The sequence below is a fragment of the Helianthus annuus genome, chromosome 12, assembly GCF_002127325.2.
Source record: "Helianthus annuus cultivar XRQ/B chromosome 12, HanXRQr2.0-SUNRISE, whole genome shotgun sequence".
Classification (NCBI taxonomy): Eukaryota; Viridiplantae; Streptophyta; class Magnoliopsida; order Asterales; family Asteraceae; genus Helianthus; species Helianthus annuus.
The window spans coordinates 7,247,383-7,319,471 of NC_035444.2; the positions used below are offsets into that span (position 1 = coordinate 7,247,383).

The 72,089-nt window shown below is 35.3% G+C and overlaps 5 protein-coding genes across 5 annotated transcripts in view; 3 read left to right on the plus strand and 2 right to left on the minus strand.

The window, feature by feature from the left end:
- The first annotated feature begins 10,647 nt into the window (after positions 1–10,647).
- On the plus strand, positions 10,648–12,723 carry LOC110896349 (gibberellin 3-beta-dioxygenase 1). The gene is made up of 2 exons (XM_022143755.2): positions 10,648–11,123; positions 12,129–12,723. Exons 1-2 carry the CDS (start codon positions 10,648–10,650, stop codon positions 12,679–12,681), a joined length of 1,029 nt encoding a protein of 342 aa, XP_021999447.1. The 3' UTR covers positions 12,682–12,723.
- Positions 12,724–20,171: 7,448 nt separating this feature from the next.
- LOC110892367 (zinc finger MYM-type protein 1-like) lies at positions 20,172–21,476 on the minus strand. The gene has a single exon (XM_022139533.2). It carries the CDS (start codon positions 21,474–21,476, stop codon positions 20,172–20,174), a length of 1,305 nt encoding a protein of 434 aa, XP_021995225.2.
- A 3,589-nt stretch (positions 21,477–25,065) lies between these two features.
- Positions 25,066–27,226, plus strand: LOC110896348 (gibberellin 3-beta-dioxygenase 1-like). The gene is made up of 2 exons (XM_022143753.2): positions 25,066–25,607; positions 26,568–27,226. The coding sequence occupies exons 1-2, from the start codon at positions 25,132–25,134 to the stop codon at positions 27,118–27,120; spliced, it is 1,029 nt and encodes a 342-aa protein (XP_021999445.1). The 5' UTR covers positions 25,066–25,131; the 3' UTR covers positions 27,121–27,226.
- A 12,768-nt stretch (positions 27,227–39,994) lies between these two features.
- LOC110892366 (gibberellin 3-beta-dioxygenase 1-like) lies at positions 39,995–45,313 on the plus strand. Its single transcript, XM_022139532.1, has 2 exons — positions 39,995–40,470; positions 44,761–45,313. Exons 1-2 carry the CDS (start codon positions 39,995–39,997, stop codon positions 45,311–45,313), a joined length of 1,029 nt encoding a protein of 342 aa, XP_021995224.1.
- Positions 45,314–65,457: 20,144 nt separating this feature from the next.
- Positions 65,458–72,089, minus strand: part of LOC110893975 (protein TSS) — a 16,470-nt gene continuing 9,838 nt past the window's right edge. Inside the window, exons 13-23 of the mRNA XM_022141138.2 lie at positions 71,944–72,045; positions 71,527–71,823; positions 71,347–71,439; positions 71,135–71,236; positions 70,238–70,342; positions 69,968–70,101; positions 69,695–69,878; positions 69,472–69,603; positions 68,299–68,411; positions 68,058–68,142; positions 65,458–67,604 (exon numbers count right to left, since the gene is read on the minus strand). Of these exons, the coding sequence (XP_021996830.1) occupies positions 65,880–67,604; positions 68,058–68,142; positions 68,299–68,411; positions 69,472–69,603; positions 69,695–69,878; positions 69,968–70,101; positions 70,238–70,342; positions 71,135–71,236; positions 71,347–71,439; positions 71,527–71,823; positions 71,944–72,045 (3,072 nt within the window). The 3' untranslated portion in view covers positions 65,458–65,879. The remainder of the gene's footprint in view (positions 67,605–68,057; positions 68,143–68,298; positions 68,412–69,471; positions 69,604–69,694; positions 69,879–69,967; positions 70,102–70,237; positions 70,343–71,134; positions 71,237–71,346; positions 71,440–71,526; positions 71,824–71,943; positions 72,046–72,089) is intronic.

The window sequence follows — 72,089 nt, forward strand, 5'->3', positions numbered from 1 at the left end:
GGTCATGTTCATGGAACATGAACTAGTGTATGTTTAAGTGTGAAAATGATTAGATGACGAACACTACTACTTATTAACATGAACTTGTGTAAAAAGAGTTTTTCTTATTAAATGAAGTTCTAAACTAGTAGATCTAAAGATCTACAAGTGGTATTTTCGAAGAACCAAGTGAAAGATGAAACCATGTTTTAAAGCCGGATCTTTCATAAACTAAAGGTGTTTTTGTGAACACACAAGTGTGTAGACACTTGTGTAACGAAAGGTTTTAACAAAGAATTATTTTTGTAATATTTGACTAGAAGTTGTATAAATGCATTTTCTGTAAAAATAAATTTTCGAGAAACCGACTTTATTTATAAAGATAGAAAGATCTACTACAAATATTGGAAGGTTACTACACACTTTTACATAACCCACAAGTTCATGTGTTTACAATTTATGTATATTTTTGACTAGTTTGATGGTTTGAATATTGTTTGATGATGTTGAGAAAATTGTTGATTGAATTTTGAAAAGAAAATGATACGCTTGTAAGCGTGGCCACCTCCAGTTACAGAGGAAACTCTGGCGAAATTTTTCCAGAAAATAACACTTAGAATTATTTTCATGACAAGTGCTTAAAAATATCTTTTTAACTTGTTTTTCCAAATAAATTTCGCCATGATTTTTATTACAAAATAACCAAGTGCCGGAGGTGGGATTTTCACAAATAAAACTTGCTAAATATATATTTAGAATATATATTTTTCATAATAACACTTGTGAGATTTTTATGATTATTTTGTGAACTATACAAATATTATTTTTAGAGTAAAAATAATATAACTCGTATACACTGAAAAGTAACGACTCCAAAATAATACTAATGCCTTCACAATAAATATTTAAGTTACAGTACCGGTATTATTATTACCACCCGAACTTTAACTGTAACTTACGTATTTTCAGAAAATACTCTTAAACGCGTATTTTGATAAAAGCATTATTTTGGGAAAATCATATGGAATAAAATATAATATTTTTGGGAAAAATATATATATTTTGGAGACAGAATTAAAATATATTTTTAAGTGTGACTTAATAATATATTTTTGGAATTACAAGAAAACACATGTATTGAAACTCTCCATCCTTGGGAAGGAATATAACTAATACATAATTACGAAGTGTAAACACGAAATAGTTGTCTAACTATTTCTCAAAAACTTAAACCTTAAGCTAAGGCACGGCCGTTCGTCTAATAGAAGTTAGTACGTGTAGGTCGTCGCACCGCAGGTTGACCGGGAGATTTCTTGTTAGAGACGCACTTCTGTGAGTTTATGTCCCCCCTTTTCTTTTAACTGTTTTCAGTTTCCTAACCTGCTATAGCAAGTTCCGATAATGTAAGAGGCAAAGCTATACAAATCGAACGTCCGCCGCGAAGCGCGAAGAAACTCTACTAGTTATATATTCACATTCCATAATTTTAATATCCCTTTACTTCTACTTCTATCTACTACGTAATATATATGATTATAAATTTGAACGTTCGTTACCACCATACACCTTACAAAATTTTTCCCATTCAAATCCCTGTTTAGAAAAAAAAGATATTATCAAATAACTTATTTAGGAAATATGATATTAAATATCAATTTATTAGTATTTTTATAATATATTTCTTTACACTTAGGGGTTTTTTTTACCGGACTCAAAATTTAACTTTGTTTATCTTTCAATTTGCTACATGTCGATAAGTTGGATTAATTAGTGTTTATTCGGTTTAGTTGTTTTTGTTATGGTCAGTTAGTTCTATTTTGCTGAAGTTGTTTTTATTTCAACTATTAACTAATTTTTGAAAAAGATTAACTATAGAAGATTGTCTAACTTATTTTCCTAATAGTATTCTTCGAATATTTTTATATTTTTTTACAAGAGTCAAAATTTAAATATGTTTATCTCTTAATTTGCCACATGTTAATAAGTTTGATTAATTACTATTTATCGGATTTAATTGTTTTTAATAACCAGTTAATTCTATTTTTCTAAAGTTTTTTTTATTTAACAAAATATGTTGCTTTTATATTGTTACTAGGTTACAACACCGTGTATTACACGGGTTGAATAAAATAAATATAATTAATAATAAAGATTAAAATATTATAAGATAAATTTTGTGATAACATATTGTTGATTTTTTTTTTAATAAAAGTTATAAAATTGAATAATAGGATCTGAAAGAGAGTGAAATAAAAGGGAAAATAAATCTTTGGCTAACTAAATTATAACATATAACACAAAATAATAATAATAATGATAATAAAAACAACAAAAACATTGTAGCAAATTAAAAATAAAACTCGAATAAAAAAAACGTAACCTTAAGAAGATTTATTACATTATAAAATTTGTAAAGTAACAAAACAAATTTAGTGCATGATTATATAACATAGTATAATATATGGAATTTGTGTGAAATATATATAAACAAAATAAAATATTTTTGTGTTACACGGAAATAGGTATTATACAAAATCGTAGCCATCCTTTAGTTTTTGTGTAATATATCTGTAAACACAAATTTTAAATTATGTTAAATTCATTGCATAAGATATCTCACCTATGCAACGCATCCTCTCAGTTTCTGAATATTACAAATTCAATGTCATGATTGTATATCATCATCTTTCTTAAAGCCAAATTTATATGTGAAGAATGCATAAAAAAAAACTTATCTATAATTATATGTAAAGAATGCATAAAAAAACTTATCTATAATTATGATTTATCACTTATCAATTACAAAACATATAAATAATATTTAAACTAAAAAATCCGTAAAACAAAAAATAAAACTTACCTATAATTATGGCTCATTTTGTGGAAAAAAATTACATATTTATTAGAGATAGAAGATCATGAGTAATTTAAGGATATTAACTAAATTAGAGATAAATAAATCAGTGGGAAAACAACTCTAAGGATGCGTAGAAATGCGACACGTGTCCCAAAACAGATTTCTTTTATTAACAATAAATATATTTCAACTATTAATTATTTTCTTGAAAATATTGATTATAGAAGATTTTCTTTTTTTATTTTACTAAGAATTGGTGTCGAAAATTTGGTGTTTTTATAGACTTAGGATAAAGGATGTGGGGGTAGGGTTGTTCACGAGCCGAGCCGAACCGAGCGGACCTTTGCTCGTGCTTGGCTCATTTTCAAACCGAACCGAGCGGAGCGGCTCATTTAAAACCGAGCATCAAATCAAGCGAGCATTTTTCGAGCAGTAAAAATTCCGAGCGAGCGTCGAGCGAAGTTCGAGCGATTTGGAAAACCGTGTTGCCCAAACTAAATTTGCTAAGAGAGATAGTGACAATGTTGGGTCTCAAGTTTTAATGTCTTTAAAAACATGCATATTTCATGGCATAATATTTTTCTTATAAATAACAATGTTGTGGCTGACGAGATGATGATCATATTACATGAATGAAGAAACACTGAACTAATTATGGGGACTAATCAGTTTGGTTTATGTTTCTACCATAATGGTTAATCTTCTTATGAATATTTGAGCTCCGACTTGAGGTTCAATCCTGCAAAACAAAACACCGTTACTCGTTAAGAGGGGAATGTGGGGGTTTCCCTCTTAACCGGGCTCCGGCGTGAGAATAAGCAACTGCTTTGGGAGGATAATCAAGTGTTAAGAGTGAGAGTAGAGGGAATCGAATGTTTAACCTGTGGAATGAGGTCTCTATTTATAGCCGGAGAGGTGTAAGAGGATATGGGCTGATGGGCCTTGGGCAGGAAATGGACAACACAACAGATGTGCTCTTTGTCTCACTAGTGTCGACCGTTTAGTGGCTTCTAGAAGTTCTTCGGTGCTGGCGCACCTTGATTGGAGCCACGTGTCGTTGTTGTCGGCCCTGCTGCTCTTCTGCCATCAGCAGACAAGTGGAGATCGTGGGACAGATGTCTCCGTCCCCTGATTGGTGCCACGTAGGCGTCCTTACGTACTTCTCGTCAGACGATCGTGGCGCACGATTGACCAGAGCCTGCTGGACGCTCATTGGCTCTTTTCACTGCCACTTGTACCTTGTGTACCACTGGAGGCAGCCTTGCGCTGCCTTCCTATGCGGTTCCTGTTGAGCATCTAACTAACCCGCACGGGTTAGTATGCCCATGTGCTCTTTTAGTATGCTAAGTGTTGATATCGGAACTTCTTGTGGGCGAGACCTCGCGCGACGTAGAGCAGAAAGTGGTGTATCTCGCGCGAGACTCTTAGTAGGAAGTTTATTAAGATAAGGAGTATGGTCCCACGCGCAACCTTGATGGAGGTTTGCGCGGCTTTTTGGGACCATACCCCTTCAATGAACAATTACGTTGGAGCAGGAGACGATCGACTTAGGGTAACGACATGAAACATTGAGGCGATGAACAGACTGTCGTTTATCGGTTTAGGGTTTAACTTTTAGTTTTGATTTTAATTTTTTATTGGCGTGGTTGGGCTACTACGTATAAATATAGTTGTAAATTTGTGTATAGTTGTAATTTGTATATAGTTAACCAAAATCTAATAGATTGGTACATATAAAACTATAAATTTAATTTATATTTAAGTATATATGTATAAGTGTGTGTGTATATATATAGGTGTATGTCTGTATATATATGTATAATTTATATTTGTGTATATATATGTGTATATACATGTTTATAGATGTATGTATACATGTATACATGTATATGTATATATATAATAATTAAAATAATAATTCGAGCCGAACCGAGCCGAGCGGACCTTTGCTCATGCTTGGCTCGTTTACAAACCGAACCGAGCAGAGCGGCTCGTTTACAAGCGAGTGTCAAATCGAACGAGCATTTTCCGAGCAATTTCCGAACGAGCGTCGAGCGAGCGACGAGCGGCGAGCGATTTGAACGGCCCTATGTGGGGGTCATGGTTGGGACATGATTCATCACGTAGAAACACGAATGGAAGGCTACACCATCCCTTGCATGATCCACCATGGTTTGCATGGATTAAACCATGACAACCATGGTCCTCTTTCCATTTTTCACGAAATCATTTTCTTTTTCTTTAGACAATGATAAATTAAAATAATAAGGGGATAGTGGTTTGGGTCATGACCACACCCTTAGGGTCTGTTTGGTATGGGGTAATGGAATAGATGAGAGAATGGAATGGACGAGGTAATGGAATGGACAACGGAATGAAATGGATCATTCCATTCCATTGTGATGTTTGGTTACTCATATATGAATAGAATGAATCATTACTTTGTACAATTTGATAAACAAAAAAAATGAAGTAACCAACTGTATTAAAGCGACAAAAATATAATTGACTCAATAATAATAATAATAATAATAATAATAATATATTAAAGATAAAAAATTAATAATAGATTTTTCATATATATTAATATTAGTATGAATATTAATAAATATAAATATAAATACAAATAAAAGTATAATAATAATAATAATAATAATAATAATAACATATTTCTTTCCATTCCTTGAAGGAATGGAAAAAAAACACCTACATACCAAGGAATGGAAATTGTTATATTTGGAAGGAGTTACATTCCCTTGGAATGCTCCATTCCATTACCAATGATAACCAAACATGTTTATTTTCATTCCATCAGAATGATCCATTCCATTCCACCTTTCATTCCTTCATACCAAACGCTACCTTAGGGTATCGCTTTTGGATGGTGGATTTGAGGTTGTTGACATAACACTGACGTAGAGAGTCATGGTGGTCATGAGGGTCATGAACACACTCTATAGCCTTACACTTTTTATATTACTATTGAATATTAATTTCAAATTCAAAATTATGAATATATGAATGATTTTACTAATAGGGTGGGGTTCGGCTACAAAGTCCATTTTTCCTACAAAGTGACAGAGTCATAAAACACTACAATTTCAGCCATAAAACACACTCAAAACCCACAAATACATAGTGAAGATCACTAAAACACAATATCCAAACACTAACAGTCCTTGAAAACTTCAAACACACCATCGTACAACTATGAATATAAAACACAACATGATAATCAATATAGAACACATTAATGTTAGTCATTTGATAATCAAAGCCTTATAATCCAAAACACAGCACACAACCCACAAATATGGTGTTTTAGTTATCTCCACTATGTTATTTGTGGGTTTTGACTTTTGAGTGTGTTTTATGGTTGACATTATGGTGTTTTATGACTTCTTACACTTTGTAGGAAAAATGGACTTTGTAGCCAACTCCCACCCTTTACTAATAATATTACTAAATTAGGTTTAACATAAACCAATTACAACTAATTTTCTGATTTTTTTTATTTAATATCTTTGTTTTAAGAGTAAAGTACAACTTCAATCCCTGGGGTTTAAACCCAATAGCACATATAACCCTCATTTGAAAAAAACAGTCAATCAAGTCCCTGTGGTTGTCAATTGGAATCAATAAAGTCCCTCTATCAAAACGTCTGTTAGATGAACGTTAGGATTTTGGTTAAAAGACCAAAATGCCCTTTAGGGACTGAAATTGCAATACGAATTAGTTATCTCCCTTTTATAGTCTCTTCAACACACAACACACAACACACAACCCACCACCAAAATCTCAGCCACTATTCACCGTCACAACCAACAACCACCTTGTGCTACCGGAAGAATAGTTTTTCAAGTTTCTACAACCAACCATACAAACTTGTCCAGTTTCATCATCATAAATCCCTTCCGCTGATATCCGCATGCTATCTTTATTACTAGAGGATAGATTTAGTGATGAAATCCCGCTTCCAGAAATAGAACTCATGCTCAGTATAAAACTGATCTCAAAGCTGATGTTCACTGGGCCGCTGTCCGTGGTTGTTGAAATATCTGCCTCTTGCCATGACTGAAGTTTGGATTCCTGACCGAACTGCAGGGAACCACAAAGTCAACCCAATCGAGCAATCCCCAACACGAGCATTATCCAGAGGATCTCTCTGGTTCAAGATAAGATAGGCGGTGATGCACAACTCATCTTTTCACCCATTCCAAGTCCCTTCTCCGATTAGTGATATTTCTGGTTGAAAAGCTGATCATATCGAGTAAAACTTTTGTCTTGAAATTTGATTAGAAAATGAAGTTTATAGTCTTCCTTAGAACATTGGATCGCGTATAATAACAATGAAGAAGGCAAGCTACCATGGTCTTGACCAAATAAAGAATATTTTTTGCAATTACCTGGATACTCCAACTTGTAAGTTGTGAATCTTCGTCTGAAAATCAAACATATATCTAGAGACTTCATACAGGCTACTAAATCTTGAATGGTTTTGGTTTTAGTTTTTGTTACATTACACTCTTTATTAGATTCCAATGTATACCTGTATTTTAATGGATCCACTCGTGGGAAACCCAACATTGAAATTGGGTCAAAGTAATCCAAATCTTTAGGAGAAGCTAAGCTCTCCAACATTCCACTTACTAAACTGTTGTTCAAATTTATGAACAATTGAGTTTTGATTTGATATTGGATTTTAGAGAGGATGGAGAAGATGGGAGGAGTGAATGGTTCAATTTGGGGTTTTAAAGGGGATGTAATCCGCCATATTGGGTTATAGACCACGAAACGATGAGATAGCCCTTGAATTTCTAAGTAAAAAGACAACCATACCTCGGTCTACTAACAGTTGGCTAACAGAAAATGTAAAGAGGGACTTGATTGATTCCAATTGACTACCATATGGACTTGATTGGCCTTTTTTTTCAAATGAGGGTTGTATGTGCGATTGAGTGTAAACCTCAGAGACTAAAATTGTACTTTACTCTTGTTTTAATTACTATGACCACAAATTACTTGGTCGTTCATATATTTTCGTATATATGTATATATATATTATTTATAATATATAAATTTATTTAATTAAGTTTAAAATCATTTTTATTTTCAGAAATCGATGTTTATAGGGATTTGATTTTTTAATACCTCTTAAAAATTATTATTCAATCAATTAATTAAAAAAGGTCACAGACAACAATTGCTGTGATTGCTAAAACTTACGAGAAACTTGATCATGCAATTGCATGTTCTTGTGACCGTTAAACTTATGAGAAAGTTGAATATGTAGTTTCTCTAATCGATGGATCAAATGCTTTCATATTTATGAACTTGGTAAATGTTACACATTTTGATCATACACGGCACAAAATTTATTTATTCATTTAAAATACATCTCAAGAGTACTGTTTTATAATTCTTAAACCTTCATTACTAACTATTTGATTTATTTATTTAACCTGTGTAAAACACGGAGGTTAAAACCTAATATATAATACTTAAGCACAACTGTGTATTCAACATTTTAAGAAAATTGACGAATACGAGTTATAGGAGGAAAATCAACTAAATAAAAACTTAAAAGGTTAAATGTATGATGAGATATCGAAGTGGATTACACAACAAAAACTAAACTAAATGTTTTAAACTAATTTAAATTCAAAGAAAAAGTATTACGGTGTGAAAAGCTTAGGATCTATCTAGAAGCAACATCTTTGTGCTCATAACTCTACCAATAACTTTTTGTATCTCTTAGTTTGCCACATGTCGATAAGTTTAATTAATAACTATCTATCCAATTTAGATGTTTTTATTTTAATGGTCAATTAATTTATATTTTTCTATAGTTGTTTTTATTTAACAGTAAATATCTTTCAACCATTAACTATTTTTGAAACAAGATTGATTTTAGAAGATTTTTTAAACTTATTTTATTAATAATTAACGCCAGATATTTAATGTTTGGATATACTTGCAACTTTTATATTATTACTAAATATTAAATTCAAATTCAAAATTATGAATATCAAATGATATAGAATATTTTTATTAATATTTTACTAGATTAGGTTTAATAACTAATTTTCGATTTTTTGTTATTTAATATATTTGTTTTTAATTCTATGATCACAAATTACCTTGTCCGATAATTTATTTTCTTATATATATTTTATATATTTACAATACATCAAATCATTTAATTAAAATTTCAATTGAAAACCAAATTTTTTAGTGATTTAATTCTTCATACCTCGTCAATATATATTAATTAGTCAATTAATAAACATCATAGACAACAGTTGTTTGAATTGCTGAAACTTATGAGAAACTTGATCTTGCGATTTTATGTTCTTGTGACAGCTAAATTTATGAGAAAATTGATGATGTAGTTTCTCTATTCGGTGAATCAAATGCTTTCATGTGTATAAATTAGGTAAACATCACACATTTTGATCATAGATGACACAAAATTTATTTAGAAATTTAAAAAGCGTCTCAAAAATATCGTTTTATAACTAACTATTTGATTTTTTTATTCAGTCTATTTGAATCACGAGATTATAACCACGTATATAATAATTAAGCACAACCGTATTTTGAAAGTTTTAAGAAAATTTAACGAATGTGAGTTACATAAGAAAAGTCAAATTAAATATAAACTTAAAGATTAAATGTATGGTTGTATTTTTAATGTTTTAAGAAAATTTAACCAATGTGAGTTATATAAGGAAAGTCAAATTAAATATAAACCTAAGGTTAAATGTATGGTGAGATACTGAATTGAAGTGACAAGAAAAACTAAACTAATAAATTAATTTAAATTCCTAATTTGATAAAGGTTAAATGTATGGTGAGATACTGAATTGAAGTGTCTAACACAAGAAAAACTCAATAATAAATTAATTTAAATTTCTGATTTGAAAAGGTTAAATGTATGGTGAGATACTGAATTGAAGTGTCTAACACAAGAAAAACTCAACTAATAAATTAATTTAAATTCCTGATTTGATAAAGGTTAAATGTATGATGAGATACTGAATTGAAGTGTCTAACACAAGAAAAACTAAACTAATAAATTAATTTAAATTCCTGATTTGATATTTGTTTTGTATCTCATCTTTTAAATTCCGTTTGAATCAGTTTATACATTATATATGAGCTAAACTATTCCATTTGTGAAATTAATTAACTATCCCATTTGTAAAATTAATTAACTACTCCATTTTTTAAATGCCTGAAGTAAAAGTTTGATTAACCCAGGGCAACCCAATAGCAAAAGATGACCGCATATGGTCGCAGACGGTGATGGGTCGCCCAAGCTCATTATCACTAGTTTCAAAGAAAACCCGTTGTCCAAAGGTTCACTAAGATAAAACTTAATTAGAATCGAATTCAAATTTGAGAACTCTGACCTCAAACCCAATCCTTCAATTCCCCTTCAATGCCAATTAAGCTATAACTTGATGAGAAGCTATCCCATTTGGGTAGTAGTTAAATGAGGGTTTTTTTTTTTTTTTTTTGAATGGCTAAACTTGCACACCATGAGAATTGAACCCATGACCTCATTCTATCCTACACCTTATCTAACTCACCAACACCATTGGGCTATTCTCAATGGATAAGATAATATTCATTACAACCAAAATTTGGGTAATTAATGTGCATGTGTAATTAATGTGCATAGGTGTATATAAGGGGACTTGTAAATTAACATGATCAATTGCACTACAACTATACAAAGGTTCCCTTTGAAATTCTAAAAATCCCCAATCACAAAAGTGAGCTCAAACATCTTGTGCGCTGTGATCATGACCACACTTTCAGAAAATGACCTTTTAACCGATGACCATATCACTCCTATCGACTTTGAATCGATAGACGGGTTCCCAGAATCACATTCATGGCCTCAGTTTGATGAATCTTTGAACAAGATTCAAACTCATGATCTTAAAGATTCATTGATTCCGGTTATTGATCTTGCTAGTCCTAACGCAAAGACTCTTATAAGTCAAGCGTGCGAAACATGGGGCGTGTTCCAAGTTGTTAACCATGGGGTACCCTTTGAGTTGGTCAAAAAGGTTGAGTCTGAGTCACGAAGGCTTTTTGCTCTTACGACTCAGGAAAAGTGCAAGGTTTTGAGATCAGTCGATGGAGCCACGGGATATGGTTCGCCTAAGCTATCACCGTTCTTTGATAAGCGTATGTGGCATGAAGGGTTCACCATCATGGGTTCTTGTGTTGATGATGCCAAGGTTCTTTGGCCACATGAATACCAAAGATTTTGGTAAGTTTTAATTCTTGTAAAATTTCTCAAATACATGTAAATTATAATTACATTCTTAACAAAATAATATTTTCGGGCTTTAGCCAACGGTTTACATGCAAATTCATGCATGTGACGTATGGGTCATAAGACTTGCAATATAGTCAATCGGTGCCATAAATTACAAATACATTCATTAATTATCATGTTTTTTAATAGTTTAAAACTCTCTTGTAATATGCAATAAATAAATAATATATATATATACTAGTTAAATACTGTAAATTATAAATGTTATAGAAAACAGCTATCACAAATCGAAGTTTATGATTGGAAAGTTTTTATCGTAAAACTTGTTTTCGAAAAATATACGCCGTTGCTAGTTTTATGATCTATTTCAAACGATTGTAAAAATGGGCCGTTAAGTTTTGTAAAATATAAATAAATTAGACTTAAATAGGTTGAAAGTTTTGTTAAAGAATGTAAAACATGCAAATCGGTCGTCTTTAATCATTTTTAAATATTGAAAAGGAATTAAACGAAAACTAAAATTAATAGAGTGTTGGATATAAAAATTAAACATATAAGTATTTAATTTGTTCATTTCTATAAATAAACTAATGACGTTGTTTTTGAATTTTGGATATAAATTGAAAAGGATTTAACAAAAATCGATTGTATTTGAATACATTCTTTTAACACATTGAGTATAGTCAATAAATTTATATTTCACATTTGATATATTAATCAGGTTTGTTAAAACACCAATATGGTCATTTATGTCGTATGTGATTTGTTTATTTTTATCGTATGTTAACAAGTATATAATATCAGTCATTTATGTCGTATGCGATTTATTTATTTTTATCATGCATGTGTTAACAAGCATATAATATCAACATTATCAAAACAATGATGTAATACAGAATATTGCATTACATATTATATTACCCTTGGTTTACTTGTATTTTTTTACATATTTACTAATACTATGTTTTTGTGATTCCTTGATAAATATTATTGTAGTGACACAATGGATGCTTACCAAAACCAAATGAAACTACTTATCCACAACCTCTTGCTCATGATCGTTGAACCATTAGATGTCACACAAGAAGAAATGAATTGGGCTATTTCAGCTCATGACTCCCAAAGTGTACTTCAACTTAACTCGTACCCGTCTTGCCCAAACCCTAGCCAAGCGGTTGGTCTTGCATCACACACTGACTCACTTCTTCTAACCATCCTCAACCAATGTGGCATTGATGGGTTAGAGATTTTTGTTGAAGGGTTAGGGTGGAGACGGGTGCCATCCGTTGAGGGTGCATTTGTGGTGAATGTAGGTGATCTATTGCATATATTCTCTAATGCAAAGTTTCCGGCTGTAACTCATCGAGCCATGGTGAATCAATCAGAGCATCGTATATCGGTTGCTTACTTTCATGGACCTTCAGCTGAGTCCAGAGTGGCTCCTTCATCTAAGTTTCAGAAGCCTTGTTTTAAATCTTTGCTTGTGAAAGAGTACTTAAGCTTAAAATATAAGCACTTTTTTGAGGCCCTGTCGTTGATTCGAGCATAAGTGCCTTGTTTCGCTCGTAGGATTTCAATATCTTTTTTTATGTTAAACCCGAAGTTAGTTTTGTAATAATTTGCTATGAAATGAAACAGAAAATGTTGCTAGAGAAATAATTGTTTTATTTTAAATTTAGATTTAGTTGATTATATTTAAAACATGAAGAATTTGAGTGTCCCTGGTTAATTTATCTATTTTTTAATGTGTGAACAATTTGTTTGTACTTTTGTATGTGCAAGTATAATAAACGCGGAGAAGAGCATAAAAAGGCATGACCGTATTTTTTTATAAATATACTTGGATACTTGGATATGGCTCCGTGTGTTACACGGATTGATTAATGAAAACGATATAAATTATTATTTGTAAATACTTATTATTTTTAATCTACTCTTGATTGTTACATGATAAATTCATAAGTTGTCATTAATAACATTGAATTGCATGGGACAAACCTCTAGTAACATTGAATTTCATGGGATAAACCTCCTAAAATTATAAAATAAAAAACAAAGTCATCAAAATTCACACAAACAAAACTCGGGAAACATTGAGTTAAAAAAATAAATATTGGATTTTAATAATCTAACTATTCATCGTTGGTCGCTAACAGTTGCAATTTCAAAAATAACCACCGGTTGTCCCAACTCTGACTAACAGAACCCTTTTTTACCACTTAAAAAATACAAAATAACATGAAAAGTGAGTCCGTTCGACGTTAAGCTTATTTTACTAATAATTAGCGTCAAATATTTAATGTTTTTTATACTTGCAACTTTTATGTTATTATTAAATATAAACATTAAATTTAAATTCAAAATTATGAATATCAAATGATTTAGAATATTTTTATTAATATTTTTACTAAATTAGCTTTAATAAGTCAATTCCAATTAATTTTTTTATTTTTTGTTACTTAATGTATTTGTTTTAATATTATGATCATAAATTACATTGTCCTTAATCTATTTTCTTATATATATTTTATTTATAATACATCAAATCATTTAATTAAGATTTCAATAATTTTTATTTCTGACAACCAATTTTTTAGGGATTTGATTTTTCATACCTTGTCAATATATATTAATTATTAGTCAATTAATAAACATCATAGGCAACAGTTGTTAGAACTGCTGAAACTTATGAGAAAATTGATGATGTAGTTTCTCTAATTGATCTATCAAATGCTTTCATGTGTATAATATGTAAACATCACACATTTTGATCATACACGACACAAAATATATTTATAAATTTAAAAAGTGTCTCAAAAATATCGTTTTATAACTAACTACTTGATTTTTTATTCAACCTATTTGAATCACATCGTTATCGTTATAACCTTATATATAATAATCAAGCACAACCGTGCTTTTAATGTTTTAAGAAAATTTAACGAATGTGAGTTAGATAAGGAAAGTCAAATTGAATATAAACTTGAAGATTAAATGCATGGTGGTGTTTTTAATGTTATAAGGGTGAACGGGGCGCCCTCGGGGTGGCGTGCGGTGAGTGAGTTCACCGCTCGGGAACACCGTCGCCGACCCCTCGGGGACGCTAAGCGGGGACAGGTCTGTGACATTGATTCACCGCACAACTTTTCAAACTTTTTGATTTTTTGAACGTTTGGCAACGACTATTCCTTAAAAAAAATCCAATTTTAACCTATAAATACCCCATTAAATCTAATTTTTTACCACACAAATTTTCAATCTTATTCCTCTAAAATTCTTTCAAATACAACACAAAGCCAAACCGAGCAATGGAGAAACAACCCCGTGCAATTTCTAAAATTTTTATGTAGTTTTGCGATGTAATTTTTATTTTATTAAATGAAATGTAATTTTTTATTTTATGTAAATTATGTTTTACTTTTTATAAAAATATTTTGTTAATTAAAAAAATAAAAAAACAAGTCCCACAAGAGAGGAGTGCCGCCATCAAATTGTGGGTGTGGAGGGAGTTAAGTGGGGAGTTAACGTGGCATCTGCTGATTGGCTGTGGGTAAGAGAGATTACTCCCCACTTAGAGGAGTGCCCTTACACCCTAAAAAAATTTAACCAATGTGAGTTATATAATGAAAGTCAAATTAAATACAAATCTAAAGGTTAAATGTATGGTGAGATGCTGAATTGAAGTGTCCAGAAAAACTAAACTAATAAATTAATTTAAATTCCTGATCTGATAAAGGTTAAATGTATGGTGAGATACTGAATTAAACACAAGAAAAACTAAACTAATAAATTAATTTAAATTCCGTAATAATAGATTTTAGTAATCCTAACTATTAACTGTTGGCCGACAACGGTCTCAACTTCAAAAATAACCAGTGGTGGTCCCACCTTTTCACATATTGTAAATCAAAGGACCTTTAGTAACAGAACCTTAATTTCTTTTTGTCCTCTTTTCATTTTCTTTCAGTAAAGGTACATTGGTTTACAATAGGTAAAAAGGTGGGATTATGATGTGTGGTAAAGTACATATATTTGTCCTATGTAAAGTGTATAATTTTTGTATAGTTTTTATTTTTTTTAGTTTTTAGTGTTGTATTATATTATTTTGTGTTTTGCCAGATCCTGATGCAAATGAAGAGAAAACGAGTAATAAGGAAATAACCAGTTAAACGCCAGTGACCGAATTAAAATTGCCGCTATTTTCTTTGATTGTGCCAAGACCACTATCTCTATTTTATAAGTTAGAAAACGATTTCATATTATTATTATTGTTGGGCCGGTATCCATACGAGCCCATATTGGGACTTCTAATACAATAGGATATTAAAGATTAGTTGGTTTTTTTTTTTTTTTTTTTTTTTTTTTTTTTTTTTTTTTTTTTTTTTAAGAATGATTAGTTGGCTGTATCACTGTATGGCAATAATTTTGGACGGTGGAGAAGGAAAAAAAAGATACACAGAACACATGCGACGAAGAAGGCTACTATGTATATTATTAATATTATTTTAAGAGGGAGATCGAACAGAGGGGCTGCATATATTTATTGTTGGTGGACGAACTAAAAGAAAAAAACAAGCTGCTACATTGTTGTTTTTGGGGGGCGACAACTTGGGGGAGAATAATATATATTTTTGGAGAGGCGGCCAAGTGTGAAAAAAAAGAAAACAGGGTATTATATTGTTGGTGGACGAATTAAAAGAAAAAAAAGAGCTGCCACATTGTTGTTTTTGGGGGCTACAACTTGGGGGAGCATGATATATATTTTTGGAGAGGCGGCCAAGTGTGAAAAAAAAACAAAATATATATATATTTTTTTTGAAAAGTAAACTTCATTAGAAAACACACCTCTGATCTAAACAGGCAAAAGGCCAAACAATAAAATAACACCCCCGACTCAAACGGGCAAAGGGCCACCAATTACAACATATACAACGGGTATTTACACCAATCCCCCTACTAATATATTTACATGAGGTTCTATAATTGGTATTATATATTGTTGAAGAGCTAACAATGGGGTGGTGGTCTATTGACAAAGACAAAAGCCTTTAAACACTTTGGAAGCGGGAGGTCTTAGGTTCAAGTCCCATAAACAGTAGGGAATAAGAAATTTGCCATTCAAAAGAAAATATTGTTTAAGCTACTATTCGCACAGGTCGGAAGATACGAATGATTATTGGCTGAGAATAAAAAGATGAATATAACAAAAAAGTAGAAGATCAAGAAAAAGAAAAAGAATTGGTTCGATATTCAAAGTCGTGATTTAAGATTCGGGTTTGGTTTGCAATTTATTATTTTTTGGTTTTGTTAGACTTTGTGTTTTATAAACTATTAAATATGATTTGCTTATCGTATGAGACTTGTTTCTTTTTAGTGGTTATGTTTCTTGGCTAGTTATTTATACTGCCTAGGTTATGATGAACACCATGTTTGACTAATTATTTTTTATTCGGTCTTGGATATTATTTGTGGATTTAATAATTAAAGTAAAGACTTAGTTTTTATGGTTTGATGTGTATGCATATTTAATCTAGTTCATTGAATGTAATTCACTTCATATGTTTCTTGTTGAATGTCTTTCAATTATACGTTCATGATAGATCAACTACTTTTTGTTTTTGATTAGTTTATGGTTGACTAGCCAAGATACCATAGGAATGATTTTCATAATTTGAATAGGGTTAAGTGTTTTACCAATCTCAATAGTTGTGAGGTGAGAGATTGTCGGTTTGTCTTTAGTGTTAGATTGCTAGGGTTAGATACTTTGTGAGAAGATCCCCATAGTTTCCCTTTCACTATTTGCCTAACGAGTTTGATCAGGAATCCATAGTTACCCTTGACTTTTGTGTTGTGAGGTAGATTGTTGAATAAGGGTACTTTATTATTACAGTTGGAGATATCGTAAGGCTGGAGGGTGTGGTATAAAGCCCCTAGGGGCTTTATCACGCCACGTCAGATCCACCTAGGCCCCACGTCATATGGAGGGCTTTAAAGTCACTCCCTAACTTGCATGTAATGGTTTAAAGTCCCCATCATCATTACCTAATTATTTTTTTATTTAAATTTAAACATTACTTAATTTTGATATATTAATTTAAAACTCATAATTTAAATAAAAAATACAATGCCATAATTTAAAAAAAAAAAAAAATACAATGTCATAATTCAAACAAAAAAAAAAATACAATGTAACTAAAAAAATCACTCGTCGTTTCCGTCATCTCCTTCTTGTTCACAATAAAACCATAAGTGCTCAGTCAGATCAGCTCGAAGGTTATGGTGTGTGTCATTGTCACGTATCCTCGCTCGGATAACTTCTTTTTGAGCGTATGAGAGTAGTGGGTTCGTCGGTTGGTTACCTTCATCATAACTTTCTCCATATAACGCTCTGCCCGAGTCCTCCAATATCATGTTATACAAGATGATGCACGTATACATGATGTTTCTCATTTTACTCTTTTCAAGTATCATCGAAGGCTGGGCAATGATAGACCATCTCTTTTTAATACACCGAAAGCCCGCTCGACATCTTTTCTTGCCAACTTTTGTTTCTTCTTGTAATACACTCTTTTCTCGTCATCTGGATACGAAAGAGTTTTCACAAAGGTCACCCACTCCGGATAAATACCGTCTGTGAGATAGTACCCATACTTATACTCCACGTTGTTTGCATAGAATGAAGTATCAGGTGCGACACCATCTATGACATCGTCGAAAAGATTCGAATATTGTAAAACTGTGATGCCATTGTTCGCACCGGCCACACCAATGTACACATGCCAAAACCAAAAATCTTGAGTCGCGACCACTTGTAATATTAGGGTAGGACCATCGTGGTCACCACCCAATGCATGCAATCAAGACTACCCAACATCCCAGCCGTGTATCCGCTTATGGGCCTCGTATAAAAGTGGAACGTCAGTAGCGGTTGGCATCCTCAAATATCGCCTCCCGTAAAGAAAGTTAATACCTAATATAATAGTGTTAATAAACTATAAATAATAAAAAATAATAATAAATAATAATAATAACAATAATAATAATAGCAATACTAATAATAAAAATACCTTCATAGAAATTTTCAAGACAATCATGACAACTTCTGGCCGACATCCTTAAATATTCATCCCACGCATCACGCGTTGTGTCGTACGCAAGTTGCCGAATTATGGCAGTACAATTTTGTATTACAGATAAACCAATTTTGCAACTAGCACTTTCTCTTTGTGTGAAAAAGGGGAATTCGGCCGCAAGATCGTTAGAAATTCTTAAGAAAAGATGACGACTCATATAAAATCGACGCCTAAACTGTGCATCATCGTACAACGGATTTTCACAAAAAATAATCGTGCATTAAACGTTCATAAGCACCTAACTGATCTCGTTCAAGAGGCGCTTGTCTGGTACGCGTTATAAACGATTGGGCTTCTTCTCGCAAATAATTAATCGCCTCCTGCGTCACAGCGATAAGCATATCGTCGATAACACCGTCAGATGAAGAGCTGGACGAATCGGATGAAGAGTGAGATGACATTTTTAAAAATGTTTGGAGAGAATTTATGTTTTTTTTTTTTTTGTAATTGGTGTGGGTTTTAGTTTGTGATTGGTGTGTGTTTAGGTTTGTATATATATTAGAATTTAAATTTTTTTTTATAAAATTACCGTTGCCAATGGTCTTCTTGATCAAATGCCTCAAAACACAGAAAAATTTGCCCGTTAGTGGGTTGGCGAGTGGGGGGTAGCGCCCCTTCGATAACGTGCACGGGGTGGGGGAGGGCGCAATGGGGCGCTATAATTGGTGATGTGGCGGGGTGGCGCGAGGCTACACCCCCTGGCCTAAGGGAGTCCATTTAAACTGGTAGTTTAACGGCTTATTAGGTTGCCACAAGTGTCTCTGGAGAAGGATCTAGGGTCTGGTTCGGTATTTCTAGTAAGTTAGTATTTTAAGATCCCGGTTTTCACATTAGTTCTATAACCGATAGAATGTGTCAAGCATGTGTAGGATTCTAACCTAGGTAGTGTGTTCCCCATCATTTGAATTCGTCCTCAGTCATAGTTCGTGTCCCCTTCAGCTTTAGTTAATTTAGTTAATTTGAATTAATTTTAATTAATTTAGTTAGGGCTGAGCAGTATACGGTTCAGAACCTCCATAACCGGGGAACCGAACCGGAACCGCTAGATCCAAACTGTATTTTTGTATATAGGGTCCGGTTCCGGTTCTTAAATTTGGGTAAAAACGGGTCCCTGTTAAAACCACGGTTCCGGTTAAAGAACCGCTAGAACCAGTTGGGATTATAAATATTTAAGACCCTATTTTATTAATAGGCTTTTCAACATCATACGACCATCCTAATTCTTATTCCCTCCTCTTATATTCATTCCACAATCTCATCTTTCATCTTCTAATTCTTCTCCATCTCTCAACCCTAACCCTAATTGCTATCATACAAGTTCATCTCCATCAACACCCTGCAAATACAGGTACGCTATTCCAGAGCCGTTCCTACGTTTCGGAGGCCCTAATCGAACTACGAAGTGGTGGCCCTTTTGCAAAATTATCGTTTTCAACATATTTAGTAACAAAACCCTCCTCCTTTATCCGGGCTTGGGACCGGCAATTATAAACTAAAAAAAGTTTATAATTGGCGTAGTTAAATTTTTTTTTTGAAAGTCATATGTTTTCTATAATTATAGTATATGTTTAAATAAAATCTACTTTTCTAGCTTTAACCGAGGTAAATTGTTTGATGAAATTATCGTAATCAAGTTCTTCTAAAAAATCTTTTTCGATTGACATAATAGCTAAACCGTTTAATCTTTCTTGTGACATTGTAGATCTTAAGTAATTTTTTATTAGTTTTAATTTGGAAAAGCTACGTTCTGCAATAGCAACGGTTACAGGAATGGTTAACACAATTCTATAGGCGATATATTTATTTGGAAAAGAATTAAAGTTTTTAATATAAGTTAATATATTGGTGAGTGTGTCAGATTCTACATGTATAATTTCTCTTAACATTTTTAGTTCTTCAAATAAATCTAAACCATCAATATCAATATGATTATCATAGTTCCAAAACTTTTCCGATAAATGCACTTCTCTTTTAAATTTTTTTGATCTAAAGATTTTAACTTTTTTATACTAAACAAAAAACCAAAATTTTGTTCGAACTCTTTAAACTGAGCAAATCTACTTTCGAGTGAAACACTAGCTTGATCTACTATGTATAAAAAGTAATCCGTTCTAAAACAATCAATAGGAGTTTTCAAAGTCTCATTATCAACATTTTCATCAAATCTTCTATTTCTACGAATAACACGTTTTTCACGAAAACTAGGTTCAATGCCGATCTTTAAAGCAAGTTCTTTAGCCTCAATCATAGCATTTTCAAATCCTTCATCCCTAAACTTTTTAAAATAAATAATAAGTCCATCTAGTTGTTTTATAGCAATATCAATACACATATCTTTTGATTGTAAGTTTTTAATAACTACATTAATAGCATGTAAAACCTCATACCAAATAACCATCGCTAATAAAAATTCAAAATTTTCCAACTCATTTTCAACTAAAGATTTAGCCTCACTTTTAACATTAGCCTCGGTACTATCACGATACAAATCCATTAATGCATCTCTTAGTTTTGGAGCTTGAAACCTAATTGCTTTAACACTTTCTAATCGACTTTCCCAACGTGTTTGTGATAATGATTTAAGAGTTAAATATCGTATATTATCTTGTAAAATTTTCCATCTTTTAGTGGATGATGCAAAAATAGAATAAATACGTTGTATGGTTCCAAAAAAATCTTGAACTTTGTCACAAGCGCTAGCCATATCAGAAATAACTAAATTTAAACTATGATAACCACATGGAACATAAAAGGCTCTAGGATTAACTTCTAACAATCGTTTTGGTACTCCTTTATGTTTTCCTTTCATATTTGAACCATTATCATAACCTTGACCTCTAATGTCATCCACATTAAGCCCTATTCTATTAAGTTCCTCAGTAATAGAATTAAAAAGACCTTTACCCGTTGTATCATTCACTATTAAAAATTCTAAAAAGTATTCTTTAAATTCTATTGAAGTTGGCGAAATATCTAAACATCGTAAGATAATGGACATTTGTTCTTTGTGGCTTATATCGGGTGTGCAATCAAGAATAATTGAAAAATATTTAGCTTCTTTAACCTTTTTAATAATTTTTGTTTTGACCTCATTTGATAATAAATGTATTAGTTCATTTTGCATTCTGGGTCCAAGATAATGATTATGAATTTCTTTATTTTGTATGCGTCTAACATGTTCTTGCATTATCGGGTCAAATTCTACAATCATCTCAATACCGGCTAAAAATAAACCATTGTTTTCTTCATACAATTGTTCATTTGTCCTACGAAATGCTAAATTATGTGTACCAAGATTCTTTATAAGGGCAATAATTCTTTTTAGCACATTTCTCCAATGTTCTTTTTCTTTATTTATTTGATTTTGATTTTGTTTATCGATTGTCTTATTTTTTCGCCAATCTTATCTCTAATTCCATCCATGTTCTCATATTGTTAATATGTACTTTACTTTTTTCATGTTCTTTTAATTTACTACTAATATTTTTCCAATCGTTATTACCTTCCTTAGCTAAGCTACTAGTACATTGATTCACGTTAAACAATTTACAACAAAAACAAAACGCTCTATCTAAATATATAGAATAAATCAACCATTTTCTTTCTAGCGTTTCATCATTTGGTAATGTTCGCATATAGTAAGATGTATTAAAGCTTCTTGAGTGTTCATCTTGTGGAAAATCGTAATCATGAATTTTAATCGGACCTTTTTCTACGAGTATATCTCTTAGAACAATACTAATATTATTCCATTGACTTGGATCAACAAAATTTATAGGTATTCCATCGGTTGTAAATTCATCATTTGTAGGTTTTTCATCGTTTGTAGGTTCATTATTTGTAGGTGTATCACTATCGTTTGTAGGTTCATTATTTGTAGGCGTATCAATATCGTTTGTCGGTTGACTTGTTGTAGGTGTATCACTATCGTTTGTAGGTTCGTTATTTGTAGGTGTATCACTATCGTTTGTAGGTTGACTTGTTGTAGGCGTACAAATTTTAGAAGTGCTCCCTTTTGTGATTCAATTAAAGCTTCTTGTTTACGTTTTTTTATCCTTTTTGAATGACCGGATTCAAAAGATCGAATTCGATTTGACATTGCTAAAATATAAATCTATTTAAGAGATGGATAATAAGCCCTAATTCCCTAAATAACAACTTTATTCAGAAAAATAGCAAATTATGAATGAAGAATAAACAGCTAAACAACAAATTGATTCAGGAAAAAAAAATCAGATATCTAACCTGTGCGGTTGTGCCACTGACTTCCGAGTTACAAGAATCTGAGTGTTGAGGCTCTATGCCACTGAGTTCCGAGAACAGATGAACCAAGGGACCACGTCTGCCACAAATCAAGAAGACAAGAACTATCGACGATTCAAATCAAGAAGACAAGGAACTTATATCAATTCAAACCGAGAACTGATCGACGATTCAAATAAAATCGAGAACTGATCGACGATTCAAATAAAATCGGGAACTTATATCAATTCAAATCGAGAACTTATATCAAATAAAAACAAGGACTGATATTAATACCTGTAACCCCAATGGCAATCGAGATTGAGGCGGCGATTGAGGCGAAGACATCGTGATTTCCATTTTCCAACCTGCAAATTCATTGTTTCTTCTCTCTGTGCGACTTTCTGTACGTCAATTGTTTGGGAGACCGAGACAAGCGACCTTTCATTATTTACCTTTATTACTTTGGACCGGCTCTGCCTTTTATTTTTACTTTGGGCCTTTTATTAACGATTCAGGCAGGCTTCTTATTATTGTTTAGTATAAAATAAAGAAAATGGGCCTAGTATACAAAGAACCATCAAAAAATTTTGAGGCCTTTCATTTTTGGTGGCCCTAGGCCTAGGGTTGGAAGCCCATTGGGCCGGCTCTGCGCTATTCTACATGACCTTTTTTTTATGATTGCATATATTTTCTTTCTAGATGTTTGCTTTCTGATACTTATAGTTTTCTGTATGTGAAAATAAAAATTGAACAAAAATAATCAAATCAATGTTGATCAAATTGTAAATGTGTATATAAATAGTGTATCGCTTGGTAAATACAGTAGATGCTAAACTGATCAATCTATTCACGTGAACCAAATACAGTAGATGCATTATTCGTTTATTTTTTTAATTGCTAACACTTGGTTTCATTTGGATGTTTATGGGAAGATTGAGAGGATGAAGATCGAATGAAGTTTGAAGATATTTGTTTTAATTGTTAACACGATGTTTGTAATAGTTTTATTTAGAGTTTGTTTTATGGTTTGAAATTTTTTATTATTGCTTTGCTACATTTATTTTGGTTGGTTTGAATTTTGAATGTTGCAGCTCTTAGTTAATGTTTTAAATGGTTTGATTTGTTTTTACTGAATTGTTAATTTTACGATTTAATTGTCAACCGGTTCCTGCGAGAACCGTTTACATGAGAACCGTTTAACCGGTTCGGAACCGAACCGAAACCGTTTTAATACGGTTCGGTTCCGGTTCTTAAATTTAACAATTAACGGTTCCGGTTCGATTCGGTCCGGTTCTGAACCGTTGCATAGCCCTAAATTTAGTAGTTTGTTAGAAAACCCCCCTTAAGACAAATAAAAACAAGTAAATTAGTTAAATTGGATAAGTTAGTCGAGTCTAGTTAACGTAGTTAGTAGAGTCTCGTGGGTTTGACACTCGGACTTACTTAGGCTATACTACATTGACCGGTACACTTGCCGGTTGTGTGGTCTAGGTTTAGAGAGACTTAGTAATAAATTTAAAACTTAGAGAGTCTAGTTTAGGGTGTGATTTTAGTTAATTTAATTAAACCACTTTTAGCACATCAGACCCCTACTGGTTATTTTTAAGGTTGGGAGCGTTGCCAGCCAATGGCTAATAATTGGGATTATTAAAATCCAATAATTTGATAAAGGTTAAATGTATGGTGAGATACTGAATTGAAGTGTCTAACTCAATAAAAACTAAACTAATAAAAATTAATTTAAATTCCTGATTGGATAAAGGTTAAATGTATGGTGAGATACTGAATTGAAGTGTCTAACACAAGAAAAACTAAGCTAATAAATTACTTTAAATTCTTGATTTGATAAAGATTAAATGTATGACGAGATACTGAATTGAAGTGTCTAACACAAGAAAAACTAAGCTAATAAATTAATTTAAATTCCTGACTTGATCAAGAAAAACTAAACTAATAAATTAATTGAAATTCCTGATTTGATATTAAGAAAAACTAAACTAATAAATTAATTTAAATTCCTGATTTGATAAAGGTTAAATGTATGGTGAGATACTGAAGTGTCTTGCACAAGAAAAACTAAACTAATACATTAATTTAAATTCCTGATTTGATATTTGTTTTGTATCTCATCTTTTAAATATCGTTTAAATCAGTTTACATTATATATGAGCTAGCTATTCCATTTGTGTAATTAATTAACTATCCCATTTGTTGGTATAATATTAATGAGAATAAAATAATATTCATTACAATAAAAAATGTATAATTAATTAACTATCCTATTTATTTTTTATGCCAGGAAAAGCTTGGTAATTCGGGGTAACCCAAAAGCAAAAGATGACTCCATACATCCATTATCACATACGGTGTTGAGCTGCCCACTTGTATATTAGTTAAATTAAATGAGTTTGTTGGTATAATATTAATGAGAATAAAATAATATTCATTACATCCAAAAATTGTGTAATTAATGTGCATGTGTAATTAATGTGCATAGGTATATATAAGGGGACTTGTAAATTAACAAGATCAATAGCACCACAACTATACAAAGGTTCCCTTTGGAATTCTAAAAATCCCCAATCACAAAAGTCACTTCAAACATATTGTGAGTTGTGATCATGACCACACATTCTAAAAATGATCTTTTAACCGATGATCATATCACCCCTATCGACTTTGAATCGATAGACGGGTTCCCGGAATCGCATTCATGGCCTCAGTTTGATGAATCTTTGAACAAGATTCAAACTCATGATCTTAAAGATTCATTGATTCCGGTTATTGATCTTGCTAGTCCTAACGCAAAGACTCTTATAAGTCAAGCGTGCGAAACATGGGGCGTGTTCCAAGTTGTTAACCATGGGGTTCCCTTTGAGTTGGTCAAAAAGGTTGAGTCTGAGTCACGAAGGCTTTTTGCTCTTACGACTCATGAAAAGTGCAAGGTTTTGAGATCAGTCGATGGAGCCACAGGATATGGTTCGCCTAAGCTATCACCTTTCTTTGATAAGCGTATGTGGCATGAAGGGTTCACCATCATGGGTTCTTGTGTTGATGATGCCAAGGTTCTTTGGCCACATGAATACCAAAGATTTTGGTAAGTTTTAATTCTTGTAAAATTTCTCAAATACATGTAAATTATAATTACATTTTTAACAAAATAATATTTTCGGGCTTTAGCCAACGTTTTACATGCAAATTCATGCATGTGACGTATGGGTCATAAGACTTGCAACATAGTCAATCGGTGCGATAAATTACAAATACATACATTAATTATCTTGTTTTTCAATGGTTTAAAACTCTCTTGTAAGGCGACGGTTTACCAATTCCACTGGGTTCCCGCGCAGTCAGCCTTTGGACATAGCTCCGAAAGGGTGAATTTACACGTGGAAAGCAATTTCAAAAAAAAATATGCAATAAATAATATATATACTAGTTAAATACTGTAAATTATAAATGTCACTCTATAGAAAACAACTATCACAGATCGAAGTTTATGACTGGAAAGTTTTATCGTAACACTTGTTTTCGAAAAATATAAGCCGTTGCTAGTTTTATGATCTATTTCAAACGATTGTAAAAATGGGCCGTTAAGTTTTGTAAAAATATAAATAAATTAGACTTTTTTGTTAAAAAATGTAGAACATGCAAATCGGTCGTCTTTAATCATTTTTAAATATTGAAAAGGAAATAAACTAATGACGTTGTTTTTGAATTTTGGATATAAATAAATACGGATTTAACAAAAATCGATTGTATTTGAATACATTCTTTTAACACATTGAGTATAGCTATTAAATTTATGTTTCACATTTGATATATTAATCAGATTTGTTAAAACACCCATATGGTCATTTATGTCGTATGTGATTTGTTTATTTTTATCATGTGTTAACAAGCATATAATATCAACATTGGTCATATTTGATATCAAAATAATGATGTAATACAGAATATTGCATTACATATTATATTATCCTTGGTTTACTTGTATTTTCTTTTACATATTTACTAATTCTATGTTTTTGTGATTCCTTGATAAATATTATTATAGTGACACAATGGATGCTTACCAAAACCAAATGAAACTACTTATCCACAACCTCTTGCTCATGATCCTTGAACCATTAGATGTCACACAAGAAGAAATGAATTGGGCTATTCCAGCTCATGACTCCCAAAGTGTACTTCAACTTAACTCGTACCCGTCTTGCCCAAACCCTAGCCGAGCGGTTGGTCTTGCATCGCACACTGACTCACTTCTTTTAACCATTCTCAACCAATGTGGCATTGATGGGTTAGAGATTTTTGTTGAAGGGTTAGGGTGGAGACGGGTGCCATCCGTTGAGGGTGCATTTGTGGTGAATGCAGGTGACCTATTGCATATATTCTCTAATGCAAAGTTTCCGGCTGTAACTCATCGAGCTATGGTGAACCAATCAGAGCATCGTATATCGGTTGCTTACTTTCATGGACCTTCAGCTGAGTCCAGAGTGGCTCCTTCATCTAAGTTTCAGAAGCCTTGTTTTAAATCTTTGCTTGTGAAAGAGTACTTAAGCTTAAAATATAAGCACTTTTTTGAGGCCCTGTCGTTGATTCGAGCATAAGTGCCTTGTTTCGCTCGTAGGATTTCAATATTTTTTTTATGTTAAACCTGAAGTTCGTTTTGTAATAATTTGCTATGAAATGAAATAGAAAATGATGCTAGAGAAATAATTGTTTTATTTTAAATTTAAATTTAGTTGATTATATTTAAAACATGAAGAATTTGAGTGTCCCTGGTTAATTTATATATTTTTTAATGTGTGAACAATTTGTTTGTACTTGTATGTGCTAGTATAATAAACGCGGAGAAGAGCATAAAAAGGCATGACCGTTTTTTTTTTTATAAATATACTAGGTTATGGCCCGTGTTACACGGATTGATTAATGAAAACGATATAAATTATTATTTGTAAATACTTATTATTTTTAATCTACTCTTGATTGTTACATGATAAATTCATAAGTTGTAATTAAATTGAATTTCATGGGACAAACCTCTAGTAACATTGAATTTCACGGGATAAACCTCCTAAAATTATAAAATAAAAAACAAAGTGATCAAAATTCACACCAACAAAACTTGGGAAACGTTGAATTAAAAAAAGAAATATTGGATTTTGATAATTTAACTATTCGTCGTTGGTCGTTAACAGTTACAATTTCAAAAATAACCACCGGTTGTCCCAACTATTAACATATTGGCTTCCGATGGATGGTGCTAACAGAACCCTCTCTTACCACTTAAAAAATACAAAATAATGAGAAAAGTGAGTCCGTTCGTCGTTAAGCTTATTTTACTGATAATTAGCGTCAAATATTTAATTTTTTTTTATACTTACAACTTTTATATTATTATTAAATATAAACATTAAATTTAAATTCAAAATTATAAATATCAAATGATTTAGAATATTTTTATTAATATTTTTACTAAATTAGCTTTAATATAAGTCAATTCCAACTAATTTTTGATTTTTTGTTACTTAATGTATTTGTTTTAATTCTATGATTATAAATTACATCCTTAATTTATTTTCTTATATATATTCTATTTATAATACATCAAATCATTTAATTAAGATTTCAATAATTTTTATTTCTGAAAACCAACTTCTTTAGGGATTTGATTTTTCATACCTTGTCAATATATATTAATTATTAGTCAATTAATAAACATCATAGGCAACAGTTGTTAGAACTGCTGAAACTTATGAGAAACTTAATCTTGCAATTTTACGTTATTGTGACTGCTAAATTTATGAGAAAATTGATGATGTAGTTTCTCTAATTGATGTATCAATTGCTTTCATGTGTATAAATTATGTAAACACCACACATTTTGATCATACACGACACAAAATTTATTTAGAAATTTAAAAAAGTGTCTCAAAAATATCGTTTTATAACTAACTATTTGATTTTTTTATTCAACCTATTTGAATCACGGGATTATAACCTTGTATCTAATAATTAAGCACAACCGTGTTTTTAATGTTTTAAGAAAGTTTAACAAATGTCAGTTAAATAAGGGAAGTCAAATTAAATATAAACTTAAAGATTAAATGTATGGTGGTGTTTTTAATGTTTTAAGAAAATTTAACCAATGTGAGTTATATAAGGAAAGCCAAATTAAATATAAACCTAAAGGTTAAATGTATGATGAGATACTGAATTGAAGTGTCACAAGAAAAACTAAACTAATAAATTTATTTTAATTCTTGATTTGATAAAGGTTAAATGTATGGTGAGATAATGAATTAAATACAAGAAAAACTAAACTAATAAATTAATTTAAATTCTGGAATAATAGATTTTAATAATCCTATCTATTAATTGTTGGCCGGCAACGGTCTCAACTTAAAAAATAACCAGTGATTGTCCCATTTTTTCACATATTGTAAATCAAAAGACCTTTAGTAACAGAACCTTAACTTTTTTTTTTGTCTTCTTTTCCTTTTCTGTTAGTAAAGGTCCATTAGTTTACAATATGTAAAATTGTGTGACCTGTATGGTAAAATACACATATTTGTCCCGTGTAAAGTGTATAATTTTTATATAGTTTTTATTTGTTTTTTTTAGTTTTTAGTGTTGTATTATATTATTTTGTGTTTTATCAGGTCCTGGTGCAAATGGAGAGAAAACGAGTAATAATGAAATAACCAGCCAGTTGAGTAGAGTAGAACACCAATAACCGAATTAAAATTGCTGTTATTTTTCTTGATTGACCGACACCACTATCTCTATTTTATAAGTTAGAACGCATATTATTTATTATTGTTGGGACGGTATCCATGCGAGCCCATATTGGGCCTTCTAATACAATAGGATGTTAAAGATTAGTGGGCTGTATGGCAATAATCTTGGACGGTGGAGAAGGAAAAAAAATATACACAGAACACATGAGATGAAAAAGGCTACTACGTATATTCTTAATAACCCATGGCATTATAGCCTAGTGGTATTTTGGTGGTGTGATAAGACTTATGACTATTAGGTTATGGGTTCGATTCCCACAAAGGGGATTTTTCTCAGATTTATTGGGTTTTCTTCTAAATTGGTGTATAGGCAAAGGGGCTGCATATATTTATTGTTGGTGGACGAACTAAAAGAAAAAAACAAGCTGCTACATTGTTGTTTTTGGGGGCGACAACTTGGGGGAGAATAATATATATTTTTGGAGAGGCCGAGTGTGAAAAAAAGGAAACAAAATATAATTGGTATTATATTGTTGGTGGACGGATTAAAAGGGAAAAAAAAAAAAAAGCTGCGCCTCATTGATGTTTTTGGGGGCGACAACTTGGGGGAGAATGATATATATTTTTGGAGAGGCGGCCAAGTGTGAAAAAAAGAAAACAAAACATAATTGGCAAAAAAAGTGACCCCCAAGTGCTAGCGAACTTCCGCCCGATTTCGCTTGTTGGCTCGATTTACAAAATATTGGCTAAGGTTCTGGCATCTTGTCTAAAATCTGTTATCAATAATTGTGCTTCCAAGACCCAATCGGCTTTTGTGGGTGGTCGGAACATTTTGGACAGTCCGCTGATTGTGGGGGAAACGGTGGCCTGGGCCAAAAAAGTGAAATAAAAAATTTTAATCTTTAAAGTGGATTTTGAAAAGGCGTATGACACAATTAGTTGGAAGTTTCTATGGAGAATTATGGAGAAGATGAACTTCCCCCAAAAGTGGATCGTTTGGATTAAAGGATGCCTTACTTCGGGGATGGGCTCCATTCTCGTCAACGGCTCTCCTACTATAGAATTCAAATTCAAGAGAGGTTTACGTCAAGGCGATCCTCTCTCCCCATTCCTCTTTGTGATCGCGATGGAGATAGTCACTTTGTTGATGAATAGGGCGTGCAATTTGGGCCTGTTCAAGGGGTGCAAACTTCCTAATGGAGGACCAGTTATTTCTCATCTTTGTTACGCGGATGACGTGCCCTTCATAGGTGAATGGTCGGAAGATAATATCGCTGCTTTAAATCGTCTTCTAAGATGGCTAAGATTAGTTACGGGTCTTAAAGTCAACCGGAGCAAAAGTAAACTATATGGTGTGGGTGTTTCGGCCTCTGAGGTTGATGAGTTTGCGAAGATGGCAAACTGTGAAGCGGGCTCCTTTCCTCTCTTGCACTTAGGCATCCCTATTGGAGTTAATATGAAAAAATCCAGATACTGGAAGCCGATTCTTGAGAAATTGTCGGCAAAGCTATCTAAATGGAAAGCGAGTCAGCTCTCTTTTGCGGGCCGGATGACTCTTGCAAAAGCTGTTCTAGGTAGCCTTCCATCCTATTTCCTTTCATTATTTGCTGCCCCTAAATGTATTATTCAAAAAATGGAAAAAATCAGAAGAGATTTTGTGTGGGGAAAATCGGTGACGGGACATAGTTGAGATGGATCCGTTGGGACTTCATGATGAAATCAAAGAAACTGGGAGGCATGGGTTTAGGGAGGATTCATTCGTTCAACCTAGCTATGCTCTCCAAATGGTGGTGGAGGTTCGCCTCGAATCCGAATGATTTATGGGCTTTGGTCGTGAAGGCGATTCTTGGGGGTAGGAGTGCGGTTTTGCCTCCTTCCATTCCGGTTAAAAAAACTATTCCGGGGTTTTGGAAAGATATTAGCTCGGTCGAATCAGCTTTGGAGAAAATGGGAGTAATGTTAAAAGAAAATCTGGTGGCGGAAGGAGGCTCTTGGAAATGGAGGACGGAACGCAATGGGGCGTTCTCTATTATACAGGTAAGGCTGGATTTGGAGCAGGCAAACTTGGATGCTGAAGACAATTTTGATGTTATTTTTGGTTGGAATAGTTGCCCCCCCCCCCTAAATTCAACTATCTCCTATGGAGAGTGCTTATCGGGAAGATCGCCTCTAGAGTCGGCTTGATTAGAAGGGGTGTCCCTCTCCTGGACTGCTCCTGTCCTCATTGCGGCCTTAATGCGGAAGATCCGGACCACATATTTTGTAACTGTATTTGGTCTCGTAGTGTCTGGTGGAACCTGTTAACCTGGATGAGAATAAATTTTCCAGCCGAGATTTCTAATGTTAAAGATCTGATCGGGTTCATTCAGAATCGGCCGGGTAGCGCTAAGTGGAAACGTGTGGTCTATACTGTAGCTTTGGCGTCTATTTGGAGGATTTGGAAGGCTCGCAACGAGATGGTCTTTGAGGGTCGATTCATCCCGGTCGGTAACATCGTTGAGCAAGCTAAGGAGGACACTTACTTATGGATCTGTAACCGGTCTAATATGAGTATGGCTAGCTGGGAAGATTGGAGGGCTTTTGATATTTCGGTTATGTTGTAATCTGTCTGTTTGGGCTTTGTTTTCGGCTCTCCGTTTTCTTTGTTGTTGTTTTCTTCTGTCTTTTCTTTTTTGTTTGTTCTCAGCTGCTGGCTGGCTGGCTCTTTATATATATATATATATAAAGTGATTTTGCTGTTCAAAAAAAAAATTGGTATTATATATTTTTTTAGAGCTACCAATGGGGTGATGGTTCATTGTCAAAGGTAAAAATCTTTAAACATTTTAGAAGATGGAGATCTTGGTTTCAAGTCCGATAGACAGTAGGAATAAGAAATTTGCCGTTAAAAAAAAGATATTGTTGAAGAGCTACTATTCGTACAGATTGGAAGATACGAATAATTATTGGCTGAGAATAAAAAGATGAACATAACAAAAAAGTAGAAGATCAAGTGAGAAGAAAAAGAATTGGTTCGAGATTCAAAGTCGTGATTTAAGATTCGGGTTTGGTTTGCAATTTATTATTTTTTGGTTTTGTTAGACTTTGTGTTTTACAAACTATTAAATATGATCTGCTTATCGTATGAGACTTGTTTCTTTTTAGTGGTTATGTTTCTTGGCTAGTTCTTTTATACTGCCTAGGTTATAATGAACACCATGTTTGACTAATTATTTTTTATTCGGTTTTGGATATTATTTGTGGATTTAATAATTAAATTAAATACTTAGTTTTTATGGTTTAATGTGTATGCATATTTAATCTACTTTGTGTTTTTGATTAGTTTATGGTTAACTGGCCAAGATACCATAGGAGTGATTTTCATAATTTGAATAGGGTTAAGTGTTTTACCAATCTCGATAGCTGTGATGTGAGAGATTGTCGGTTTGTCTTTAGTGTTAGATTGCTAGGGTTAGATACTTTGTGAGAATATCCTCTAGTTTCCTTTTCACTATTTGCCTATCGAGTTTGATCAGGAATCCATAGTTACCCTTGACTTTTGTACTGTGAGGTAGATTGTTGAATAAGGGAACTTTATTATTATTACAGTTGGAGATACCGTAAGGCTGGAGGGTGTGGTATAAAGCCCCTAGGGCCTTAATCACGCCACCTCAGATCTACCTAGGCGCGACGTCATATGGGGGGCTTTAAAGCCACTCACAATAACTTGCATGCAATGGTTTAAAACCCCATCATCAAAACCTAATTATTTTTTATTTCAATTTAAACATTATTTAATTTTGATATATTAATTTAAAACTCATAATTTAAATAAAAAATACAATGTCATAATTTAGATAAAAAAATACAATGTCATAATTTAAATAAAAAAAATACAATGTCACTAACAAAAATCACTCATCGTCTCCGTCGTCTCCTTCTTGTTCACGATAAAGCCATAAGTGCTCGGTCAGATCAGCTCGAAGGTTATGGTGTGTGTCACTGTTACGTATCCTCGCTCGGATTGTAACACTCCGTGTTTTCGAATGTCAAAGTCAAAGTCAAAGTTTGACTTCTTTGACTATAATTAGTCTATTTTAAATTTTGTATTATGTGGAGTAAGTGTTGTCTAATCAAAGTAATCGAATATTTGATCAATGCGAACCATTTAACGACCTTGAATAACAGGAAGTAACAATGTGATAGAGTTAATCAATCAATAATCAAGCTAATCAAATCATCATCGAACTCGAACTCGAATTATGCGAACTTTGGTGTTGCTATACGTGTGTGTGTGCCTTATGTGTTACTTGTGCGTGTTTACTTTATGTTATGTGTGAGGTGATCAATCGAATCAAATCGAAACCCGAAACTCAATCGAACTCAATCGAAATCGAAACATGAAGTATAGATGCTTATATGTAGATATAGTGGTTGGGACTGAAAGTAATTTGAATAGGAAACTCTATCGTATTCGTATCATCCTCCATCGAAATCGAAATACCCGAAATCGTCGCCCCAAACACTCGAAACAGGCTGCGGATCGAACAGGCTTCAGCCGACCGAACAAGCCCAGCCGATCGGACAGACCGTCCGATCGAACAGGCTGTCCGATCGGGATGCCTGGCCGATCGGCCAGCCCTTTCCTCTTTGGGAAGCCTATAAATAGCCCTGTCATTGTCATTCTTTCCACTTTTGGAAAGCTCTGACCGACCAGCATGTGTTCTTCATCTTTTCTCAGATTTCTCTCAATCCCGGTAAGATTTCACTCTAAATCTTGTACGTTTTTTTATCTATGCACACTCCTACACATTTCTATCTTTCAAATCTTGATTTCTAACCGTGAAATCATCAAGATCTAAGTGTTCTAGGATGATGTCATCATGGTGTTCTTGAAGAACTTCATGTTTTGGCTTCAATCCACCAAGAATCACTTAGATCTAGCCGATTTCCACATTAACAAACAAAGATCTATCTCAGATCTAAACATTTCACGGTGTGAAGGATTAAAAGACGGATTTTCCAACTTTTCTTTCAACCCTTTTACACTCAATGCCTTCAAACCGGTAGAAACGAAGCTTGAGTCAACTCACCAATCATCCTAATGGTTGAGTGATTCCAGATTCGGATTCTAACTACGAGGTTCACCGTTTTCGGGTGAAACGCTAACTACCATTCCGAACAGTTCATCGGCCGGATTTGGGTGATTCCTATCCGAGCAGGTAAATCAAGTAAGAACAGGGGTTCCATGGTTCAACTCACTATCAAAATACCTCGATATAATGTCAAAACAAACGGAACAGCCAAGTGTTAGACGAAAAGCCGACCAGGTCAGGAAGCTGACCGATCGGACGGGCTGTCCGAACGGACAGACCAGCCGATCGGACGTGACAGCCGATCGACCAGGCCAGCCGGTCGGCTAGCATATGGTCCCACACTTTAACGAATTGATGAAGTCTAGTATTGAACGAAGTAATGATTGATCGAACCTTTGTTTGGTAAACAATACTCTTCGGATCATGAGATACTATGCTTCAACACTTAATCGATTTTCAAATCGTTCGACGCATTGGAGTGCCACCCGATCGGACATGCCAATCGACCAGGTGACACCCTGCTAAGGACACTTTATTGAAGTACCTAACCGATCGGTTGAGCTAGCCGATCGAACGACCCATTCGATCGACCGACCTGAAAGGTAAGGATACTTCAATGTTATCAAATACTGTAACTAAAACCTCAAAAGTTCAAATCATCATACACAACACACATCCTACCCAAAGGAAGAAACAATCCACTCGAACAGCCCATCCGATCGAGCCTACCGGCCGATCGAACAGGCTGTCCGAACGGACTGTCCAATCGAACGGTTAGGCTGTCCGATCGAACCTACCGTTCGATCGACCAGGCCATCCGACCCATCAGCACTTGTTTTCATTTTCGCGTTACTCATCGTATTACCATCGAACTATTCAGGCTAACCCTACTCTCAAGCGCTCCCTTCAATCCATCAATCAATCGCTGTGAGTATACTCGAACCCTTTTTGATTTAGCACTTTTGGGTTATACATACGTTACTTATCGAAATCACAACCAAACACACTACTCAATTAATTTATACGCTAACCGATCTGCATATATTACGTGACTAAATGAATGCTTGTTGTTGTGTTTACACGTGGAATGCTGTCTACCTGCCTTAACGACGTAGTACTATAGTTTGGACTCAGCACCCGTTCACACGGGGGTTGTTAAGGACAATTACTTGCATGGATTACAGTGGTAATCATGTATTGCGAACTGTCTCGGACAGTCAACCCGCAGTCATTGGTATCGATAGATCCATGTCGATAATTAACATGCTTCGTTTTCCTCTGTGTACGTGCTGGTTATGCGTAAACTATTTCGAACTCTATATGTTATAACAAACTTGTATGCTCACCTTTACATTATATGTATTGACTTTATTTTAACGTATGTGACAGGTGTTAAGATGCATTGTTTCTAGGGAACCGAGGCTAGAATAAAGCGTCTAGAGCCCCCAACAAATAGTTGTCTGTAGAAGTCAATTTAGGGGTCTTTAGAAGCAAGAACAATATTTATATTTGTTTTAAATCTGAGTTGTCGGAACAGTGTATTTGACTAGATGTTTATCTGTAATAACTTGTTTTATTGTTTGGGACACGGTATGGGACGTGTTAATTAAACTAAATAGTAATGATAGTTGTTGTGGAAACTTCTGGACAATCTGTTTCGCTCAGTGCCATGCCCCGATGATTCCGCCATCGGTTGGGGTGTGACACGGATAACTTCTTTTTGAGCGTATGTGAGTAGTGGGTTTGTCGGTTGGTTACCTTCATCATAACTTTCTCCACAAAACGCTCGACCTGAATCCTCCAATATCATGTTTCTCATTTTACTCTTTTCGAGTATCCTCGACGGCTGGGCAATGGTAGACCATCTTTTTTTAATACACCGAAAGCCCGCTCGACATCTTGGCGACTCTTATTTCTTCTTGTAATACATTATATTCTCGTCATCTAGACACGAAAGAGTTTTCACAAAGGTCGCCCACTCCGGATAAATACCGTCTATGAGATAGTACCCATACTTATACTCCACGTCGTTTGTATAGAATGAAATATCTGGTGCGACCCCATCTATGACATCGTCGAAAAGATTCGAAGATTGTAGAACTGCGATGTCATTGTTCGCACCGGCCATGCCAAATCCATAAATCTTGAGACGCGACCGCTTGTAATATTAGGGTAGGACCATCATGGTCACCACAATGGTTTTTCCCTTTCCAAGTGGTTGGAGATGTCGTCCACTCTCAGTGCGTGCAATCAAGACTACCCAACATCCCAGGAAACCCGTGTATCCGCTGATGGGCCTCGTATAAAAGAGGAACGTCAGTAGCGGTTGGCATCCTCAAATATCGTCTCCCGTAAAGAAAGTTAACACCTAATATAATAGTGTTAATAAACTATAAATAATTAAAAAAATAACAATAATAATAAAAAAAATAATAATAACAATACTAATAAACAAAATACTTTCACATAAATTTTCAAGACAATCATGACAACTTCTGGCCAACATCCTTAAATATTCATCCCACGCATCACTCGTTGTGTCGTACGCAAGTTGCCGAATTACGGCAGTACAATTTTGTATCCAGATAAACCAATTTTGCGATTAGCACTTTCTCTTTGTGTGAAAAAAGGGAATTCGGCCGCAAGATCACTAAAAATTCTTAAGAAAAGACGACAGCTCATATGAAACCGAAGCCTAAACTGTGCATCATCATACAATGGATTTTCACAAAAATAATCGTGCATTAAACGTTCATGAGCACCTAACCGATCTCGTTCAAGAGGCGCTTATCTGGTATTCATTGTAGACGATTGGGCTTCTTCTCGCAAATAATTAGTCGCCTCCTGCGTCACTACGATAAGCATATCGTCGATAACACCGTCAGATGAAGAGCTAGACGAATCAGATGAAGAGTGAGATGCCATTTTTAAAAATCATTGGAGAGAATTTATGTGTTTTTTTTGTTTTTTTGTAATTGGTGTGTGTTTTAGTTTGTGATTAGTGTGTGTTTAGGTTTGTATATATATTAGAATTTAAAATCTTTTTTTTTATAAAATGACCGTTGCCAACGGTCTTCTTGACTAAATGCCTCAAAACACACAAAAATTTGCCCGTTAGTGGGCTGGCGAGAGGGGGGTAGCGCCCCTTCGATAACGTGCATGGGGTGGGGGAGGGCACAATGGTGCGCTATAATTGGTGATGTGGCGGGGTGGCGCGAGGCCACACTCCCTGGCCTAAGGGAGTCCATTTAAACTGGTAGTTTAACAATTTATTAGGTTGCCATAAGTGTCTCCTGGAGAAGGCTCTAGGGTCTGGTTCGGTATTCCTAGTAAGTTAGTATTTTAAGATCCCGGTTTTCACATTAGTTTCATAACCGATAGAACGTGTCAAGCATGTGTAGGATTTTGGCCTAGTTAGTGTGTTCCCCATCATTTGAATTCGTCCTCAGCCATAGTTCGTGTCCCCTTCAGCTTTAGTTAATTTAGTTAACTAGTGTTTTTCAATGACGCGCGTTGCGCGAAACGCATTGGTGTTTTCTACCGACATCATTCTTCAAACAATTCGAGATAAACGATGCATAACCAGCCATATCCGGCATCGTGGAGTGTATTAAAAAGGGAGCAATTGGACGATTGGATGTTGGGCTAGGTGTTTCTTGGAATGCCCACGGATTGTTCGGGTCAAAACCACGATTATGAGGATTCATTTTTCGTATTGTGGTTGGATAAGAATTTTTTTAAAAAATAAGATATGGATGATTATAGAAGAGGTGGAGTAGTTGTGGTAAAAAATGAATAGAAGTGTGAGTATTTATAGTGAACAATTTTTTTTAAACACATAGCCGTTGGCCAACGGCTTGCCCAAACGGCTACTTGTCTTGGCCAATGAGATCCCGCCATGTCATCTTGATAGCCCCGTCCAACGCCCGGGCTGAAACCCCCGCCCAAGGGGCCACGCCGAAACCAAGCCCACCCGGGGTGGTGACTTAGGTGTTTTTACCCAACCCACGCCACAACCCCGCCCAAGAGGCCACACCGAAACCCAAGCCCACCCGGAGTGGTGACTTGAGCGTTTGTACCCAACCCACGCCACAACCCCCGCCTCATACTTCATATTCTAATATACCGTAAATAATTTTATCATATAATGAATGAATTCACTGTTCATTCACTTTGAATTTTAATTAATTTAGTAGTTTGTTAGACCCCCCCCCCCACCTTAAAATAAATAAAAACAAGTAAATTAGTTAGATTAGATAAGTTAGTCGAGTCTAGTTAACGTAGTTAGTAGAGTCTCGTGGGTTTACACTCGAACTTACTTAGGCTATACTACATTGACCGGTACACTTGCCGGTTGTGTGGTCTAGGTTTAGAGAGTTTTAATTATAAATTTAAAACTTAGAAAGTAGTTTAGGGTTTGATTTTAGTTAATTTATTTAGACCACTTTAAGCACATCAGACCTCTACATTTTTAAGGTTGGGACGTTGCCAGCCAATGGCTAATAATTAGGATTATTAAAATCCAATGATTTGATAAAGGTTAAATGTATGGTGAGATATTGAATTGAAGTGTCTAACACAAGAAAAACTAAACTAATAAATTAATTTAAATTCCTGATTTGATAAAGGTTAAATGTATGACGAGATATTGAATTGAGGTGTGTAACCCAAGAAAAACTAAACTAATAAATTAATTTAAATTTCTGATTTGATTAAGGTTAAATGAATGGCGAGATACTGAATTAAAGTGTCTAACCCAAGAAAAACTAAACTAATAAATTAATTTAAATTCCTGATTTGCTCAAGAAAAACTAAACTAATAAATTAATTTAAATTCCTGATTTGATATCAAGAAAAACTAAACTAATAAATTAATCTAAATTCTTAATTTGATAAAGGTTAAATGTATTGTGAGATATTAAAGTGTCTTACACAAGAAAAACTAAAACTAATACATTAATTTAAATTCCTGATTTGATATTTGTTTTGTATCTCATCTTTTAAATTCCGTTTAAATCAGTTTCTTTTAAATATCGTTTAAATCAGTTCACATTATATATGAGCTAACTATTCCATTTGTGTAATTATAATTAACTATCCCATTTGTTGGTATAATATTAATGAGAATAAAATAATATCCATTACGACCAAAAATTGTGCAATTAATTAACAATCCCATGTATTTTTTTAAGCGAACTAAGTAAAAGCTTGGTTATTCGGGGTAACCCAAAAGCAAAAGGTGATCCCATACGTCCGCGATCACATACGGTGTTGGGTTGCCCATGCCCACTATCACTAGTTCAGAAGAAAACTTGTCGCTAAAAGCCCCACTGAGGTAAAACTTGATTAAAATCGAATTCGAATTTGAGAACTCACCTCAAATCCAACCCTTCAATTCCCCTCCATTGCTAATTAATCTATAGGTTATTGACAAACTATCCCACTTGTATATTAGTTAAATTAAATGAGTTTGTTTGTATAATATTAATGAGAATAAAATAATATTCATTACAACCAAAAATTGTGTAATTAATGTGCATAGGTGTATATAAGGGGACTTGTAAATTAACATGATCAATAGCACTACAACTATACAAAGGTTCCCTTTGGAATTCTAAAAATCCCCAATCACAACAGTCACTTCAAACATATTGTGAGTTGCGATCATGACCACAAATTCTAAAAATGACCTTTTAACCGATGATCATATCACCCCTATTGACTTTGAATCGATAGACGGGTTCCCGGAATCGCATTCATGGCCTCAGTTTGATGAATCTTTGAACAAGATTCAAACTCGTGATCTTAAAGATTCATTGATTCCGGTTATTGATCTTGTTAGTCCTAACGCAAAGACTCTTATAAGTCAAGCGTGCGAAACATGGGGCGTGTTCCAAGTTGTTAACCATGGGGTACCCTTTGAGTTGGTAAAAAAGGTTGAGTCTGAGTCACGAAGGCTTTTTGCTCTTACGACTCATGAAAAATGCAAGGTTTTGAGATCAGTCGATGGAGCCACAGGATATGGTTCGCCTAAGCTATCACCTTTCTTTGATAAGCGTATGTGGCATGAAGGATTCACCATCATGGGTTCTTGTGTTGATGATGCCAAGGTTCTTTGGCCACATGAATACCAAAGATTTTGGTAAGTTTTAATTCTTGTAAAATTTCTCAAATACATGTAAATTATAATTACATTTTTAACAAAATAATATTTTCGGGCTTTAACCAACGTTTTACATGCAAATTCATGCATGTGACGTATGGGTCATAAGACTTGCAATATAGTCAATCGGTGCCATAAATTACAAATACATTCATTAATTATCTTGTTTTCAATGGTTTAAAACTATCTTGTAAGGCGACGGTTGTCACACCCCGATTTCCACGTGTCTCACCGGTGGGCCCGGTGGGGGATTACCGTGACGATGTTGGCAACGATATAGTCAAACCACACAATTATATAATGCACAGCGGAAGCATAATTTAAATATATAATTTCAACCTCTGATTGTAATATCAAAATGTATTACAGAAGTTGAATATCCACAGTGGATCGTAAATACAGATAAAGTATTGTTCCATTAGATACTGCAATCAAGCTTGCGAGGCTTATCCCGACGCTAGGGAGCTAATACCAGCCAATTACGTTTAGGTACCTGCACTTAATCTTTTTGGGGAAAATACGTCAGTTTACACTGGTAAATACATTCAACTGACACATTTGAAAATGTTTATTAAAATTGATTTGAATGCACAAGGCACAAACTCTTTTATAACTTGGGAAAATTCATAATGATCTTGTGAACGTTTTACATGTTCTTTTATGCGTTCAGTAGCCCGGGTCGTGCCGGGTTAAAGATTTATAGACACACCACGTTTGCGTAAAACCGTAGTATAAAAACCAACGGCTACGTCTTTTAGTTTTAATGTCGACACTTTATACCGGGTGTACGCCTACACCGGGATGTCGATGGTCGTGGCCATTTCGTAAAATGATGTCGAGGATATCCGGGACAACGGTCATTAAACCCCCCAAAGGCTTATAAGCAACAAAACTGTTTAAATGAGCCAATCATATTTAATCAATTAACCACCTAAGCGATGGAATTATATAATGCTCAATCAAGCGGTATTAATATACCGTAACCCAAGCCCATATAGGGGAAATAAGTCAAAAGTATTTACCTTTGCAAGTATTAATCCTTAATTAAGATCAAGTCACCGATAGCTTTTACTGGGGCTCCTAATCTGGAACGAAGGTTTTAATTAACCTCTTAGAATCCTAACGGTCCTTATATTAGCCGTAGCTTAAACCGGTTGATTCCGATATATATGGATATGGTTAATTCGCACGAAAAGGCGAAAACCGAGAATGGAGTATGATTTGGACCCAACAAGTTCCGAGACTCGTTTTATATGGGTTTATAGTTCATACTCTGGATTTTGGGGTTCAAATAATATAATTTGACCCATATCGGCTATTGCACGAAAACTAGTTCCATGAGCCGTACCGTGTGCGCAAATAGGCGAAACGGTTAACCATAAGAGTCGTACGCTTATTTCCTAAGTCAATATGCCTTAAAAGTATTCTGGTATCAGTAGGATACCTTCCGTAATGCCCGTAACGAGTTTAAGTTAATATTATGCCCCGTAGGGGCTTTTCGGTCATTTTAAAGACTTTAAAAGGGATTTTCGAGTTCTACAGGAAATCTGAGTTTCCCGAACAGTTTATAAAGCTTAAAATACTTTATTTATTATTTAAAACCAGTGGCAATTGGAATCGGGTCAAAAGACCTTGTAGAACTCCCGTTTTGGCCAAAAAGGGCATATTCGGTATTTACCGAACCGTAGCCATAACCGCAGGTTATGAGCAAGGTAAAAATTATTAAAAATCTTTAAAATTCCCAAAATATTATTTTACCACAGTGGGTAAAAGTTTTGGTGACGAAAACTTGGGTTAGATGGGCGTTATGCTAATTGCGCCGTTAAATACAAAACTTTCTTAAAAGTGCGCCTTTTAGCATAACTCTCATTCTAGACCTCGGATTGACGTGAAACTTTAGGGACATGCTTATAATTTAACAAGCAAGGTTTTGGTCCGTTCACGTGTCCGAAATACTCGTTTTAATTTTAAAAGGCCGTTACGGTCAACTTTTAGGCGAATGACGGAAATACGCTAAAGACTCGGATAACTCATGAACCGACCACAGAGGCGTATACCAACATGTGACCTGGTCCTAAGAGAGTCCTAAGGTATATTTATACCTCACTAAAACGGGTCAGAACTGAAGTCAAAGCAAAAGTCAAACTTTTGCGACATTCGGCTCCGAACCGGTTCTATATGGTAAATGATCGATTCAAACGAGCGCAAACATGTTTATATACTTATTATCATGTTTTATGATTGTCAAAACAGGTTCCATAACATATATATCACAGATTATGCTTAAATCGCTAAAATAGCTTTCTGTTGACTTTTTAACCGCACGTTTGACTCGATAATTGACATAGTTAGAGTGGTGATCAGGGGGAACCATTTTAGAGGTTTAATACCCACATAAATACCAACTCATAACCATCTTTGATTCGTCATAAGACTGAATCATTTGCAAGACATTGCAATGACAACCGTTAGTTACGACGGTTGAGTTTTTAGCTAAGAACTAAGCAAAAACTGAAGTATGAATGATCAAAGTAACTTACAGAAGCTAAGGCTTGAATATATAGCAGAGAAGAAGACTTGTATGCCTTAGAAATAATCAGATGAGAGTGTTTGTGTTGTGGTGAACTTATGAACATATGCCTTGCTATTTATAGCCAAAGACCAAGCTCAAGATCACTCCACATCACTCTACAACTGAAATGGGATGAATGGCATGTGTCCTAGGGGTGTATGGGTCGAGTAGGGGGCACCCATGCTGCCATAATTGATCAAATGATCGTTCAAAAGTGCCAAAAGCCAAGTAGTTACAAGGTTTCTGCATCTGGGCACTTTACGCGGCCCGCATGGGAGATCCCATGCTTTTTAACGCGGGTCGCCTAAAGTTAAGAAATCAGGCGAGTTATAAGGGAGGCTCGCGGCCCGCCTCAACTTATGTTGAAACTTCACGCGGGTCGCCTAAGGTTATATTTTCTGAATTTTTAAATCTTTTTGTAATGATTATCAGAATCGGGCCATTAATAACGAAATCTTTCGTAATGATTCGCCTGACCTTTCGGTTTTGAAGGGGTAACTTTGCGGTTTGGCCCTCGGTTATTTACCGATAGGGGCCTCGGGTTAATTATCCGCATTATTAAGTCCCCGGTTATTTATTAATTATATTGGAAAGCCTTAACTTTCACTGTTTACGCTTTTAACCCTTCTTCTACGAATTCGATCGTAACTTTCTCGTTTCATATCGAAACTTCGCGAAATTCATACATATTATTTTAGTGAGGGTATAACACCGTTACAAAGTCTTTGGAACGTTAAAGGGTCACTCAGAGGTATTATTAAACATGTTGACACAGTTAACCCCTGTAGTTTGTAATCTCTCACTTTCTTCCGCGTTTTAGTTTTGTACGATCTATAATTTATTCGTTTGAAGGTTTAAGCATTATTTAGGGATACTATACAGTATATTCACCCTTGTTGACATTTATAACCCTCGAATTTATATACTTTCAAGGTTTGTCAAAATTAGTCCTTTATTTATTATAGATGCCACGTGTAAACAAATGACACGTGTTAACACATCATTGGACACAAAAATTCGAGGTGTTACAACGGTTTACCAATTCCACTGGGTTCCCGCGCAGTCGGCCTTTGGATGTAGCTCCGAAAGGGTGGGTTTACACGTGGAAAGCAATTTTCAAAAAAAAAATATGCAATATATAATATATATATACTAGTTAAATACTGTAAATTAAAAATATAAGCCGTTGCTAGTTTTATGATCTATTTCAAACGATTGTAAAAATGGGCCGTTAAGTTTTGTAAAAATATAAATAAATTAGACTTTTTTGTTAAATGTAAAACATGCAAATCGGTCGTCTTTAATCATTTTTAAATATTGAAAAGGAAATAAACTAATGACGTTGTTTTTGAATTTTGGATATAAATAAATACGGATTTAACAAAAATCGATTGTATTTGAATACATTCTTTTAACACATTGAGTATAGTTATTAAATTTATGTTTCACATTTGATATATTAATCAGATTTGTTAAAACACCCATATGGTCATTTATATCGTATGTGATTTGTTTATTTTTATCATGTGTTAACAAGCATATAATATCAACATTGGTCATATATATTTGATATCAAAATAATGATGTAATACAGAATATTGCATTACATATTATATTACCCTTGGTTTACTTGTATTTTCTTTTACATATTTACTAATACTATGTTTTTTGTGATTCCTTGATAAATATTATTGTAGTGACACAATGGATGCTTACCAAAACCAAATGAAACTACTTATCCACAACCTCTTGCTCATGATCCTTGAACCATTAGATGTCACACAAGAAGAAATGAATTGGGCTATTCCAGCTCATGACTCCCAAAGTGTACTTCAACTTAACTCGTACCCGTCTTGCCCAAACCCTAGCCGAGCGGTTGGTCTTGCATCGCACACTGACTCACTTCTTTTAACCATTCTCAACCAATGTGGCATTGATGGGTTAGAGATTTTTGTTGAAGGGTTAGGGTGGAGACGGGTGCCATCTGTTGAGGGTGCATTTGTGGTGAATGTAGGTGACCTATTGCATATATTCTCTAATGCAAAGTTTCCGGCTGTAACTCATCGAGCTATGGTGAACCAATCAGAGCATCGTATATCGGTTGCTTACTTTCATGGACCTCCAGCTGAGTCTAGGTTGGCTCCTTCATCTAAGTTTCAGAAGCCTTGTTTTAAATCTTTGCTTGTGAAAGAGTACTTAAGCTTAAAATATAAGCACTTTTTTGAGGCCTTGTCGTTGGTTCGAGCATAAATGCCTTGTTTCGCTCGTAGGATTTCAATATCTTTTTTTTTTTATGTTAAACCCGAAGTTAGTTTTGTAATAGTTTGCTATGAAATGAAATAGAAAATGTTGCTAGAGAAATAACGGTTTTATTTAAATTTAGTTGATTATATTTAAAACATGAAGAATTTGAGTGTCCCTGGTTAATTTATATATACTTTTAAGAGTTAATTGCTCGGATGGTCTCTGTGGTTTCAACTTTTTTCACGTTTAGTCCCCACCTTTTGAAAATAGCAGGTATGCTTCCTATGGTTTGTCATTTTGTTACTCGGATAGTCCCTGAGTAGATGTCAGTTAGTTTGAAAATAGCAGGTATGCTCCCTATGGTTTGTCATTTTGTTACTCGGATAGTCCCCATAGTAAATGTTGGGGGACTATCCGAGTAACAAAATGACAAACCATAGGGAGCATACATGCTATTTTCAAAAGGTGGGGACTAAACGTGAAAAAACATGAAACCACAGGGACCATCCGAGCAATTAACTCTATTTCTAATGTGTGAACAATTTGTTAGTACTTGCATGTGCAAGTATAATAAACGCGGAGAAGAGCATAAAAAGGGATGATCGTATTTTTTTTATAAACTTGTTAATGCTCTGCCCACGTTGTGGGGCGATGGCCGAATAATTCTCAATCAATTAAAAAAACACTATTATAGTTTTGTTAGGAAAAAATAAAAATAAAAACTAAAACGATGACAAGACCGTAGTTCTGAGCTCAGGGCAAAACTATAGTTTGTTAGGATTAATAAGCGAGTGTTAGGCAATTCCTTGACATGGAAAAAAATTAAATCCTGTCAACCAATTAAAAAAACATTTTTATAGTTTTGCTAAAAAAACTAAAACCATAGCAATACTATAATTTGAACTGAGTACAAAGTTGTATTTGTTGACCTGGGTAAACTCGTAATTTGTCAAAATTTAAAGTGATGGCAATACTAGAAATTTAAATCAGAGACAAAATCGTAATATAACTTTGCACTAAGGGCAAAATCGTAATTTTAAGTTGGGGACAAAACTATATTTTTAATTTGAACCGCGGCAAAATCAAATTTTGAAATGAGGGCAAAATCGTAATTTTGAATTGGTGGCAAAAACATACTTTTATTTTGAACCGGGCAAAAACATAATTTTAAACTGAAGGCAAAATCATAATTTTTGAAACGGGGCGAAAATGCAAATTCGTCATTTTAAGTTTGGGGCAAAAGCAAAAATTTATTTTGAATTGGGACCAAAATTGTAATTGTAATATAGGGATAAAATCATAATTTTGAACCGAGGGCAAAAACGTAATTTTGACCGCGGGAAGAAAACATAATTTTATTTTGAAGTGGGGAAAAAACGTAATTTTATTTTAAATTAAGGACGAAACCGTAATTTTAAAAGGAGTATAATATAGTAAAATGATTGGTCCAATGGGGGAGTGCCAGACAGCTCCCTGGCACTATTCCCCCATTTGGTAAATGTATGTATAGGAAATATACATGTGGAATACAAAATTTATTGTAGTTATCTTTCTTTAATTTTTAATAAATCATTGCTTATATAGGGTCAGGATTTAGAGAAAACGTCAAAAGTTTGAGAACGGAGAGAACGTTTATGAATCGTCAGATCAAAACAATCTATGGACTAGATGACGCGGTGGCGTTTTCGTAAACAAAATCACTTTTATTAATCTGGCGCGCTTCATTAAGGGTAAAAGGGTCTTTTGACTTAACACAAAACGCCAAACTCACGCTATTAAAATCCCGCCTTAACACACATAGCACACTTCATCATAATATAACGCCATAGATATAAAACGCCAAACTTTGTTTTTAACCAATAAAGCTGAACAAACAGTACTGAAACGACGAAACTTAATTACTAGCATTTACTGTAATAAAACTCGCGTCTAAAATACGCGCCAAAAGCTTCCTATATAAACAAACTCTCCGAACTACTAAAATCTACACCAAAACCCCAAAAACCTATATTTTCCTCTATACCTTTAATCTTATAAATGCCAAAAAATATATATATATATATATATATCAAAGATTCCAATCCATGTTTCTTTGATATAAACTATTTTCTCAATAAACTTTCGCTCTATGTAATGAGCAAGATCCTCAATATAAACGCCAAAACATACAAAAACCACAAAACTTCAAAAACGCCATTTCATGGGGATTCAATTTTTGTTCTAATAAAGTTTAGCTAAACGGGATGGATAACATTATTATACATATTTCTTGACTGGGGATTAACAATGTCATCCATCTCGTTCAGCAAAACATTATTGAGTTTAGTACGACCAAAATTAGAAGTTTATGGTAGTTTTATTTAGTGGCGTTATTGTTTTTTTTTTTGGCGTTTGATTTCCTTGTCCGATCTTATATTGTTTGTTATGTAACTTCGAAGTAGCATGTTATGAAAAAATAGGTAGAAAAAAATGCAAAAAAAATGATGTATCAAAATGATGTAAAACGCCAAATTGAGATCTGTCTGTGTTCTATAGGATTGAAATATACAAAACGCCAAACTACTCCACACTGGCTCTCGAAGACCATCTGTGTGTGTTATGCAAGAATGAAAAATACAAAATGCCAAACTACTCTTCACTGGCTCTCGAAGACCTTGTCGATCTTCTTTTAATTACGGCCTGTTTGCATGTCGATGCGTAGTGTCCGTAGCCTTTGCAGTTCTGACACTGCCTGTTTCCATTTTGCTCCCCGCCTCTAACTCCATCCAAATTGTCTGTCTTTCCATTTTGCTCCCCGTAGGGAACAAAATGGAAAAACCATAGCAAACTATTGGAGGAAAATGGCTATTTTTAAAGGTTTGGGGCAAAACCGTTAAAGTGAACAAACCACAGCGAGCAAAACGGATTAAGTTAGAACTTATTTAAATTAAATAAATCAATAATTGTAAAACATGTTAAGTAAGAATTCAGTTTACTGACTTAAAGTTTCTTCTTTATTATTATTTTAGTTTTTTATGTTTTTAATTTAGGAAAAAGAGATGACATGACATGAAAGACATGAAAGAAAACTTTTCTTCTTAGTAGGTAGAATCTATAGCTTTATAGCTATCATTTTCCTCATTTTATCTTCTACTTCTCAAAAGGCTCTTCAATTATACAATAGCCGGAAAAAATTTGAGCAAACGATTCCCACTTTCTCTCCGCCACTCTACATCAGACAATTAAAGGGGTGCGACTGAAAAATTTTAAGAGGTGCGGTCAAGTTTTTTGCTTAAAAATACACTAAATCTTTTTTTTTTTCAAAGGGTGCGTCCGCCCACCCACCCATAAACGTCGGTCCGCCCCTGGATTTATGTAGTGCTATTCAAAATGGTTATGGCTCGAAGATTGTTTGAAACTCGTTTGGATTTAGTTTGGAAAAAGGTTTTTTGATGGGATTGGTTTGAAACCGACCTTAGCTGACTCAACTCAGTTAGAAAGCGAGCCTAGCTTGACTAGGTTTGGCTCTGATTTTATTACTTTTGATATTATACAATACTATAATGCATGAGTGAGGGACATTTTAAGATACCAAAAAATAAGAATTTTTTACCTCTTAATTTATAAATACACCCCTAAAATAAGGGTAAATTGGTCTTTTAAACAATAATTATATTTTAGCCCTCCATCTTATCTATACTATATTATAATGCATGTGAGAGATGTATTTTAAGATGCCAAAAAAAAAAACTTTTTCTCTCTTAATTCATAAATACACCCCTAACATGAGGGTAAATTGGTCTTTTAAACAATAATTATATTTTAGCCCCCAACTTATTACACTTAAATCCCTGAGTTTTAACATAATTATGGGTAATTAGTTACACTTTTCCCCTTCCACAACAAACTTATAATTCTTTTACGTATTTTGCCATATATCATAAACTATAATGTTTTAAAAAAAATCCAAAAGTACCATGACGGCCTACTCATTTTTTCGATGTTCCGATAGTTGTCTTGGTCAGTATTGACGTGTCGATTAAAATGTACAAATATATGGTGTCTTAGTTTACAAGTGATTAAAGCCCAACGTACTTAGTCATTATCCCATAATGTTAATAACTACAATATGTAAGTGATTAAATACCATTAAGCTAATCATCTCATCTAGATTACACTTTAATCCCTCGTATTTAACAAAGTTATCGATAATCAGTTAGTAGTTACACTTTATCCCCTTATAAAAAATTAACTCCCCCGACAATTTTTAAACAGTCATAACTTTTTGTACGTTAATATATATATATATATATATATATAGAGAGAGAGAGAGAGAGGGAGAGAGAGAGAGTAGGAGTTGGGTGGAAAGTGTATTTTTCCTAGAAAGTCTAGGAAGCAATGAGAATTGGACATGTGGCATTGAGTTATTTTAACTAAAAGGGCAACTATGTAATTTCACATTTTAATTTTATTTTTGGAATTTATTTTTCATTAACTAACATTCCATGATTTTCGGAATTTTTGTTGTTTTCGAATTCAAATCTGGAAGTCAATGTGTTTATCTGGAAAACCATCAGCATGTTCTTGGTGATGTGTTTTTCCAGTCAGAGAGGTTGAAGTCAGTGTGTTTTAACACTCTGAAGTCAATATATAATCAGGTTCTTGGTGATGTGTTTTAATGATTTACCAGTAAGAGAGGTTGAAGTCAGTGTGTTTTAACACTCTGAAGTCAGTGCGTTTTAACACTTAGCATGTTCTTGGTGATGTGTTTTACCAGTCAGAGAGGTTGAAGTCAATGTGTTTTAACACTCTGAAGTCAATATATAATCAGGTTCTTGGTGATGTGTTTTAATGATTTACCAGTAAGAGAGGTTGAAGTCAGTGTGTTTTAACATTCTGAAGTCAGTGTGTTTTAACACTTAGCATGTTCTTGGTGATGTGTTTTACCAGTCAGAGAGGTTGAAGTCAGTGTGTTTTAACACTCTGAAGTCAGTGTGTTAACACCCGTAATCGCTTTGTAAAACATGTAGTACAATGACAGCTTGATCTTACGTATATAGAACAAGGAAAATCTCTTATCTTCATCCATGATTTTAGGTATATTTGGTATGCTTTTGGGGGTTTCCAAATGTGGGTTTTAGAGAAAGAGGGAAATTCGCGTGAAAATAGGAGTTGTGATTGCCTGACAGTTTTTTGATTGATTTAAAATCCGGTCATTGACAAAATTGCCCCTACTCGTTTAAAACAATCAATTAATTAAACTCAAATATTACAAGATTGCCATTGATTTAATCTCAACCCTTAAACACACCCATTGGATGGACCAGATCGCTTCCTAGACTTTCTAGGAAAAATACACTTTCCGCAGGATCCCTACTCTATATATATATATATATATATATATATATATATATATATATATATTATATATATATATATATTAAATTACACCATATAAACGAGTATTTTATCCTCTTTAATTTAAATATAGTATTGCTATAGTTTTTAATTAAAAAAAATTGATATGTTAAGTGATTAACGGTGTATAAGGGTGAGTAATAACTGAACTGTTAACCGAAATCGAACCGAAATCATCCAAAAACCGAGTTAACTTAAAACTGATTAACCGAAACCTAAATTAACCAAAAACGGTTATCGATTTTTTATACCCTCCTTTAACCAAAATTATCTGAATCGAAACATTTATATTTTCATATATTTCAACCTTTTATACCTTCACTCGATGTATTTCATATTTATACCCCCATTTTATGTATCTGTTGTCGCAACCCCCGTCCCCTAACAACCCGGAACGGGCGGCCGCGGCCAGTTTTGGTGGTATCTGGTGTTTGTCTATTTTGGCAGCGGAATTTATATTAGGACCGTAGTTAGGAAATATTTTAGCAGAGTAAAATACCACACTTTCATCATATTAAACACATGGGATAAAACCCAAGTTTTAAGTACACACATTTTCATAGGAATAAATCCTATTTTTATTTTATTTCATGTAACTTTATTGCCACTTTTCCAAGCCTTCAGTGCTGTTCAGCTGGCTTCTATTTGGCTTTCACATTTTGTTACCTGAAAGGCGTTTAAAAACATTTTTTCAGTGGGAAATGTTGGTGAGTGAATCTCAGTTTAATAAAGTTTTAATAAAACCATTGTACAGTATTGAGGGCGGTCTCGCAATTACAGTTGTTTCCAAGTCATATCAATTACCACCCACGGTACTGTGACCCGACTTGTGGAAATATTACCGCTCGCAAGGCAGTAATAAATTTTGTATACAAAACCCCAACATACCGACGATAACTATATCCTTACAAATACTCAATAACTGTTTAATATATAATTAATTAAGTGAGGTTTTGTAAAAACAATTTGCAAAAAGGAGATTACTCACATTGCTGTCTTAGGTTTTCCGTAAGGGTTTCCTGGTGACAATCTATAATTTACACAAATGCACACGCGTTAGTATAATAACCTATTTTAACGACTACGTCGGGCAGAACCACCAGCCGTTACGGAACCCTAGATCAATCGGGCAGCGTATCTAATACGTATCCAGGGGTTATGATACTTACAACGGAGCAGAACTTCGTTATTTAGGGGGGGTATTATACCAGAGTATTGATGGAGAGGGTGAAACCCGAGCTTTAGAGTGTCTAAATATAATGATTTATGTGTATTTGATGTGTTTATTTGCTTGGAATGAAGTGACTACAAGAATTTGGTGTTTTGCAGGTAAAGTACGTAATTCGGTGCATTTACGAGGATTAAAGATGAAATTGTGAGCATTGGATGGGATGTTGCAGTTCAAGAATGAATGACGAAGCTTGTTCGGGTGATACAAAGGCTAACGAGTGAAAGAAATGTGAAAAAAGCAAAGTTCAGGGACTAATTCGGTACTTTATGAAAGTTATGTGGATCTTATATGTGCAAGAGTCAAAGAAGACTAAAAGTACAGGGGCTTAAATGTTAATTGTTGAAAGTTACGCATGAAGAAAAGAGGAGGAGAAGGGTCTCGACCGTAGCTTACGAATGGGTACTCGTAGCTTACGAGTCTTTGGAGTTGTTTGTTGAATTGGATCAGAATTTTCATTCCGTAAGCTACGAGTTTTAATTAGTAGCTTACGAGTTACATATTTCAGCAAAGGAGAGCCATCAGAGGTCGACCGTAGCCTACGAACCATTTTTCGTAGCTTATGGTTTCATGATTAATGTTTGAACAGAATTTTGAATTCGTAGGATATGGTTTTCTTACGTAGCCTACGACACGGGAAGTAAAAAAAAAAGGACGCATGTCACGTGTTCGGTTTTAGGAATTGAGATGTCAAATCATAAAAAGGAGTGGGCCGACATCTGCAGAGAGTCACGTGAGAGAAGGGTTTTTGGTAAAAGATATACAAAAAAAATCATCTGAACATAAAAAAAAAAATCATCATCATAGTGGCGGCTGATTTGGGGGTTTTCGGGAGGCACAGAAGACTTTTGAGAGTGGCACAAGGCAACAAAGTCAATCACATCCCATCATCATCCAACATCGTTTGACATCATCTAACATCATCACAACAACAATAAGGATTCACGTGGATTTGGAGGCTTAGCAAAGTTATTATTACTATTACTATCTTTATTAAATTATAATAAGGATGGTGATTTTAATTATTAGTCAAGCTTTGGAAGATCAGTCAAACCACATGAGCGGCTAGTCGTTTTATGGTTTCCTCCGGATGGAGGGTTTTGTAAGTTAATGAATATTATGTGTTTGATACAATCGTTTTACTTGGTGATCTAAGCATTCGATGCTTTTCACCATTGATTTGATTTCTTGATTGTAAACAGTTACGTTTATTTAAACCTTAATTTCTAAGCATTCAGTTCCCGAGAGTTCTAGTAATTGGGATATATTTGACATGGGGTTAGGGTTTGTAAATTGTAATTGATAATCATTCGATAACCTCCCGTTATGTATTGACCGGAGTACTTAGTCGTTGGTTATCACAATTAATTAATCGAAATTAACACCTATGTCTATGTAGGTAACGATTAAACACACAATTGAAGTTGACTGCAAAACCTGAGATCTGGAGGAACCATCTTTTCTCTCTTTGATTTAAAACACAATTTTTATTCGTTAATTTAGCTATTTCTCAAAATCAAACAAACCGATTTTCTCATTCAGTAATACTTAATCAATCCTTTTCATTACGACACTTTCCACAGTCCTCCCTTGGTTTGATACCCTGCTTATTCTATACTAATAGTTTAAATAGGTTTTTGCATGTCCATAACGACAGACATCAAAATGGCGCCGTTGCCGGGGAGGCGTGCGCAAAGTGCTTAGTGTTAAGTTCTAGTTTAGTTAAATATCAAAAAAATCCAAAAATAGTGTCTTTTTAGTTTGTTCTGTTTTGTTCGGATTTACGCGAGGTTTTCTTGTTTTTGTTTGTGCAGGTGATCTAGTAAGTGTATGCATCATACTCGGAATTCCGGGAAGTCATCACCATTAGTGTTCGACCCAGAGATCGAGAGAACAGTAAAGCATACAAAACGAGTACTACATCGTGAGAACAAGATTCTACAATCACCTATACCAACATCTAAAGCAATGGAGAACTTAGCAACACCGGAGAAACAACCCGAAACTTCACAACCGCAACAATTCTCGCCAACACCTACCCAACCTTCACCAAACACTACCATACCACCACCACCACAATCTACACAACCTACTTCTACATCTCCAGTACCATGTTTCTCAACCTTTTTCCCAAACTTTGATAACAATCAACCAACTTCCACCCAAACAACATCTCTTCAACACCCAACTACAACCCAGACTGTCAATTTACAGCAGTCGTCTCCTTACGTTAGAATCATTCCTGATGACACTCCATCACCGATTCAAACTCAAGCACCTAATGCAACATCAATTCAGCAAGCCACTCGACCGATTATTTCACAGCAAAGTCAGCCAATGCCAAATCTTTATAGATCAACCATCTATGATCAAGGAAATAACTCAAGTGATTTTGATGATGGCTATGAGGAATATGACAACTACATGGGTCAAAACGAGAGACAAGTGGTTAACACGGGTAACTATGAGAGGCAAACAGTCGGATTGGGTGCGGCAGAGAGAGTCAATCAAGGGAACGTAAGGTATCAACAATATGTGCAACCAACGCCTATACAACAGATGCCACAACAATATCATCAACCTGACCCACTCAATCAGCAGCCTGCTCCGAGAAGGCCAGTAGTGGACATTCCATTACCACCACCGGTACCTCAGATGCAGGGTCAGGCAAGACCGCTGCCACGAAACCTACACCGACCGGTGATTTTACCGGAAGGAATTCCACGACGAAATAATCAAGGTCCAGTTCGAGGCATAGAGAGCCACTTCAGGCCTGCTATAGTTAACAACCCATCACCGGTTGTGATCCCGCAACTACAAGGAGGGCGGTCATTCGAAGTACGAACACAATCAATCTCCAGTCTACCTAAGTTTCATGGTCACGCACATGAAGAATTGGTACTTTTCCAATTCACACTTGAAGACAAAGCACAGCAATGGTTTCATTCGCTACCGTCAGCTTCGATATTCACCTGGGGCGAAATGCAGCAACAATTTTTAGATGAGTTCTATACTCATTTGCGTACTAACAATGCAAGGAAAGATATTCGAGCGTTTCGACAACAGCCCGGTGAGTTATTTCACGAAGCATTCAATCGTTTCAAAATGATGCTCAAGAACTGTCCACATCATGAGATATATTTATGGGAGCTGATTAATACATTCCACGAAGGCCTAACAGATGAAGATGCCAGGGATGTAAATTCAATATCCAATGGTACTTTTGGAATGAATTACGAAGAAGATGATTGGGAATATTTGGAGAGAAACGCAAGGGCGTCAAAACGCAAAGCTCAATCCTCTAGAAGTGCACGACATTCGACAGTGAGAGCAGTAGAGAATCCACCGGAGGTAAATGGTCAATACCCGTTGTGCGGTCATTGTGGGGATATAGGGCACATCGCTGATCAGTGCCCTAATATAATTAGTAAGCAGGATGATGTGAATATGCTGCAAAGTAGTGGGAACAGGTATTCGGGTTCCCAAGGCAACAATCAGTATTACCAGCCCCGAAATCAAAATAACTATCAGAGGGAAAATAACGTCGGTTATCAAAGGAACTACCAGCAAGGTAATGGTCAGGTGAATAATGATATGATGGAGATGTTGAAAGCAATTCAACTTGATTTACAAAATCAAAGGCTTGAATTGAAAAATCTTGCTCAAAAGGATGAGATGCGAGATAAAGCCGTTCAGTCATTAACCACACAAATGGCCCAACTTGCAACCGATGTGAAGGAGTTGAAACAGCAAAACCGGAAGCTTCCCAGTGACACTCAAACGAACCCCAAGCACGGGAAGAATATACCAGTCAGCGGGGTAAGTTTCGTTCCTAAAAACAGTTTGAATGATAAATTTTTAACTTCTTCTGTTTCCTATGTGATTGCAGGTTTAAGTGGCGCAAATGAGGATGGAGATGGGTGTGACTCAGGAGAGCCGGTCGTCCCGATTCGAGTGGGAAAGTTCAAAATCCACAAGGCATTGTTGGATTATGGAGCTGGGATGAGTGTTCTTCCCGGTAGCCTTTATGACCAGTACGACTTTGGTCCGTTACACGCAATTGATCAAATGGCCATGTTTGCGGATGCGAGTTTAAAGCAACCTCGAGGGGTTGTAAAGGATATGGTAATTCAGCTCGGCGAGTTCTACTACTCGGTCGATTTTATGGTGGTTGATTATGCAACCGCACCGACCTATGCACAACCGAAGGTAATTTTGGGTCGCCCGTTTCTGTATACAGCAAATGCACAAATCGACTGCAGGAATGGGATGGTAATTTTAAGTTACAAGAATCGTAAGCTGTATTTCAATGTATTTTTAAAATCTATTGCTTACGATCTTCTGAATGATGTGAGTCCCACAGGTGCTACTAATGAGATTGGTTCGAGTGGAGGTAATTTTTGCAGGTCTGAGTTAACGAATGATGGAAGGCAGGTGAACAAGACAGCTGTGAGAGGAAGAGCAATTGCAGGAAAACCACCCGACGGTGGGAGTGAGTGGGGCAACAAGGCTGAGGTTGAACTCAACTGGCGTGGAACTACGAACCTTCCACAAGATTGGACGATGATGTATGGAGAGAAATGGGGAGGCAAGCGTTCAGATGAACCACCCTGAGTACATCAGGTACGGACTGGCTGAAGACCTAAAACTTAGCGCTCTCGGGAGGCAGCCCGAGGATGTAGAGTATTGTATTTTGTTTTGGTTCGTTTGGTGTGTTGTGTTTTGACAGGTTTCTACACATTTATCTTCGCGGAGGCAATGATTCAAGTATGGGGATGTTTTGCAACATCCCCGATGAGACATCATAAAATCCTATATTGAATGCGTATTTTCCGGTCTTGATCGCAGCAGTTACACCGCTACAGACACTCACTTGTTTCTAATCAGGTGCATGTGTTTCGCTATCCTGTTTCGGTTTGTTTTTGTTTTTGTTTTTGGTGGTGTTAAAACTTTAGTGTGTTATGGGAGTGTGTTTAGTTATTTGTTTTAAGAGTTAGCCGTTTGGTTTGTTTGGTTTGTTTTCCCGGGCTTATATTTTAAAAGCACCATACATTGGGGACAATGTATCCCAAGTGTGGGGATGGGGGAGCCCGGGAAGGGATTGTGAATAAAGCTTGAAGAGATTGAGATGTGGTTGAAATCGATGAAAATTGGTAAAAATTGAAAATTTTTAAAATTTTAAAATTTTTCATCGCCTTGAACAAGCTAATTGGATACGAAAACCTAAAGTTTCAATCACTAATAGGCTTCTTACCGGTAGTAGACTAGATTAGTCCCTTGTCATGGTTGTCCCTTTAAGTTTCATGAGAGTAGGTTTGACAAGTGTTCTATAGGAAATGAGTTGAAAAGAGATGTCTATCTAGGGGTAACATGTTTTAATTGCATATGCTACATGTCGTCAACCTTTTTACCTTTTCTTGGTGAGATCTTGAGCCTGTAGACGGATAGGATACATTATATTATGAATTCATTTGTTGAGTGTAGGCTACGTGTTATTCTGTGTTAGAACTTGTATGATTCGATGCATGCTGAGACTGTGGGTTTGATATGTGCGCATAGATGATAAAGGCATTAGGATTTCCCGTTACACCCTTTGTGTTTGTGTTTCTTTTGTGTTATTCACCAAATTTCCCTTAGTAGCCCTGTTGAGCCTAATTACCTTTCGTTTGTTCACCCACTGTCTATTGTGAAAAACCGACCGTGATGATATTGCTATGAAAAAAAAAAGAAAAAGAAAAAAAATGAAGAAAAAGGAAAATAGAAAAATATGTGGAAAATGAAAAAGAAAAAAAAAACAAAAATAGAAATATTGTGAATGTCGTTTATGTTCTTGGGTAGAAACCAACCCAATAGTATAAGCTGTGTTTGAATAAAGTATCACGGTTTGGTTACTGTTTGTGAGCCAAATAGAAAAGAAAAAGAACCTAAGAATGTTTTCCTACCTTTACTCTAAGCCCAAAACCCGAAAGTCCTTTTATTATGTGCCATGTTAGATGATACAGTGGAGGTGTGATTGTCATACAAGCTTATGATTGCAGGATTTCATGTTTGCTTATTGAGTGTTTATATACTAGCACATTACACGCTAGTCCAGATATTAGCCCGAGAGGAGAGTACATTGTGAGGGGTGTGTAGCATGTGTTTAATTTTAAACATGTTAGTTTTAGATAGACAAGTCTTAAGTTTTTGAAATTGCATTAGCTGCTTGTCAAGCTGTCAATCTCGATTGTGTCAGTCTATGGGATGGGTATGACTTTGGACTGAATAGGTTGAATCGGTTAAGAGGTTTAGAGGTGTTGTTGCTATGGTGACTAGTTCTAGTTGGTTTGCTTGGGGACAAGCAAAGGTAAGTGTGGGAATGTGATGGAGAGGGTGAAACCCGAGCTTTAGAGTGTCTAAATATAATGATTTATGTGTATTTGATGTGTTTATTTGCTTGGAATGAAGTGACTACGAGAATTTGGTGTTTTGCAGGTAAAGTACGTAATTCGGTGCATTTACGAGGATTAAAGATGAAATTGTGAGCATTGGATGGGATGTTGCAGTTCAAGAATGAATGACGAAGCTTGTTCGGGTGATACAAAGGCTCACGAGTGAAAGAAATGTGAAAAAAGCAAAGTTCAGGGACTAATTCGGTACTTTATGAAAGTTATGTGGATCTTATATGTGCAAGAGTCAAAGAAGACTAAAAGTACAGGGGCTTAAATGTTAATTGTTGAAAGTTACGCATGAAGAAAAGAGGAGGAGAAGGGTCTCGACCGTAGCTTACGAATGGGTACTCGTAGCTTACGAGTCTTTGGAGTTGTTTGTTGAATTGGATCAGAATTTTCATTCCGTAAGCTACGAGTTTTAACTAGTAGCTTACGAGTTACATATTTCAGCAAAGGAGAGCCATCAGAGGTCGACCGTAGCCTACGAACCATTTTTCGTAGCTTATGGTTTCATGATTAATGTTTGAACAGAATTTTGAATTCGTAGGATATGGTTTTCTTACGTAGCCTACGACACGGGAAGTAAAAAAAAAGGACGCATGTCACGTGTTCGGTTTTAGGAATTGAGATGTCAAATCATAAAAAGGAGTGGGCCGACATCTGCAGAGAGTCACGTGAGAGAAGGGTTTTTGGTAAAAGATATACAAAAAAATCATCTGAACATAAAAAAAAAATCATCATCATAGTGGCGGCTGATTTGGGGGTTTTCGGGAGGCACAGAAGACTTTTGAGAGTGGCACAAGGCAACAAAGTCAATCACATCCCATCATCATCCAACATCCTTTGACATCATCTAACATCATCACAACAACAATAAGGATTCACGTGGATTTGGAGGCTTAGCAAAGTTATTATTACTATTACTATCTTTATTAAATTATAATAAGGATGCTGATTTTAATTATTAGTCAAGCTTTGGAAGATCAGTCAAACCACATGAGCGGCTAGTCGTTTTATGGTTTCCTCCGGATGGAGGGTTTTGTAAGTTAATGAATATTATGTGTTTGATACAATCGTTTTACTTGGTGATCTAAGCATTCGATGCTTTTCACCATTGATTTGATTTCTTGATTGTAAACAGTTACGTTTATTTAAACCTTAATTTCTAAGCATTCAGTTCCCGAGAGTTCTAGTAATTGGGATATATTTGACATGGGGTTAGGGTTTGTAAATTGTAATTGATAATCATTCGATAACCTCCCGTTATGTATTGACCGGAGTACTTAGTCGTTGGTTATCACAATTAATTAATCGAAATTAACACCTATGTCTATGTAGGTAACGATTAAACACACAATTGAAGTTGACTGCAAAACCTGAGATCTGGAGGAACCATCTTTTCTCTCTTTGATTTAAAACACAATTTTTATTCGTTAATTTAGCTATTTCTCAAAATCAAACAAACCGATTTTCTCATTCAGTAATACTTAATCAATCCTTTTCATTACGACACTTTCCACAGTCCTCCCTTGGTTCGATACCCTGCTTATTCTATACTAATAGTTTAAATAGGTTTTTGCATGTCCATAACGACAGACATCAAGTATTATGTCTACTATGTGAAAATTGAGAGAAAGAAAATATCGTGAGTGAATTCGAATGAACTGCCGATGTCTGCCATTTATAGGGCTGCATTTGGGTTTCGTCGCGCCCCGCGTAGCACACAGCCAGGGCCTTCGCGGCCCGCGACGCCAGCTAGGGTAGGCCCTAGCTTGGCTGACTCGGTCACTAGCCTCAACACGCACTCGACACGTGGCGGCTCAGGGTTGCGCCACTTGCCCAGACGCTCGCGGCCCGCGTAGACTTAAGTGAAGTTTGTCGCGGCCCGCGACAGCCCAATAAATTTTATTTTTAATTTATTTTAATAAAAATTAAGGTATTTGGGGTACATTTTCGCGGTGGGGTGTATTTTATGACATATTGGGGTATTTTAATTATTCTTAGGGTGTCGAAAAATATTTCGAGGGTTGTTATATCTGTACATCCATTTCATGTATTTATACCTAAATTTCATGTATTTCTAATCAAAAGTTTTTGCCCAAATTTGGTTTTGGCTATTAGCCGAAATTAAACGAATCAAACAAAAACCGTCAATCTAACTGAATAAACCAAATCGATTAATTGAAAACGGATTGGTTAATATAATAGACTAATCGATGACTTCGGTTTTGGTTGAGGATAATAATCTAACCAACCGAACAATGCATACTGTCACCGCCCCTGACCCCACCTTGGACGGGAGCCGTGAGCAGTTACAGGTGGTACCGGTGTTTATTAAATTTGCAGCGAAAAAATTTTCATCAGGATCGTAGTTAGGAAAATTTCAGAGTTTGTAAAATACCACATTTTTAATGTTAAACAACTGGGATAAAACCCATATTACAAACAAAAGTTTTTATAGGGATAAACCCTATTTTGACAAAACATAATTTCCTTTCTTTAATCTGGCGACATAGCCACTTTATTTTAAGCCTTTAGTGCTTCATATCATGTTCCTTTACTTTCGTAGTAAGTTACCTGAAACGCTTTAAAAGCATTTGATCAGCAGGAAATACTGGTGAATTCATTCGTTGGTATAAAACTCATTGTTTAATAGTAAAGAAACTATTTTTAATAGTATTTGTCACTCGATGGAAATTCCTGTGACTGTGGTCATATCACTCATTGGCTAACCCATTGTCCAATAGTGAAGATTATCAAGTAATGTATACAAAACCCCACATACTGACAGTACTTTCCCAGTAAGAATACAAAGACTTAATCACTGTAATATAAGTAACAATTGGAAAACATTTAGGGTTTTGAAAGCATTTTGATAAAAGAGAATGACTCACTGTGTAGATTTAGGGTTTTAGAATAAAACTTCCTGGTGCTTTTCCTGAGTTCTAATAAAAATACAATGTAACACGTGTCAGTGCATCAACCCAACTCAAACTTAACGATATATCACGAGATCAAAACCCCAACGTAGTTAACAAAGTATAGCCTTATTCAGGCAGCACTTTGACATCCGTTGCTAGGTTTCAGATTGATCGGACAGGGTATCGAATCAGTGATCATGGTTAAAACACTTACAACGGGGCATAGTTTCTCAGATTTAGGGGTATAGTGCAAAGAAACGAAGAACGAGATAGCAGAGTGCGTGAAAATTCGATCGTAAATGTGCAGAAGCTTTAGTCGCACGCTACTGCATTTATAGCCCAAATGGGCATCTCCTGCGCGTCGCGGAAGAATCCCTGACCTTTTCCGCGTGTCGCCGGGAGGGTCGGCCTGACATAGGTCTGCCACGTGTCCTTGGCCGCCTTTCTCGTCCAATCGCATGTTTTTCTCGATTTTCGTGCCGATACTTGTATGCTCGGGTCTTGATCCCAATTGGTTTGGTTTTTAATTGTGAATCTAATGAGGTTACTTTTGTGCGGGTTGGTTCATTAAGTTTTTTTAACCGCTAAGTTGGGTATATAAGTTTCGTCGCGCGCACTTCTGGATTTGATCACGGGTTGTCGTCGGGAATATTTTTGAGGGATGTTACATTTAACTTCTCATTTGTCCAAATTTAGCCCCTTAGGTTTAGGTTAGTATTTTTGGTTTGTTCATAACTCACTTATTCTTTATTAATAAACAACTATATTAACTAGGTTAATGTTTCTAGTTATACACTTCATGTCAATTTTTAATTGAATATGGTAATTCAATTTACCAAGCTCGGAAATGTTACTACCCAACCTAATTAAGTCCCGATAACCCGAGCCTTTTAAAAACTTTATTTTCTAAAGACATTTACTCGCCTTTTATTTAACATTAGATTTAGTTATTACCAAGCTCAGAAATGTTACTACCCAACCTAGATTAAGTCCCGATAACCCGAGTCTTTTATAAACTTTATTTTCTAAAGACATTTACTCGCCTTTTATTTAACATTATATTTATTTATTTAAATCCTAATGTTTATGGGTTAACCTTTTACCATTGAAGGTATTTTACCCGCTCATCCCCGGTTAATTTGAATTAATTTCCAAGTCCTTTTTTTGGAATGTTACACTTAGTGTACAAGTGATTAAAGCCCATCGTACTTAGTCATTATCCCAGAATGTTTAACAGGTAAGTCATTAAACTCTCATCTTTAACAAAATTATAGATAATTAGTTAATAGTTACACTTTATCCCATTATAACAAACAAATCCCCCACACGATTTTTAAACGGTCATAAATTTTTGGTAAGTTAATATTTTTTTTTAAATTACCTCATACAAACGAGTATTTTATTCTCTTTAATTTGAGTATAATATTGCTATAGTTTTTTAATTTAAAAACTGATATGTTACGTGATTAACAATGTCTAAGTGTGAGTAATAACTGAATCGCAAACCAAAACTGAACCGAAATCAACCAAAAGTTGAGGTAACTAAAAATGGATTAACTAAAACCCGAATTAACAAAAAACGGTTATCGATTTTTTTGTATCCTCATTTAACCAAAATTAACTGAACCGAACCATTTATATTTTCATATATTTCTGGCTTTTATACCTTCAGAATCTGTTTGGTATGGGGTAATGGAATGGATAAAGGAATGGAATGGACGAGGTAATGGAATGGATAAAGGAATGGAATGGAATGGACGAGGTAATGGAATGGACGGGGGAATGCAATGGATCATTACTATTCCATGTCTTGTTTGGTTACCATGTGAATGGAATGAATTATTATTGTGTATTGTTCCGTAGGCAAGAAAAACGGAGTAATAAAATCAGCGGTGAGTGGTGGTGGTGGTCGGTGGTAGTGATTGTGGGTGGTTATAGGTGGCGGTGGTGGGTGGCGGCGGCGATGGGTGGTGGTGGTGGCGGCGAGTGGCGGTGTGGCGGTGACGACGAGTGGTGGTGGCGGCAAGGTGGCCGTTGGTGGTGGGTGGCAGCAAAGGTGGCGGTTGGTGGCGGCGGCGGTGGTTGGGGGTGGCGTTGGCAATGGTGGTGGGCGTTGGCGGTTGGTCGCAGCTCTGGGTGATAACGGTGGCGAGTGGGTGGCAGTGGCGGCGGTGTCGACGTGGCGCCGGTGGCTGTCGGGGTGAGGTGGTGGCGGGTGGCGGCGATGGCGTCGGTGGTGGGTGTTGGTGGGTTGTGGCGAAGGTGGTGGGTTGTGTTGTTGTTGATGAATGGTGCAAGAGGGGATGGAATGAAAAAAAAACATGGGGGGTGGAAGGAAAGATTTTGAGGGAATGGAATGCCTTTTGGAATGGGTGATTCCATTCAATTGACCAACCAAACACCCCTTTTTTTATTATCTCGTAATCATCCATTCCATTCCACATCTCATTCCTGCATACCAAACACTACCTCAGTTCATGTATTTCGTATTTATACCCTCATTTTATGTATTTATACCCCTATTTCATGTACCTATACATCCATTTCAGGTATTTATACCTAAATTTCATGTATTTTTAATCAAAAGTTTTAACTCAAGTTTGGTTTTCTCTATTAACCGAAATTAAATGAATCAAACCAATAACCGTCAATCTAATTATATAAACCAAACCGATTAACTGAAAACGGATTGGTTAAAAAAAATAGACTAATTGATGACCTCGATTTCGGTTGAAGATAATAATCTAACCAATAGAACAATGCGCACCGTGACAATGTCTGTGTTTTTCGCCGCATCGCATGCGCACCTATTGGTTATTAACCAACACTGGTTATCGGTGAGCAATAGCTAAATCGTTAACATAAACCAAACCGAAAAGAGACGAAACCAAATCGAAAACAGACGAAACCAAACTAAAATTAACCAAAAACTGAATTAACTGAAAACTGAAAACCGAATTAACCAAAAACCAGTTATCAAATTTTGTATACTCTCGTTTCACCAAAATTAGCTGAACCGAACCGAACCAAATCATTCAGATTTTCATATATTTCTAACTTTTATACCTCTAGTTCATATATTTCATATTTTACATCTCCATTTCATATATTTCGATGGTGGGTGGTGGACGGTGGTGGTGGTGATGGTGGTGGACGGTAGTGGTGGGTGATGGTGCTTAACCTTCTACAGACCTTAGAAGATCTTAGAAGTAGTTGGACCAAGTCTGCACCAAGAAGAGCTCGCGCAAATGTTTTTAATAAAACGTGTTCGAAAAAACAAACACTCTGCAGATTACAATGTCTGCGCGTGGTCTGCACGGCGCAGACAGAAGAAGCTGCACAGATCTTTTTTAGGTGGTGGGTGATGGTGCTTAACCTTCTACAGACCTTAGAAGATCTTAGAAGTAGCTGGACCAAGTCTGCACGAAGAAGAGCTCGCGCAAATGTTTTTAATGAAACGTCTTTGAAAAAACAAACACTCTGCAGATTACAATATCTGTGCGTGGTCTTCGTGGCGCAGATAGAAGAAACTGCACAAATATTTTTTAGAAAAACAAAGAACACCTTACTATTCCTTAAAGCTCATTCTCTTATTTTGCAACTTATGTGATGGATATAATTTTAGAACACTCAAATATGTTGGATATAATTTTAAAAGTAATTTAAGGAAATAGGATGATTATAATCGTAATAGTATTTTAATCAAACCAAACTCTTTCATCTCTTTTAACATGGTAAAAACATACTCGATGTATATAGGTCTTAATTTATTCCAAGGACAACCAAATAAAAGTTTTGCATTTCTTCCATGAAAAAATAACAAAAAATAAAGACAGGTAGACTAACATAGCACGAAAATAATAAAGGAAATGGGATAAACTTTATACATAAGTTTGTGTTCAAGGCAAACTAAACGAAACGTGTCTAACAGGTTGGCGGGTTATATAGAAGTTGTAATAAAGTTGTAAACGAGTTAGCAGACTAAAAAAGGTAAACGTGATGGCCTAATAAACCTACTTCATTGAACGTAAAGGTTCGTTTTTACTTGCCTAAATCCATTGATGTCAAAGTCACATTCAAGCAATAAGTTGTACTCTACATATGTTATTCGACAAATGACAATCCGGCTCTTGGTGTTTCTTTATCTAAAGAACGCAGTCGGTTAGAAATAAAAAAAAAAAAAAAAAATCTTATTTATTTCCTATTGGCATGCTAGCAACATATATAAAATATGTTATTCCCATAAACCAAAATACAACCATGTTGACTGTGTGCATAGTGATAAAGAAAGCCTATTCAAGAACTATATAAAACAAGATCAGTTTCTTCCAAAGAAAGCATGAAAAATAAAAAAAATATCCGAATAAATAAACAAATTCGTGTCATCGAATTTCACTCAGTTAACAAAACAAATATCCGAAGCTCGTCGATCACTTACCCGAACGTTTGCTGGCAGTATGGTGAAGGGGCAAAATCGGTTTTTCACATCCCCCAACTCAAGCTTCTGATGATACAGCATTAGTTTTCCGCAAACCAAACGCCTCTGAGCTATAAACCATTTCACCCAGGAAAAATGAAGTTACAATATTACCCTTTTAACTCGCAACCTCGACAACTTCAGGTTCACCATCACTGTAATCGCCCCAACGCTTAACCGGTTCCTCATCCACCACATTCGTTTCAGCAACGGTTTCAGCCGATTCAACAACATTATCAGCAGAATTTTCTTCTGTAACAGATTGAGTTTGACTTTGACCAGCAGTTTCCGCATTTGACCCGTTGTTTTCGTCTATTTCAGTACCAGTTTCATTAGCAATTGGTGATGGAGATGGAGATTCTACTGAGCTAACTGGTGAAACAACTGAGTCAACCGGGGATGCAGGGTACCCGGTTTGACCAGCTGGGAACCCGTTGATGGCGAGCGGATACCCATTCGGAGAGAGTGGATATCCTTCGGGTGAAACCAGATAACCATTATGAACCCACGGTTGACCAGGAACAAACTCAGCCGCATGCGGGTTCATGATTTTCGGCGGGCTGAGATGACTTCCGGTTCCGTCCACCACATGTTCAAACGTGGGCTTGTTACGAGGGACCCGGTTTGCAGATCGGTTGTACGCACCAGAAAGCCGTGGACCGTATGGAACCCTCGCTGTTGCTGACTGGTGCGGAGAGCGACGGGCTGGGTTGACCGTGACCATTGTCGGTACGCTTACGGGTGGCGGTAGTATTCCTCCATGATCTTTTAATGCTATTGGAAGTGACCCAAAAACCGGAACGTTAGATGGATTGAACGGTGGCGCAGCTGCAGAAAGCTTCTTCGTATTCTCTTTCCCGTTTTCTCCGTCAGTCGGTGATTTTTCCACAGCCACTTCTTTCGGTTCATCTTTTTCATCATTGTCTGCATTCTTCGCGTCATTGGGAATTTCAGTTACCGCTAATTTCAACACTGCCTCAGGTTCCGGACTTTCGGGTAAAGGCGTTTCAGGTACGGGTTTTTCAGGCTCGGGTTCTTCAACAACTTCTGTTTCTTCCTTCTTTTCAGCAATGGTGTTTTTATGATCATCTTCTGAAGCCTGAATGACTTCTTTATCAAGCTTTTCAACGTCTGCGGTTTCAGGTTCTTTTTCGGTCTCAACCACGGTCACAGCAGAAGGGTCTTTTGGTAATTTTTCAGCTACGGCCTTTACGATGGTACCCGGTGCAGCTAACGCAACTTCCTTGTAGGAAAAATGTTTTCCCGCTTCTTTAACGCTGATCGAGCTTAAAACAGGAGAACGCTTCACAACTTGATCGTTTAAACCCGGGCTAGACGGGCTTGACTTTGGGTTTGGCCCGGAAGTTGGATTCGCGTTAGAAGGATTGGTTGGTTTTGGACTGAAGCTTTGACTTTTAACAAACTTCTTCGTAGGTTGCGGTCCGGTGGAAGCAACAGATTCGGTAGCGTTTGTTCTCGGTGATGTGAAATTAGTGGACTTTGGTCGGTATTTTGCCGACTGAGAAACGTTCGTGAAATTTGTATTTATTTTTGCGAGATTTGGCTTTCGGGAACTTGAAGATTTACGGGCCGCTTTAGAAAAAGCTTCTTGCCATCCTTCATCTGAGTTGTCCACGTCAGCAACGTCGGCAAATTGTTCCGTTTGGTTCTGCAGCTCAGGTTGAATCACATCCGGTTTTGTATCAGCTGCGTCGGTTTTGCTTTCGGATTTGATCGGTGGTTCAGATTTGATCTCAGGGACAGGAGGTTCCGGTGATGATACTTCATCCCGTTGAAGCTCTTCGGTTACAAATTCCTCATTTTGTCCTGGCTTTGCTTTAAGCTGGATGATTGAAGACATAAAAATAAGATGTTAAAAACTGACAAATATTAAAGTTAAGAGTAAAGTACACGGATAGTCCCTGTGCTTTTCCAAAACTTTGGATTTGGTCCCTAGTTTTTCAAAAGTACACGGATGGTCCCGGTGGTTTGCACTTTGTAACGCATTTAGTCCCCAACTTTTGCCAAAAATACATGGATGGTCCCTGTGGTTTGCACTTTGTAACGTATTTAGTCCATAACTTGGACCTCCTGAAGCCTTTAGAATTGCTGGCTGAGGACTAAATGCGTCATAAAGTGCAAACCACATGGACCATCTGCGTACTTTTGGAAAGCTAGGGACCAAATCCAAAATTTTGGTAAACCACAGGGACCATCCGTTACTTTACTCTATTAAGATATATGAAAACAAAGTTAGCCGTGACGAGACATGAAAATAGAACAGGCAGAAGAGTACCAGCTTTGCGCGAGCTTGTTTCTTTTGAGCTTCTCGTGCTTTCATATCCGCATCTGGGGCTATATAATCCAACAAATCCGATACACTGATCCAATAATATAAACAAATTACAACTAAAAAACGTCATCTACGAAACATATTTTAACAACGAAAAAACCAAAAGGAGCTCTTCTGCATTATAATATGTTTGAATATGTATCTATTATTAAAAAAAAAAAAAAGAAGTAAACTAAGAATGTACCTCAAATGGCCTTTGCTAGATATAGATGCATCAGGCTTCGGGGTACCATTTCTTGCAGCTTCTTGTTGCTCCAGAGCCTTTGACTCGAAGTATTCAAGCCATGCAGCTGCGTCCTACAATATATCATACATTTCGTATTTAGTAAAACCAGATTTTTACCCGTGCCGCGCATTGCGGCGGCAACATAGTTGTTAAGAGCGAATAGCGACAAATAGTGACAAGGGACCTATATCCTACATAGCGAATAGCGACCACTATTTTATATTATAGCGATACACTAGAAAAAGAATTTTGAAAATTTTTATATTGTATATTATATCAAAATACCTTGGTATATATGCTATTTTACATGTATATTTAACAAAAACCTATAAATCCAACTATTTTATAGCTATATCTAATTGCTATTTACATAAAAAAAAACTAACTGTCGCTATTCACGCTATTGGTCGCTACGACCTAAATAGCGACACTTGGTCGCTTCGCTACATAGCGCGCTATAGCGGTCGCTACTATTGACAACTATGGGCGGCAACATCACTTTGTGACTTCGTTACACGCGTTACGATGATCACATTAACGTGTGGTGCTCACGCGTGACGTGGTGCGTTTTTTACTTTGTTACATATGTTACATTAGTGACATTAACGTGGTTAGGCAGATATAAAAAGAGTATAATGTCTCGCATGATGCGGTGTATAGTCGTAAAAGTAATTTAAACAAAAGAAAACGTATTATATTTTACCAGACTCGTTTCCGAAAAAAATATTATGGCGAAACGTGAATTTATATTGTTTACGTTGAAATATGAATTATACCGACACGTACATTAATAGTCCCCTGGGAAAATACTGTTTTTTTTTTTAATTTGCGTCAAAATGTAGAACAAGTGAAAACGCATTACATTGACCCGACTCGTTTCCGAAGAAGTTACGTTAAAACATGAATTTATACCGACACGTACATAAAAATAACCACGTGAGAAGACAGTTTTTTTTTCTTTTGAGCTAAAGAATGAAAATATGTGGGGGGGGGGGGGGGGGGGGCTTGAAAAGTTAGAACTCAATGGAGTGAAAATGACATTTTATAAAGTTTTTACAAGGAACCAGTGCTAACACGCATAAAACATCAAGAATAAAAGAAAATAATAAAACTAGAATACGAACTACATACTTGGGTACGAAGATCTTCAGGTCCAAGTTTAGCTTGCAATATCTGCAAAGTCGTCTGCTCATGCTGAACACTCAATGAGTACGCTTCCATTAACGACAGAGCAATCGCTATGGCATGATAGCTAGCAGCAGTCTGACAAAAAGATGCGTATTTAAATAAAAAATTCAAAAAAAAAAAAAAAAAAAAACATGATGCAATATATAAACAAACAAAGAGAGATTACTTGTATGTGATCAGCTCCAAGTAGCCTTTGATTACACTTAAGAGCCTCATGAAGGTACCTAAGGGCAACATGGACATTTCCTAACCCTTCTTCCATCATTGCTACGTTGATGTAAGTAGCCGCAGTATTTGGATGAGACGGCCCGCATGTTAAATGCAAAAGATACAGTGCACGATTCACATACCTGAGCAAACACAAATAAACAACCATTAGGTTAGTTTCGTCATTTGGTAAAACCGTAAAACTTTATTGCGCGAATATTAATGTACATACTTCAAAGCTAGTTCTGTGTGTTGGAGACGGTAGTAGAAAACTGCCAGGTCACCATAACTCTTCATTGTATCGGGATGATCAAGTCCCAGTTCTCTCTCGTTAATATCCAAAGCTTTTTGCTGATAAATGGTAGCCTAATAGAGAAAATTTGGGTTATAGTGAAGTACATGTGGTATTTTTGACTCGTTTACTTGCAAATGGGTCAATCGGGCTTACGTTGGATCTCTAACGGAAGCAATACTGTAACATGAGTTTTATATGTGCATGTACCTGATTAAAATCTCCGGTATGATAGAGCACCACAGCCAAAAGACTATACGCTCCAGCTGTCATCCGATGATATGGACCGCAAACAGACACAAGTTTTGAGAGTGCCTGCAGAGGTTAGAAATTTTGTTCAAATCAGTTAGAGATAACTTTAATAACCAATACTAACCCTAAACTTCTTCATCTTAAAACTTTTGCTTTTTTCACTTCACACCCTCAAACTTTTGACATGAAACACTATTGACCCTCATCTTTAACTTGACATCTCATTTTATTTAAATTACCTTTATGACTTTTGATAAATGACATGAAACACTATTAACCCTTTTGCTTTTTTCACTTCACACATTCACTTCTAACTTTTCTAAATTTTGATAAGTGACAACTTTGACCCCCCAACCTTTTCTACTTAATAACTTGACATCTCATTTTATTTAAATTACTTTTACGACTTTACACCGTAACGTTCGGCACATTATTATACTTTTTTTTTATCTAAATTACTTTTACGATGTTACACCGCTGTCTAAATTATTTTTACGACGTTACAGCGCTGTCTAAATTACTTTTACAACTTTACACCGCAATGACCAAGACATACTCGTTTTTTTAATTTATGTCTAACGATGTTAATGTCATGAATGTAACGTGCGTAACAAAGTCAAAAACGCGTAATGTCACGTGCGGGCACCATACGTTCATGTCATCATTGTACACTGTAACCGCAATGCTTGTATAGATTACACTGAGTTAATCGCATACGTCGAAACACGCGTTTTTATATGGTTAATGCATCACATAACGTGCCGCAAGCTATAAACAACTAAGGCTTCGCCGCCGAAACGCTTGGCCAATGGAAACAATCTAGTTATTATATCAAAATTCAAGAGATTATGTTACCTTGGTTCCGTAGTTGACCGCGTCCTCTAGTTTGCCTTTATCCAACGATGTTTTAGACGACTCCAAAAGTGTACGTCCATCGGCCGAGGAGCATGCAACATGCTGCACGAAAATAGTTCCAATACTTTAACATCTGTTGTAAATTCTTAGTTCATGTTAAAATACACGGTTAGCGATAGAAATTAACATATTGACAATATTGTATGTTTGACCTTATATATAGGAACCATGCTAATAATATCCGCCTTTGTGAAAGGAGATGCCGAATCCATATCATAGTCCTTCGGAACAAGCTCAAGACCAACCTGGTGGTATACGCTTTATTAAACTTAATATATCATACTATCAATATATGAAAGTTTAAATTTAATTCACTTAAAACTGTGACATACCTTGTGGCAAAGTCCTCGAAGAATGGAAAACTTACGCAGATCGGTACGACTTTCGTTTTTCAACTGGTATGCGAATCTTTTGGACAAGAAGCATTCAACCCACTTCCATTTTAAGTCATCGTCATTAGCAACGGGTGTTCCTAGCAATAGATTTAAGCATGATGCTATTGATCCAGCTAGATCGGAAACGTTATCGACTGCAGCTACAACTGCTTGCAAGATATGCTTGTAAGATCGAACAACCATTTCGTGTATACATAGTGATTGAACGTGAGGGAGCTTGTCTGCAAGTTCAACCTGGTAAAACAGACACGACAAAACCGATACATGTTTGTAACTTCGTATAGGAATACAATCATGAAAACCAAAGTCAACAGTTTGACCTAACAAATGGTCTTAAAGGAAGATTAGAATTACCACTCGGCCCAAAGAGCACATCTGCAAACCTCGTGTGTGCATGAAATCGGTCAGTGTTCGCCCATCGACAGGTGAAAGTTCAAGAGATCCAAAATCAGCAACCTAACAAAAGAGGAAAACGCAACCATCAGTCCCGCACTTGATGC

Bases quoted from the DNA above. Each gene is read 5' to 3' on its own strand.
- LOC110896349 (XM_022143755.2), top strand. From the start codon at position 10,648: ATGACCACACTTTCAGAAAATGACCTTTTAACCGATGACCATATCACT. The intron at 11,124-12,128 runs GTAAGTTTTAAT...ATATTATTGTAG, and splicing joins CATGAATACCAAAGATTTTG to TGACACAATGGATGCTTACC.
- LOC110892367 (XM_022139533.2), bottom strand. From the start codon at position 21,476: ATGATTGTAGAATTTGACCCGATAATGCAAGAACATGTTAGACGCATA.
- LOC110896348 (XM_022143753.2), top strand. From the start codon at position 25,132: ATGACCACACATTCTAAAAATGATCTTTTAACCGATGATCATATCACC. The intron at 25,608-26,567 runs GTAAGTTTTAAT...ATATTATTATAG, and splicing joins CATGAATACCAAAGATTTTG to TGACACAATGGATGCTTACC.
- LOC110892366 (XM_022139532.1), top strand. From the start codon at position 39,995: ATGACCACAAATTCTAAAAATGACCTTTTAACCGATGATCATATCACC. The intron at 40,471-44,760 runs GTAAGTTTTAAT...ATATTATTGTAG, and splicing joins CATGAATACCAAAGATTTTG to TGACACAATGGATGCTTACC.